The sequence below is a fragment of the Raphanus sativus genome, chromosome 4 (assembly GCF_000801105.2).
Source record: "Raphanus sativus cultivar WK10039 chromosome 4, ASM80110v3, whole genome shotgun sequence".
NCBI classification, from domain to species: Eukaryota; Viridiplantae; Streptophyta; class Magnoliopsida; order Brassicales; family Brassicaceae; genus Raphanus; species Raphanus sativus.
In genome coordinates this window covers 20287844-20356626 of record NC_079514.1, presented here as the reverse complement: position 1 = coordinate 20356626, position 68783 = coordinate 20287844, and the positions used below count along the sequence as shown (strand labels likewise).

The window sequence follows — 68783 nt, the reverse complement described above, 5'->3', positions numbered from 1 at the left end:
CATGAAGAAAAAGAACCAATATAAGCAAGCACCAAGAAACATAGGTAAGAGCCGAGCTTGACCTTGCCATGATTTTTTTGGTGGTAAAGAAAACATTAGAAATTCATCCAAAACTTTATGGCCAATGAGTGTTAGGAAAAATAGGAAAATACCATAACAGAACATTGAGAGACACAAATCAAAGAGTGGATATAACAATGACTACCTCCCTCTCTGAGATTACTGATTGATCATCGTAGACTGCATCCTTTGTAAACACAGTTGATCTACTACAATAAGAGAAAGTAGCAAAAGATTTAGTGATATCTAAAGATATTAATCTGAAGGATGTAATTACCTCCTGGTTTGAGTTGAAGCCGTATCGTGGAGCACGATTAGATGAGATGAAGCTTGCTTCACGGAGAAAAAACGAAAACTGGTTAAGTAGATTACAGACAGATGGAAGGAAACATAAAAGTGGAGCGGCACATACCTGTTCATTGATGAGGGCGAATTAGTAGATTCCTGGAAGCATGATCGGGTATCATGGCTGGTCGATCAATGTTGTCTTATGGAGGATTTAGAATATGGTTCAATGTGAACTGATACAAAAGGATTTATATATGAGAAGAAACACAAGGAGGTGGAAGGATGCATCTGATTAGAAGGATTGAAGAACGTTATTGAATGAATGGGAGTGGATGATGATTAATATAATAGAAACGGCGAATTGATTCTGATGAATTGGAAGAGACGAATGTCGTAACAAAAAAGGAATTGGAAGAGACGAAGGCGGCTGGTTTTGTTAAGGCTGGGCCAATTGAAATAGATCAGCAGCTGGGCCAATTGACATAAATCAGTAGCTCATTACGATTAATAGAATGCGTGACGGGGAAAAACAACAATTCCTTATTGGTTGATTTATTGATCTGACGTGGACAACTTTAGAGTGGAGTATATTTGCCTTTTAGTATTGTATTGATTCAGACATTTCGGTAACATCACTGTTTCTTTGTAATTAATTCAGTGTAGATTCAAATACTCAATAAACTTCATTATATACACATTTAATCACCATAGAAGTTATTTCTCGGTTTATATAAACACATACTCCAAATATTTGCTTCATGCACAATTCAAAAACTACATTCAATTACATCAGGTGTGGCAACGGCGAAGAAATCAGACAAATCGAGCGGCAAGTCTCCAACTTCTTTGTTTTTGGCTACATTTCCATTGGCTAAGCTGAATATGAATTATATATGTCTCGTTTAATCCACTTTTGGGAGTCAAGAAACACCGGTAAAAGTGGATTATAATTGGTCTTATTGACAACCAGGTATGATATTTGATTTCTAATTATTCTCTTCCATCAGATTCTGAAGCAATATTCCAAAACACTGACTGAGATCCTTTCGCAAAAGGAAAGCGACAGGGTGAAAGTACCATTCCTTACAGCTCAGCTCGACAAGCCTATACCAATGTTTAAATTCACTAAAGCTACGAACTTGGGCCAGAAGAGAAAGATAACCTGAAAGCTGCGTAGATTCATGATCTTTGAGATGCTCAGTTTGATTCATCCATCATCGGTGTTGTAAGACTTTCTATTCTGCATCCGAAACTCATTTGGAATTTCATGTTTAGTTACCTTTCGTCTTAATTATTTGTAATTGGATTTGCAGGGTGAGATTTGTAAAGCTGTGATCTGTCTAAAATAGCAGAATCTAGGTAATGTTGCAGTTAAAATCAGGTTGTTTCAGTTTCCACCTCGGTAATCAAATTATCTAACTTTTACTCACACTCTTCAAACCTATTACAGGTTGCAGGTTTTCGACAGACATGCAGCTATTAAATTGAGTGGTATGTCCTAAAAGGCATACATGAGATCATTCAATAGCCTGTAAAACGTTATTGGAGTTAAGTGGGTTTTTTCTTTCTGTTCCAGTATAATAGATGTTGTCACCCTATGCGAAAATTTGTTATGGGTGCTGATTTCTTTTTCTTTCTGCAGCTGTTGCTCCGCTTCATTTCTATGTTTATGAAATGTATTTATATGGTTTTGAAAGGTAAAAACTTCTATCCCTAGAAAATATTTGTGCATTTATATTGTTTTCTAATCTAAACAATATTCAGAGAAATTTCAATTTCTAAGTTAAACCAAACATTAGATTTTTCACGTACATCTCGTCGAGACATAATTGATGTTTTCTTTTTCAAAATTACATTTTTTTAATAAAGGGGTTTAAAGTACTTTTGTTAATTATTATAGATATTGCACTCTAAATCAATATGGAAAAGTGTTTCCTATTATATAGTTACAATACATACATATATAGCTACCATTATATTATTAGGGAAAATATATATATAGGTTAGCTCATAATCATTTGTGCAACTTCTAATCTTTAAGAACTATTATCCTTATAGATTTTGTATGGACCACATAAGTGGTCCAGACTAATCACATAAGATTATAATATAGTTATATGGAAGAAAATGAAATAGAGAATTAAATATACAATAACTAGATCTTTTTAAGTATAAAAATGTCAGTAAATGATTAGTATATAATACATATCCAGTTACCGTCTTTTGTGATTCTTTATTTCACTAAATAACAGATGATCAACGAAGACTAAATGTTCAAAAACATCTTTCGGAAATTATAGAAACAAAAATCACCTGACAAACAAAAGACACATATAACTATAAAATTTTAATATTGAATCTACTGTAGGATGTATCCTTTCAGACTAAGTTAAGATAAGCGCCTTACGCGGAGTGAATATAATGTATACACATTATTTGTACATGCTATTATTTGTTTTGTGTTCTTTAACATATTATTTAAAAAGTAAATATATATATATATATATTAATATTCTGATGTAATTAAACTGTCACGGGCACATAAATTAAAACAGTACACTTATTTATTTAAAATATTTTTGTATAAAATAAATCCAAACAATCACTTTTATTTATTTTATATGGTATATAATTAATTTTAAATGATATTAACATAGATATAGAGTAGATTATAATATAATTATCTATTAAATGAGTTTTTTTACTCATACATTTTTAAGATCATATATATCTTTTTTACAAAAAATAAATAATTGATAACAAAAAGTTAATGTGAGACTTTTAATAGTTTAGTTAATTATTATCGTTTTCAAAAAAAAAATTGAAATTAAAATATTTTATATCTTTTATATGGTATATAGTTCAATCCAAGTGATATTGAAATTGATATATATTCTTAATTTGATAATATTTTAATAGGATTTCCTATTCATATAGTTTTATGATTATTTTTAGTTGTTATAACAAAAACTTTAAATTATTGATTACAAACTTTTTAATGTGGGAATTTTTAGTGTTTTAGTAATTTATAGCGTTTTTATATTTGGAGTAATTCTATTTCTAACTCTATTATAGAGTGAAAAAAATTTATTTATACTTTAGTCATTTTTCTCTTCAATCTTTAACTATATATAAAATATAATTATGCAAACAACACATAATTATTTTTAAAACAATATATATAAATGTTTAAAACTTATTATTATCAGCCAAAGAAAACAAGTACTAAAATTAAAGTAATTTTATAATATTAGCCAAAGAAAACAAATACTACAATTAAAAACAAGTAACTTAACATAAATTAAAACCATAGATAATATTGACTTAATTTCCCGATATATTGTTTAAAGATCAACCGAGATTTCTTTTAAAATGTCAAGGAGTAGCTTCTTGTTCATGTTGTTGACCACGTCTCTTTTGTAAAATTCGTGTTCGTTCCTCCTGAAAACACTACAAGAAAACACGCAGATTCTGAGGGAAATACCGAGGGAAAATGAGTTCCTCGGAAATTTCTGACAAAATATCGAGGAAATACCGAGGAAACCAAGAAATGGGGTTTCCTCGAAATTTCCTCACTATTTTTTGAGGAAATTTCGAGGAAGACCAACTTCCTCAGTAATTTTCGAGGGAATACCGAGGAAACCAGGGTCGTCGGAAAAAATCAACGGATATTTCTAATATTTCGATGACATCTTGTAGCCGTTAGAGAGCCGTTAGGAGAGTCGTTGGGGGATTTAAACTATTTCGAGGAAATTTCGAGGAAATGTCTGTATCCCTCGAAATTTCCTCGAAATTTCCTCAGTATGCCGGGAGGATTTCATCTATAAATACAGCCACCCCTCTTCCTCTTCATTCACTCCATTTCTTTTCTTCTTCTCTCCTAGTCTCACGAATTTGATTCCAAAAAAACATGTCTTCTTCAAATTATTTTCGTTCTTGGATGGATCGACCTCATTTGGATCCGGACACGAGATTGCTTACGGAAGAATACAATCAAGGTATAATCGAGTTCATGAGGGTAGCTCGCAAACAACCGGAAGCAGAAACAGGTAAGTTAAGATGTCCTTGCTCTAATTGTAAAAATAGAAAAGTTATTAAAGAGTGGGATGTTTGGACTCATCTATTATTGAGTGGGTTTACACGAAGTTACAAAATTTGGTATCATCATGGGGAAACTGATTATGAACTTGGTAGTACTAGCGAACCTCAGCCGGCGGTTAGATTAGAAGAACCAATTAGGGCGGATGTAGATTATGGTGTAGGTACTGAGCAGATGATAAATGATCATTTTAGAGGGGAAGATTTACCCAATGCAGAAGCTAGGAGATTTTATGAAATGTTGGATGCTGGAAAGCAACCATTGTACGAAGGTTGTAGAGATGGTCATTCAGCTTTATCATCTGCTATGAGACTGATGGGCATTAAAACAGATTATAACTTGGCTGAAGACTGTGTGGATGCGATAGCTAATTTTGTTAAAGGTATTCTACCTGAGGATAATGTAGCTCCAGGTTCATACTACGAGGTTCAAAAACTCGTAGCTGGGGTTGGTTTATCTTATCAGGTAATAGATGTATGCAGCGATAACTGCATGATTTATTGGAGGGCGGATGATCAGCGGACTACATGCAAATTTTGTGGGAAGCCTCGTTATAAAGATACGAGTGGAAGAGTTCTAGTGCCATATAAAAGGATGTGGTATTTGCCTTTGACAGAAAGGTTGCAGAGGTTGTATCTTTCAGAACGCACAGCGCAACGAATGAGATGGCATGCGGAGCACTCAACAGATGGTGAGATTAGACATTCTTCAGATGCAAAAGCGTGGAAACATTTTCAATCAAAGTATCCCGACTTTGCGTATGAGAGAAGAAATGTCTACCTTGGATTATGTACTGATGGTTTCAGCCCGTATGGGAAGAGTGGAAGACAATATTCTCTATGGCCAGTCATTGTTACACCATACAACTTACCCCCAAACTTGTGCTTGCGACGAGAGTTTTTGTTTCTCTCCATTCTCGTTCCCGGACCAGAGCATCCTAAGAGATCACTTGATGTGTTTCTTCAGCCACTAATATATGAGTTGCAACAACTATGGGCTCAAGGTGCTGAAACATACGATATTTCGTGTAAAAAAACTTTCAATTGCGGGCAGTACTAATGTGGACAATAAGTGATTTTCCAGCATATGGTATGTTATCTGGATGGACAACGCATGGAAGGCTATCATGTCCATATTGTCAAGATAACACTGATGCTTTCCAACTAAAACACGGAAGGAAAACGTGTTGGTTTGACTGTCCTACCACCTGATCATCCATATCGTAGGAGTAGGAATTTGTTTACTAAGAACAAGAAGGTGTTTGACAGTCCACCTGCGGAAATTAGTGGGAAAGGTTTGAAGACACAGCTAAGAGATTTTGGTGCAGAAAGGACGCCAGACATCGGTGGACATGCGCGTTTTCCGGTAGATGCTGTTGGAAACCTACATAACTGGCACAAAAAAGTATATTCTGGGATCTGCCATACTGGGAGGATCATTTGCTAAGGCATAATTTAGATGTCATGCATATTGAGAAGAATTTTTTTGACAATCTCATGAACACGATCCTTAACGTTCAATGTAAAACAAAAGATAACTTGAAGTCAAGACTGGATTTAGTCGATATATGTGCTCGTTCAGAACTTCATGTTGATGAGAATGGTAGGGCTCCTTTTCCCATATACCGACTTGGTGCAGAAGGAAAAGATGCGTTCTTTGATTGGATTTCAAACGATGTGGAGTTTCCAGACGGTTACGCATCTAATTTGCGTAACTGTATCGACAAAAAGGAAGGAAAGTTTATTGGCTTAAAAAGTCACGATTGTCATGTGTTGATGCAGCGCTTACTTCCGTTTGCTTTCAAGGAACTATTACCACGAAATGTTTATGAAGCAATTGCAGGGATAAGTGCTTTCTTCCGCGATTTATGCGCCAGATCAGTGACTCACTACAAGAAATATCGGTATTAGCAGCGCTGAGAAAACGCTATTATAGGGTTTTCATAGCGTTTTTGTAAACGCTCTAACAGCGGCAGCTATGGTAGACCCCCCCTACTATAGCACTAATCGTGTGCTGCGACAAAGTGTAGCTATAATAGCGATTAGTTATTGCTGTATTAAACTTGTTTAATAGCGACACTTTAGCGCTGTATTACAGTTTTATATGGCGTTTTGTATCTGAGATAATATAATTTATAATATCACTTTCTTCTTGTTACGGAAAATGTTTTTGTAACTTTTGGTATTTTTAATGGGTGAATCTATAATAGCTATTTTTCTGTGCTGCTAAATATTATTAAATAACTTTTTTCTTGTGCTATGATGTTAATTTTCATAGCTAATGTTCGAGTGCCATATTTTTGGTATAATGAAACATTTGTAAATTAATTTTGATAGGTATTTTGATTTTTCATGATATAATTGTTTTGTTCTGAATATTGAATATAATTGTAAATAAAAAAAAATATATAGCACATAAAAGAAACAAATTACAAACTACAAACATACCAAAAGAGTAGAATGATTAACTACAATAGATCCTGAAGCAAATAAAACACAGACTTAAGCAAATGGTTTATAGAAATCTAGGCATTATTATTGACGAGATGAGTTGCGGGCATTCATGGATCTGATAAGGTTCAGGAACATTGGCTCGATGTCTTCTTCAGGTCCTTCAATGCGTGTCAAGTGGTAGCCTTGAGAGCGTCTAAACTCGGCTCTGGTTATCTCTTCCACATCATTACCTCCTGAGGACTGTCCTTGTTCTGGTATTGGGCGTTGCATCTGAGATGTGTTGACCGCTTCACGTTGTGGCTGTTGCTGTTTGGGTTGGGGCTTCACACCGACTGCAGCGAGGGCTAAGACAATGCTCTTCCTTGCTTCCATTAGAGTTGCTAGATGAAAAATTAATCCAAAGTTAGATCTTTGACTATCAGAAGACAAGGTAACAAATCGGAAAAGATATTGGAGTTTCTCTGACCTGGAAATTGAGTAGAGTCTGTAACGCTTCAAATCTTGAGGGAAGACAAAACTGAAAAATTAGAAGAATAAATTAGGTAAGATAAAATTGGAAAATTAAACCAAAAATAGATCTTTACCATCTCTACAAATCGAACAAGATATTGAAAGTCTGTGGGTTATTTATCAAAGAAATATAATATGAGGCGCTAACCTGTAAGAAGAGATCTATGTAACCTAAATCGTGTGTCTTGAAGAGAGATTGGAGATGAAATTGTGGAGGGTCGGAGAGATTTGTGGTGGCTTATGCAGATTTTGTGTTGGTTTGAGATGGAAGGAGAGAGATTCGTGGTGGATTAAGAGAGAATCGTGGTTCCTTGAGAGAGATTTGTGGTGGTTTGAGGGAAAGAGAGAGAAGTCGATAAAGAAAATATATTTTCGTTTGGCTCCGAAAATTAGAAAAATTTCAGGTTGCCTCCAAAAAAGCTCTCGACCAATGAGAGACAATGACGAGGATAACCTAAAGAACTAATCTCCACCGTTGAATCATCTCGATCCAATGGATATAATTAGTGGAATTTTTTTTGTTTGTCTCGTGCATGAACTAACGATGGATGGTTTGATTTTGTAGAACAACATGAATTTTCTTTGATTTTGATATGATTTAGGATGGTGTATACTTGTATTTGAATATATATCTACATCTAACAATGATCATATAATCAGTACAAAGTAGATTATGGAAAACAAAATCATGTTGTGAACATATAAACACCAAACACTCAAAGTAAACCAATTTATACCCTAACCCCTAAAACTTACATTAACATACATAAACCATCGATGACAAAAGTGTGGAAAGGTCACTTGAATTACATTTACATACATAAACTTACTAATTACATTTTTTTGTTAATGAATCAGTAAACCCTATCATTACCCTAAACCCTATCATTACCCTAAACACTAAAAGTTATCTTTTGCTTTGTTATATATTTCAACATTATAATTTTGGGCCTTGTTGTGAATTAAGACAAACACATTGCATCATAAACCTTAATTAGTTAAGATTCTAAAAGCACAAGATAAAAGGCAAATAACACTTGGTCACGTTTTGAAAGACAGAAACCAAAAGCCGATGATGTCTTAGAAAAACAGAGTCATTAAAAAACAGAGTCACTGAAAAACAGTCATTAAAAACACAAAGAGTCTTGTTGCTTGGTTCCTTTGGCTCTGTTTTTAAACCTGCACAGAAAGACAAATTATCTGATTAGCTTGACATATTTCCACATATGTAACAAATAAACGAGATCTCACCAATAGAACTTTATCCTCTGGCCAAGCAAGACAGCTTCCAAGTGCATCTTCCATATATTCGATCTCTGATGATGTCCTCCACACAGCAGCATCTTTAATCTTCACAACATCCACAAAGACTCGACATGCACCAGGGCCCAAAGGTTGAAAGTGGACAAGATGTTCAGGATTACTCGATGACCAACGTCCTTCAGCGACCACCACGTTATTTCCAGATAGGTCCAGCAGCTTGATTTTCTGATTAGGCTTGAATTTGTTACGCTGCAACCACAAACCACAAAAGCAGAACCAATATTCAAAGATCACAACCAGATTCAATCAAGCAATGCAAGGACAGAAACTACCTCTGATCTGCGAAGAGGAGATGGTGGAATTAGAGGTGACTTATGTTTCATAGGCGCTACAGGTTTCTTTATAGGAGCTGGTGGAGTTGAAGGAGAATCCTCATTCGTAGACTGATGATCAATGACAGTCGTTGCAGGTTTGGCAGTAGCTGTTGTACTTAGTGGAGACTTTTGATTCTTACAAGTTGAACTCCCTGCTTTTGAACTTCCGGCAATAGAACTTCCTGCTCTCGAGCTTCCTGCTTTAGAATTAGGTGTTTCTGAGTCAAACACAACTCTATTTGCTGGCCATGCAACAAAACTGTTGTGATAATCCTCCATAGCTGTCTTCCCCACAGTAGGCCTCCATATGTAGGCATCAGGGTTTACTACCTCATCCACATACACCTTTATTGCATTTGGACCAAGCGGAAGTCCATTGACCAACGTTTGTGGTTCCTTCGTCTGCCATCGACCTACAGCAACGACTTCCTCATTACGTACATAGTCCATGAGTTTGCATTTGTTATTTGAACTGCTGAAAGGGCTCTGCAAAACAAAACAAACACAAACCATTTATATAAGAAAGACTCAGCTTCAGACTCATTGGCTACAGAGGAAGAGGATAATTAACCTTAGGAGCATTGTCGTCTGGTAAACCTGCTGTTGGAACAACACAATGATCGGAATGCCATGCAATCATTTCTCCGACTGCATCCTCTATATTAAACATATTAGGCGCAGGTCTCCATAAGAAAGTTTCTGGTTTTGTTGCAGTTTCAACTAAAACCTTCACAGCATTAGGCCCTAACGGAATCCCATTAACTAACTCATCAGGTTCTGATGAAACAACCCGTCCCTCAGCAACATTGACATCGATACCAGACCAGTCAAGAAGATAACACTTGGGAAGTAACTTGGTATTAACACTCTACATAAAGTACAAAAGATTCAAATCAATTCATAACTACATTTATAGAGATAGATTACGACAGAGGAAGTCATGAGTCCATACCTTGATATGCGAGTTTTCACTGACATCAGTGTCGTGTCCGTGATTATTCATTCTGGCAATTTGCTGCTGTAAATCATTAATCTGTTTCTCCATACACACATGCTTTTCTTTCATGGCATCCATGAAGTTGTTCTTGATTTGTAAGCAGTTTATTTTGGTCATGCTCATGCCTCTGCCCATTGCTCTCAACCTCCCAGGTTGATCAGGTCCCAATATCTCAGTTATCAGATCTTGCTTTGGATTCGTTGAGGATGAATCTTGACGACCCTCATGTTCTATCTCAGTCGCCTTTCTCTGGAAACACATGAAGAACTTCGTAATCACCAAGCAGCAGACAATCCAAATTTAATAAAATCTATGTGAACAGATTGAGTTTAACTTACTATCTTTTCAGCCGCATTCACATTGACAGGCGTTCCATCCTTCTTAGTTCGTGATTTGACCCACACTCTTAGCCTTGACACTTGTGATGGGTCGTCGCTAGCCTTAACCAGATCTTCTCTCAATCTCACCATTCCTTTACGACCGCAAGTGTGAGGAATCTGCTTCTGTCTTCTTTCTCTGTAAGAGTCACTGACAACCTTGAAGGCGGTACTTGTCTTCTCCCTGACGAATTTACGCCATTCAGTTGTAGTTACATTCTTGGGTCGCAGGTCCATCCTTGCTTTAATGGTAGGAGCTTTAGTGAGTGAGGATACCAGACGTGATTTGGATGCTCTCCACAAACATCCCATCTGCTTAAACAAAGCATCATTTTTGAAATCTTCATCCACGTCAAACCTCATCTGCAGACATGTATGGGAGACACATTAACATATAACGAAAATTAATTGAAAATGTATAAGTTGATTCAGCTTACCGTAATAGATTTCCATAGCACAGTCTTGATATCTTCAGTAATCTTCCTCCAGTTATCAATGATCACAGGAACATGTTCACGTACTAATGGACCCAAGTAAGAGGATAACATTACTGACCCTGGACCACAAGGTTCTCCCAAGTCAGTGAAGTCAACATGTAGCCGTTCATTTGGATCCTTGGCAATGTGCTTCATCTTCGTTGCTCCTCGACGTCTTTTACGCTGTGATGCAGCAACAGCTTCAGGAGTAGCTTCGGCTTCTTCCTCAAGTTCCTCGTCGTTCTGTTCTTCTTCCTCCAGCTGGTTCTCTTCTACCTCCTTGTCGTGCTGTTCTTCTTCCTCTATCTGATCTTCTCCATCTTCCTCCATTAGATCCTGTCCTTCCTCCACTACATCCTCTTCCTCTTCCTCCTCCTTGTCCTCTAGTTCCTCGTCGTTCTATTCTTCTTTGTCCTTTTCAGACTGTTCAGCTACGACTTCAGTTGTAACGTATTCAAGGAATTGCTCTTCTTCTATATCAGTCTGTTTCTTCTTCGGTGTTGACTTCTTCATACGCTTGTTCTTACGATTCCCCATCTTAGATCACCTGAAACATAAATTGAATATTAAGTGTCAATGTTTAAAAACACAATGAAACAAACAATAACGCACAGTATAAAGAAACACAATGATAGGAAAACAAGCAACACTTATAATCAGAAGCAAGCAAAAGCTGCAATATCAATCCAAAAAACAATGCAGAAATTTGCAGTTTAATTGTAAATAAAAGCATATGGAAGCAACAACTGCAATATCTACCCAAAAGACAACGCCTAGGCAAAAAGAACCCAAAAAAATGATTCATTTCAAACATAAAAGCCTTCACAGTCAGCCCTGACATTCCTAGAATCATCAACCGAGTCATCAACATCCATGTCTACCACTGCTGCCAATGGACCAACATCTGCATGACCATCTTCAGCATCCTCTTCACTATATCTTCTTGTAGGACCTCGCATAGCTACAAACCAAGTGGATGACTCATCTACTCTGGAATAAAATACTTGCTTGGCTTGTGAGGCGAGGATGTATGGATCCCTAACAAAAGCCATTTGGCTTTGGTTCAGGTTTACTAGTGTGAAGCCATCTTCGACCTTCACTCCATTACCTACGTTTGCCCATAGACAACGGAATACAGGAATGTAGAATGTGTTGTAGTCGATGAGTAGAATATCCACCACTCTACCATAGTAAGTTACTAAATCTACCATCTGAGAAGTGTCTTTTGCACTTGATCGACACATAGCTGTTGCCTCATACACAACACCACTGTTCTGAGTTTGCCTGTCAACTGAAATGGTGTGAAACCGCAGACTGTTAATGATATAGCCAGTGTAAGACCTTGTGCTTGAACGAGGACCGTAGGCCAACCACTTCATTGTTTCTTCGTGATTCTCTGAAGTAATTGGTATCTATAACAATATATGCTAAGTGTCAATAAATATCTAAAACCAAGACGCAAATTTCAGATTAGGAACTTGCCTGCTCTTTTAACCAAGACGCAAATTTCTGTGTATGGGTTTTCCACAACGTTGTTGCATCACGTCTACATCTTTCATTAGTGTCTTGTAGATGTTGTAGGTGCATGCTGCAAATGGAACACATGACAAGTTATTAGCATCTCAATATACCAGCATTCAGTAGTAACTTTTTCAAAAAAATTAACACTTACTCCACATAAGGTTCGACGATTGCCATATTCTGAATCACAGCAAGATGAACAATTGCGAGATCCTTCTCCGAGAGAACACAACAAGTGCCAGCGGATATTGGACGACCCTCCAGAATAGAGCTGCTCTCGAACTCAGTATTCCTTTCAGGTTTCTCCACAGAACTTGTTGTCTTCTTCAAGAACTCACTGCAGAACCTCACACATTCCTCTGCGAGATACGCTTCAGCGATACAACCCTCTGGTCTTGCTGTGTTTCTTACAAAATCTTTCAGTACTTTCATATACCTGAATCAGATCAAGTACATAGAAGGTTATAAGCATGAGTAGTGACTACATAAAGTCAACAGCTTCTAGAAGCTATATAACTTTTACCTCTCAAATGGGTACATCCAACGGAAATGGACAGGTCCACATAACCGAGCTTCCCTTCCTAGATGAACTACCAAATGCACCATTATATCGAAGAAACTTGGAGGAAAAAACCTCTCAAACATGCACAGAGTTTCCACAATTTCTGTTTCCATTCTCGAAATTGTCTCTCTATCAATAACTCGCTGACAGAGATGATGGAAGAAAGCACAAAGACGTCTGATAGCTAACCTAACACCTTTAGGTAATAAACCTGTGAAGAAATAACCATTGGAGATCAGATTTAAGACATCTAAATATGGATTTCTACAAAGTTAACCAAAGTGTCTCATTTGATACCTCTAATCGCAACGGGAAGAAGCTGTTGCATCAACACATGGTAATCATGTGATTTCATCCCTGATATCTTACATTCTTCTATCTTGACACACCTTGATATATTTGAGCAGTACCCATCCGGTCCTCTAAAGTCCAATAGACGCTTGCAGAATACTTTCTTCTCTTTGCTGGACAAAGACCAAGGAGCTGGAGGAAGGTAAGTTCTCTTCCCACGGGGCTGAGGATGTAAATCCTTCCTAATGCCAAGCAGTTCTAGATCTTTTCTAGCGTTAAGCCCATCTTTTGATTTTCCACAATGCAACAACGTTGCAACAAGGCTTGCAGCAACATTTCTTTCCACGTGCATCACATCTAAATTGTGCCTAACCGGGAGATCCTAGACAAAACAAACACACATAACATTAGTGTCAAAGAAAGATACATGTAGAACAATTCTGAAAATAGACATCAATTTATATTACATACATACCTCCCAATAAGGCAGATTGAAAAAGATTGACCTCTTCTTCCATCTAGATAGCTCCTCCTCATCCACTACTTCTTCCTCTTCCTCTGATTCACTGGATTCGTCTTCTGTATTGGACTCAGACCCAACAGACTCTTCAATCTTCCTCTTGCTTCACAGTTAGTTTCACATTTCCGAAATCATTCTTGTAATTTCTGAGTATTTGGCTTATGTTCTGACCACTGAGAATCCTACCCTTATTCCCATGCTCAGCTTTACCATCAAACCATGATTTCTTTCCTCGATAAGCATGTCTCGGAGGTAGACCTTTTCGATGGGACATATATATGTGCTTCCTGCAGTTACTCAGCCACATACTATCTGTGTGTTTCCCACACACAGGACATCCCATTTTTCCCTTAACTTTACATCCTGCAAGATTTCCATACGCAGGAAAATCCTGAATTGTCCAAAGAAGCATTGCTCTTAACGTGAAAGTGGTGTGACTGAATGCATCATATGTTACCTCTCCTTCCTCCCATAGATGCTGTAGATCCTCTATAAGTGGTTCTAGGTACACATCAATATTATTTCCAGGTTGGGTTGGACCAGGAATCAGCAATGACAACATGATGTGCTCCTCCTTCATACACTTTTCAGGTGACATGTTGTAATTCATTAGCAAAACCGGCCAAGCACTGTAGTTCACATTCTTCATGTTGAAAGGATTGAACTCATCAGTGGACAGTCCACGCCTAAGATTCCTTTCCTCAGCGGCAAATAATGGGTATTTGTCATTCATCTGATCCCAAGTAACAGAGTCTACCGGATGTCTGCTTTTTCCATCACTGCTCTTGTTAGTAAAATGCCACCTTAAGTCCTTCGCCATTTCCTCTGACCTGAACATCCTCTTCAGACGTGGAATTATCGGAAAATACCTGAGAACTTTCTGTGGAATTCCTTTCTTCACATCACCTGTGCACATGTTAATCTTCCATCTTGAAGCATTGCATTTCGGACAGTTGTCTAGCTTCTCAAACTCCTTTCTGAACAGACAACAGTCGTTCACACAAGCGTGTATCTTCTCATATCCCATATCAAAAGATCTCAGGAACCTTTTCACTTCGTACAAGGATGTGTGCAAGACATTCTCCTCGGGAAGCATCTGTGGCAAAGTCTCAAGCAAAAGATCGAAGCTTCTATCAGACCAACCACTCCGTGTCTTTATCCGAAAGAGTGAAACTATCGCCGACAGCTTGCTGTGGTTACCACAATTTGGATACAGAGGTGTTTCTGCATCTGCTAGCTTAGCAAGAAACTGATCTTCTTCCTCATCTTCACCTTCAGCAACCTCACTTTGATCACACTGCCTAAGAAATTCTTCATCCAGAAACTCAGCAGCTTGGTATAGCCCTAAAATCTCTTTCTTCCTCTCGCTTGCATTGCTTCCACAGTGAGGACCTGATATTACTTCTCCATGATGATACCAATCCTCCCGCATCTTGTAACTCAAATCCATTCCCCTAGTTACTAGATGATCAACAACAACACCGGCTGAGTGACGATCTACATTGCGACAGTCTATGCACGGGCAAATGATCATCTCAGACTCTACTAAATCTGAACCAACGCGCCTTACAAACTCCCACGCACCTCTCTCATAACCAGGATCAGCTCTTCAATTTAGACACATGAGAGGGTAGTGTAAACTATTTTACTCACAGAAAAATCAGTAATTATAATCTATAATGTTTTTCCTTACCTGTTTAGATGAACCCATTGTTGGGCCCAAATATGACCCCCTAGCTAATGATAGACAATAAGAAATGATAACGGGCCGCGAAAGGCCCATCATGAATTCAATCTTCAAAAACAGCTAAGTCAGATCCGGAGGCTGTGAGCTGGAGATGTTCATCAGAGAGGTCAAGGAAAACAGGCAGCTCGTTGACAAGTAAACAGGCGCAGGACCCGGTCAAAGAGGTAGCTCGTGGACAAATAAATAGGCGCAGGACCCGGTCAAAGGGGAGCTGTTACAAATCCCTCAAATCAAGGAGGAGATCTCGGGAACCAGTTGGTAGCGACCAAAAGGGGTCTGAGGCTATTTAAAGAAGATATCAGACAATGATCAAAGGATCCGCATTCTCTACAATTTATACACATTAGTTCTTAAATACTATTATCTCTTTGTAAACGTTATAAACGTCTCTTGTAATCAATTCTTACAAAAATATCAATAAAATCATTCATTCATTCTATAAGTTCTAACGGGATTCAGCCCACGTTATCTTTCCCTAACTTTTTCCTAAATCTTAACCTGACCTAAAATCAGGAAGTGAGTTTAATCCCTCACAATTGGCGCCGTCTGTGGGGAAGAAACAATGGAATCCCTTACTCCAACTTAAGGATGAATCCAGTCGATCAGACAACAAATTCATCTAACCACTGAATAGTGTCACGATGAACAGTATCCCGATGAGCAGTATCCCGATGAACAGTACTCGGATGAACAGTACTGGAAGAACAGTATTTCGGTGAACAGTATCTCGGTGAACAGTATCCCGATGAACAGTATCCCGGTGAACAGTATCCCGCTGAACAGTACTCGGATGAACAGTACTGGAAGAACAGTATCTCGGTGAACAGTATCTCGGTGAACAGTATCTCGGTGAACAGTATCTCGATGAACAGTATCCCGATGAACAGTATCCCGATGAACAGTATCCCGATGAACAGTACTCGGATGAACAGTACTGGAAGAACAGTATCCCGATGAACAGTATCTCGATGAACAATATCTCGATGAACAGTATCTCGATGAACAGCGCTGGAGCAGCCAACACGAGAACCTCCAGTGGGATCGATCCAGGGCTCCCAGCCCTCGTTACCCCTCAGCACCAACCTGCTCCGAACCAGACGGAGGCTCAGCTCTCTGAGATCCGTCGCATGATGATGCAGGTGGTAGAAAAAGCTCAAGAAGGTGAGCGTACAATGCAACAGCTAGCCGCTCGGCAGCAACGATTCGAAGAGGTCACTAGATCTCTAACCGCAACAACCCAACCACTGCAACGTCAGGGCTCGGGAGTGACCTTCCGAGATCGAATAACTGACCCCTCGTTCCCTCGAGGACGTCTCGAATTTTCCCTTGATAACACTGGATCGGGAGAACATGGACCAGCTTTCCAAATGCCTCATGCTAGGACAGCTCCCGTGCTCAGTCCACCCCTCACCAGTGCTATGGGAAGCAACATAGCATCGACTAGCTCTATTCCCGATCAGGTTACTGGTCAGAGCGCTCGCTTACCTCCTCCACCACCTATTCTTAGGTCAGGAGAAGGAGTATCCAACCCGTCCGGGGGCAGAACGTCAGCTCCGGTGTTTCAGGCCAGAAACCTAAACACGAATCCGGGCGAACATCAAAGGACGGATGCTGATCCTACAGCTCGCCCCACCAACCGCATGGGAGGACGAGCCAACTCGATTCCGTCAGGAACCTGCCCGTCGGGTACCTGCTAACGACACAAACGTCCTTTCCTTAGAGGGACCTGAAGCTATCCGTAGATATATGGAAAGAACTCACGCAGCTCTCCAAAAATTGGGAGCTCAAGTCCATAAAGCTACGAGCTCAGCTCCCGAAATCGATAGCTTGATCAAGGAAACCCGTGGAACTCCATTCACGGACAGAATTGCCAGCTCTTACATAAGGGACCTCATAAAAAGGGTAACCCCCGAAATAATCAGACTCAGGGAGAACATTCCTACGCAATCAAGGAAGACAAGGAAGAAAAACCTATCGCAGCAGCAAACAAAACTCCCTGGTCAAAAGGCTTTGATAAAAGCAAACATTGCTCTTATCACAATCGCGAAGGGCACTCAACCGAGGAATGCTGGGACCTCCAACGACAGCTGGCAGCTAAATTCGCAGCCGGAGAAATAAAGGGCGTGGACCTTAAAAAGCCACCACCTTATCAGAAAAGAGGTTCCAGAGACACCTCCCCGAAACGCGAGAGGTCACCTGAGAAGGAGACCGATTCGCCACCTCCAGCTCCCAAGAAAAGAGTCGACATGATTCTTGGGAAATTCCCCAAGGAAAAAGTTTACAAGTCGAAGCTCTCTTGAGCAAACCATCCCCTCAATCGAGCCCCGACTCGAGGGTAGACTGTATCCTTGGAGGATCAGATATATGTCAAGACTCCGTCAATTCCATTAAGAATCACGTACGGAAGGCTGTGTCTAACACTGGACCTAAGCCTCCTAACCCTGAGTCAAATACTAAGATTTCTTTCTGGGAAAGCGAGACCTCAAACCTTGACAGACCTCACGATGATGCGTTGATCGTCACCCTGAACATCGCAGGATACAAGGTCTCTAAACTCATGATAGACACAGGAAGCTCTGTCGACCTTATTTTCTATAACACCCTAAAAGGGATGGAAATAGACGACTACGAAATTATTGGCCAAAAAGCTAACCTCGTAGGCTTCTCCGGAGAAACAGCTACCTCATTGGGGACTATCAAGCTCCCAGTCATAGCTGGCGGAATAATGAAAATGACCAACTTAGTAGTCATCGACAGATCTTCCCCATTCCACGCGATCCTGGGAAGACCCTAGATTCACTAAATGAAGGCAGTAGCCTCAACGTATCATCAATGCGTAAAATTCCCAACACCCGAAGGGATAGCTACCATACATGGTAGCCAGAAGATATCCAGGATCTGCTATTTGGGAGGATTCGAAATCCTCAAGAAGTCCCCCCAATAGCAATTACAGATCCAGGAGGGTCGCGAAATGCAACAAAATATTCGAGGTCCCCCCAGGAACCTCACCGAAAAAGTTTGCATCGACGACTCAGATCCTGAAAGACAGGTGAGCATCGGATCCGAGCTACCTCCTGAGACAAAAAAGGAGCTCATTGACTTCTTGAAAAGCAATGTCAAAACCTTTGCATGGTCCACCAGTGACATGAAAGGAATAGATCCGAACGTCACCACCCACAAGCTAAAAGAGCTACCTATCAAAGGCTAGTGAATAAAATGTTCGCTGGCCAGCTCGGGAAAACCATGGAGGTCTATATTGATGATATGCTAGTCAAATCCTCAATTGGAGAAAACCACATTTCCCACCTAAGGGAATGCTTCGATATCCTCAACAAATACGATATGAAGCTCAACCCTGCTAAGTGCATCTTCGGGGTACCTTCAAGCGAGTTCCTCGGCTACCTCGTAACCGAAAGAGGCATCGAAGCCAATCCGAAACAGATAGCTACCTTTCTGAAAATACCGTCACCTAAGACAACCAGAGAGGTACAGAGATTGACTGGACGAATCGCAGCATTAAATCGATTCATATCCAGGTCCACCGATAAGTGCCTCCCATTCTACAAACTTCTAAAAAATAATAAGAAGTTCTTATGGGACGAGAAGTGCGAGGAAGCCTTCAAGCAATTGAAAGCTTACCTCTCCGAACCTCCCATCTTGGTCAAACCAGTAATGGAGAACCACTGTATCTGTACCTCGCTGTGTCAACCGCTGCAGTTAGTGGTGTGCTGGTACGAGAAGAGCAAAACGAGTAAAGACATGTCTATTATACCAGCAAGAGTCTGATAGACGCCGAAACTAGATACCCTACTATGGAAAAACTAGCTCTAGCTGTCGTAACAGCTGCCAGAAAATTGCGACCTTATTTCCAATCGCACTCAATCGTCGTAATGACTTCACAACCATTGTGAACAATTTTGCACAGCCCTAGCCAATCATGACAATTTGCTAAATGGGCAATAGAGCTCAGTGAATACGATATCGAGTATAGACCTCGAGCAGCAGCAAAAGCTCAGGTCCTTGCCGATTTCATAATCGAGCTAGCTTCCGAACAACTAGACTTGGAAACGGAAGCTCCGAAGTGGAGTCTGTACATTGACGAGCCTCGCCAAGACAAGGTTCCATCATCGGTCTAAGGCTGACCTCCTCAGCTGGAGAAACCATCCAACAATTCTACAGGCTCGGATTCAGCGTTTTTAATAACGAGACTGAATACGAAGCATTAATTGCAGGATTAAAACTCGCCCTAAGCCTCGGAATTCGAGAGCTGAACGCTTATAGTGATTCACAGCTAGTAGCTAGCCAGTTCCACGGCAAGTATGAAACAAAGGACGAAAGAATGGGGGCATACCCGTAGAGGGAATCGAAAAGCCAAGTATCGACATAGCTACCAAAGCTGAGATTGATAGCAAGCCAAAAGAGCAAACAGAAGGTAGCTACCCCTAGACGGTAGCAACCCAAGTTCTTACAACGTACTGGTTCCCAAAAACCAGAATTCGTAGCTTTAAAATGCATACCTCCGGAGGCAAGGTCCAGACCTCGGATTCACCTGTCCACGCAGCCAGGACCAGGAGTCGTTCTGCTTTTGAAAGCGCATCCGAAGAAACGACCCAGACTCCGGAGAACAACACCAGAACTGGAGATATTCCTCAGAATTCAGACTCCTTCGAGCCTAATCCGACCAATATCTCCGAGGGCAATAAGACATCAGGTCACGACACTCAGGGACCTGAACAAGACACATCAGGTCACGACACTCAGGGACCTGAACAACACCCGCCCTCATCTCTTCATGACAAAATCTTTGGGAGAGAGGATTGGAGAATACCAATCATGCAGTACATCTTGGAGGGTAAGGCCCGAAAACTCAAAGCATTAAGCGCAAGATACTGCATAATCGAGTCAGCCCTCCATAAACGAAGCATTTCCGGACCTTACCTAAAATGCGTCCATGGTCTCGATGCTATCAATCTTATGAAAGAAATGCACGACGGCTCCTGTGGAAACCACCTTGGGGGCAGAGCTCTAGCTATCTGAATCAAAAGACATGGCTATTTCTGGCCCACCATTATCGCTGACTGTGAGGTTTACTCCTCTTCATGTGATTAATGCCAAAGGCATACACCGATTATACATCAGCCTGCGTAAAAACTATCCTCAATATCCACTCCGTCCCGTTCATGAAGTGGTCCATGGATATCGTAGGACCACTCATAACATCAGGAAGGGGAAGGCGGAAGCTACGCTTCCTCTTGGTCTTGACAGACTACTTCACGAAGTGGTTAGAGGCTGAAGCTTTCCAACAGATAACTAGATTCGAAGTCGAAGGATTTGTGTGGAAAGACATTGCCTGCCGCCACGACGTCCCGTATGAGATCGTAACCGATAACGGAGGACAATTCATTTCTCGCGACTTCAAAACATTCTGCGACAAGTGGAACATCCGCCTTACCTTCTCAACACCTCGACGACCTCAAGGTAACGGTCAGGTGGAGGCTGCTAATAAGTCAATATTAGCAAATCTCAAGAAACGCCTTGGAACCAACAAGAAAACCTGGTCTGAAAAGATACCTGAAGTACTTTTGGCATGTCGAACCACCCCAAGAAAGGCTACAGAGGAAACCCCTTTCTCTTTAGCTTACGGGATGAAAATTGTCGTTTCGGCGGAAACCTCCACTGGGAGACTCTGACGGGAGCTCTGTACGTCTGATCCCGAAGCTAATGACTAGCTCTTATCAGATAGCCTCGACTTAATCGAGGAACAACGAGACCGAGTCTTGCTTCGCATTTAAAACTATCAGCAAGCAATGGCCCGACATTACAATTCCAAAGTCAGATCCCGACAATTCGTTGTAGGTGACCTAGTACTTAGGAAGGTTTTCAAATGAACCAAGAAACCAGATGCTGGGAAACTAGGGACCAATTGGGAAGGTCCTTACCGGATTATCCACGTGGTACGACCTGGCGTCTATAAGCTCCTGAAGGTACGAACCGGAGTACCCGAAATCAGATCGTGGGATGCCACAAATCAGAAGAAATACTATCATTAGGTACTTAAATTCCTCGAATTACATTAGGCTTGACCCCTTGACTGGGTACGTAGGCAATTGTGTTATGAGTGCAACCCCAATCTCATTTTAACACTATTTACACCATGGCGAAAGGGGACATATGTTTGAGAACATATAGCCCAAACATCGATTGTATGATTATTGTGATACCATGTATCCTATTATCAATAAAGCAATTATCTTCGATACCTTGACTTTTTAACAAATTCAGGTCTCAATGAACCTGAACCTAAGGTCTTAAAACCCTTCGAACAAATTCAGGTCTCAATGAACCTGAACCTAAGGTCTTAAAACCCTTCAAACAAATTCAGGTCTCCGTGAACCTGAACCTAAGGTCTTAAAACCCTTCAAACAAATTCAGGTCTCCGTGAACCTGAACCTAAGGTCTTAAAACCCTTCGAATAAATTCAGGTCTTCGTGAACCTGAACCTAAGGTCTTAAAATCCTTCGAACAAATTCAGGTCTCCGTCAACCTGAACCTAAGGTCTTAAAATCCTTAGTAATCTCGAAGGTCTTAAAATCCTTCCAACAAACTCAGGTCTCCACGAACCTGGACCTAAGGTCCTAAAATCCTTAGTAACTTCGAAGGTCTTAAAATCCTTCAAGCAATATCAGGTCTCAACGAACCTGGACCTAAGGTCTTAAAATCCTTATCAAATCTCCAAGGTCTTAAAATCCTTATCAAATCTCCAAGGTCTTAAAATCCTTATCAAATCTCCAAGGTCTTAAAATCCTAAGCAAGTCTCAACAGGTCTTAAAATCCTAAGCAAGTCTCAATAGGTCTTAAAATCCTAAGAAAGTCTCAACAGGTCTTAAAATCCTAAGCAAGTCTCAATGGGTCTTAAAATCCTAAGCAAGTCTCAATGGGTCTTAAAATCTCACAAACGAATTCAGGTTCCCAAGAACCTCCACCTAAGGTGTCCGAGTTGAACTCAGGTTCCTAAAAACCCGGAGCTAATCTCAATGTTTCAGGAACTCCTTCTAAGGATCCTCGTAACCGAATGTACTCGAAATCTTCGAGACCTGATAAGTCATTGGACATTGTATATAATAATCACGATACATGTCCTAACCGAAACTTCCACTTGACAAAAGTCAATCTCATCCAAGAAACGATCAAACCAAGTCAAATGACTTAATACGAAAAACAAAACCGAAATTTGAATAAAAGGGTTTAAAAGCCTCCCCAGGCTAACGAGGGTTCAGAAGACCCTAAGGATTAAAAGCCTCCTCAGGCTATAAGTCTGAAACGTAAACAAAGCCCATTGGGCAAAAGTTATGAAAAGCAACATTACAATTCAAAAAGAGCCGCAGCTCTTAGACATCATTATCACGGGAGCTCATCCCGACATCATTGTCTCCCTCGACTAGATCACTTTCTTTGGCTAGATCTCCCTCATCTGCCTCCTTGTCATCGCCCATCTGGGACGTCTCGACTGGAGCTGAATCAGGGCCCACCAAACCTAAGTTAGAACCATACTCTCCGGAAAAGGATAGATTAAACATGTTAATCTCGAAAGTACCTGAACTCTCTGAATATTGAGGAATGGGAAGCTTGTTGGCCGAGAAGTCGGATACTTGCGCCTTTTCATACGCAATCGTAGCCATCATATTCAGCAAAGGAAATCTTCAATAAAGATAATTGTTGCTCGAGATCTCAACGAAAAGATTGATGCTCGGCGGCTAGGTCTAGCTTCCGAGATAAGGAATATTATCTCGAAAGCTGGGGGCAACTGTTGGGCCCAAATATGACCCCCTAGCTAATGATAGACAATAAGAAATGATAACGGGCCGCGAAAGGCCCATCATGAATTCAATCTTCAAAAACAGCTAAGTCAGATCCGGAGGCTGTGAGCTGGAGATGTTCATCAGAGAGGTCAAGGAAAACAGGCAGCTCGTTGACAAGTAAACAGGCGCAGGACCCGGTCAAAGAGGTAGCTCGTGGACAAATAAATAGGCGCAGGACCCGGTCAAAGGGGAGCTGTTACAAATCCCTCAAATCAAGGAGGAGATCTCGGGAACCAGTTGGTAGCGACCAAAAGGGGTCTGAGGCTATTTAAAGAAGACATCAGACAATGATCAAAGGATCCGCATTCTCTACGATTCATACACATTAGTTCTTAAATACTATTATCTCTTTGTAAACGTTATAAACGTCTCTTGTAATCAATTCTTACAAAAATATCAATAAAATCATTCATTCATTCTATAAGTTCTAACGGGATTCAGCCCACGTTATCTTTCCCTAACTTTTTCCTAAATCTTAACCTGACCTAAAATCAGGAGGTGAGTTTAATCCCTCACACCCATGTCTTTTCGATCATTTCTATGTTCTAAAGTTTCTAACCGATAACCAAAAAAATCAAAACAAACACCACACAACATAAGATTATGTCAAACACCAAACACACACATTGTCAATCAACAATCAACAATCAGTCACCAAACAATTCAAACACATGAACATAGAAATAGTCGAAAAGAATCACCTCAATAAGATCTGTTTCTGTCTTCAACTCGACTTCACTCCAGAAAGGAACAATCAAAAGCTCAAACCTGCAAATCAAAAGAGAACCACAGATCAAATTGTATACACCCACAAAATAACCAAACTTCACTCAAAGCTGAATCTGAAACAGATGTAAGAAGCTCTAACCTGACTTGTCTCCTCCAAATCTTCATCGCCTCAAAGCTGAAAGAAATCAAAGAAATTAAGCAGAGGAATCAGAGAAATCAAAAACATGAATCTAGGGTTCATACGGACAAAATCGAAACTGGGTTTCACCTGGAATCTGACCGCCGGTGACGAGAACACCACAGGCAGAAGATCTTCGTGAAATATCGGAGAGATCGAGTCCTTGAACTTTTGCATGCGTCGTCGATGGTTTCGGAGTGAAGGAGACGAAGAAAACGTAAAAAAAATAACCAAGTCCTTTGCCCAAATTACTTTCTATACCGACACTTAACCGAAATCAATGTATTTTTTATTCATTTTATTTCCCGGGTTAATGAAATTTTTCGCCAGCGCTTAGTTAACGCTACTAAAAGGTCTGGTTTCGGATTTTCAAACTTTTAGTAGCACTTCGTGAATTCGTGCTACCGTGAACTGCTACCAATACCCATATTTCTTGTAGTGACTCTTGAAGGTATTGAAAATCTGAAGACTAACATAGCCGTGATTCAGTGCAACCTTGAGAAGATATTTCCTCCCTCATTTTTTGATGTTATGGAGCATCTTGTTATTCACTTGGCAAGAGAATTGGAACTTGGTGGTCCTGTGCAGTATAGATGGATGTATCTGTATGAGCGGTATATGTTCCATTTGAAGAAAATGGTGAAAAATCTAAGTAGGGTGGAAGGTTCTATAGTCGCACAGATGATCAATGAAGAAATTTCAAACTTTATTGAGTACTACTTTCCAGAAAAAGTTCAGACCAAAAACAGAAGACCTGCTCGGCATGATGATAGAGGCGAACGGGCAACATACCATGTTACGGTTCCTGACATTTTCACAGATGTTGGACGACTTAGCGGAAAATCAAAGGACCGTCGACTTACTGAGCAGGAGCGCAGTCATTTGCAAACATATTTGCTCACCAACTGCGAAGATGTTCTTCAATATGAGAGGTAAGTTTATTATCTTACAAATTTTTATTTTAACAAATTAACATTTATATCTTAATTAATTACATTTTTGTCATCACAGGATTTTCATGGCAGAAAAGCGGTTCGAATATAGATACGCTACAGAGGCAGAACTAGAAGAAATGAAGCAAAGAGAATTTGCTGGATGGATGTTTACTTATGTGAGTGCCTTAAACAAATTAAAAAATCATTTATCACATATTTATACTCATATATATGTGCTATTAATAGGTGTCTGCTGGTTTGGCCAGAGGTGAAACATTTGACGATTGGATACGCGAGATGGTGGTTGGACCAAACTATGTTGTGAAGTCATATCCGAGATTTTGTACTCGAGGATATGCATTCACAACTGAAAAGACGAAACGTTCGCGTACGACCTATGATGCTGGCGTTTGTTCTGCATCGGGAGATGATGTATACTACGGACACATACATGAGATTTTGGAAATCAAGTATTTGGGCTTGCTTGGATTGCGCTGTACTGTTTTCTATTGTGATTGGCACGACATCACTCCAGATCGAGGTGTGAGAACAGATGCATTTGGTGTTACATCAGTTAATTCGAGACGAAAGCTGCAATATTATGATCCTTTCATTCTTGCTTCTCAGGCCGATCAGGTAAGTAAATGTTAATTATTCAGAATGATTGGTCATCATGTGTAATAATTTAAACTTGTACTAAAAATTTTAAAATGTTACAGGTTTGTTATATCAAGTACCCCCGGATAAGGAACAGAGATGATCCATGGGTTACTGTTACCAGACTCAACCCGAGAAGCCGAGTTCAGGGGAGTTCTGAGCTGGAAGACCCACTACAACCAATCACATCCAGTAACTTAAGTGCAGCAGAAGATGTAGCAGGATTTGGCCTTGTAGTAGATTTCACCGACTTCGCAGAGGAAGCCGTCGTTCACGCACAGGATGAACCAGTTATTGGAGAGTTTCACCAAGATCCAGATTCAGATTCATCTGCTGATGATGACTCGGAATCAGAGTAGTTTTTTTTTTTTAAATGTATTTTGAGGAAATTTCGAGGGAAGTTAGGGTTTCCTCGAAATTTCCTCGGAATGACCCTTAACGGTTTAGGGGTTTGATTGAAAACACTATGTTCCTCGAAATTTCGACGACCAAGATAATTTTAGGGGTTTGATTTAAAATACCTTGTTTCCTCGAAAATTCCTCGAAATATTTCGAGGAAGTTTCGAGGGAACATAAATTTTTTTGTGCTTCCTCGAAACTCCCTCGAAAAATTTTGAGGAAATTTCGAGGACCTCGAAATTTTTTGGTTGTTCCTCGAAATTCTCTCACAATATTTCGAGGGAATTTCGAGGAACAGGGGGTTTTAAACCGAAAACAACGTTTTGCGGATTGAATAACACGTATATAACTTTCATTAAGTGTCTTAGCCAGATTATAAAGTCAAACTTTAGGGTTTTAACCCGAAAACAATATTTTACGGATTGAGACGAAAACCACACAATATAAGATAAACACTTATACATTTTAATAAACGTTAAAGGTAATACTTACAATAATTTTTGTAATTGTGTTATTTCATTGTTTATAATCATCTATACAAAGAAACCTCATTATTATGAATTACACTTGTATAAGAAATGACATAGGGGAAAAAGATCGATGTTTTCAAAACCCCAAACCCTCTTTCCTCAAAATTTCCTCACAATATTATGAGGAAATTTCGAGGAAATTTTTCCTCGGACTGTTTTTCATTAACCAGGAAACCCTAGCCGACAATAAGAAAATTTCGAGGAAATTTCGACGACCACATTAAAAATTGTGAGGAAATTTCGACGCACCCATTCCGTCGGACCCCTCATAAATTAGGTTTTCATTCTTTTCTTCCCCATTTCTCTCCTTCTCGATTTTCCTATCTTCCTCACCGCCTCCTTCTCCTCTCCTCTCTCTTCCTCGCGGCTCCTCTCCTTCTCCTCTCCTCTCTTCTCTCTTCCTCCACGGATCTCCTCTCCTCTCCTCTCTTCCTCTCGGCGTCCTTCCTCTCCTCTCTTCCTCTCCTATTTTCCCATGTAAGTAATTCATCTCTTCTCTTCCTCTCTTCATAGATCTCGAAATTTAGGTTGTTAGATAGAAAATTCTAGGATTGAATGGATAGTTTAGGATTTGCATGTTTGAATTGTTGTTTGGATTGTTGGTATATTTTTTTTTTTGATTTATTTTGTGTTTTTGATTTTTTAAAACGTTTTTTTGATTTTTTAAAACGTTTTTTGATTTTTTTAAACGTTTTTTTGATTTTTTAAAACGTTTTTTTGATTTTTTAAAACGTTTTTTGATTTTTAAAACGTTTTTTTGGTTTTTAAAACGTTTTTTTGATTTTTAAAAAGTTTTTTGATTTTTAAAACTATTTTTATATATTAAAACTATTTTTTTATTTATTAAACTATTTTTAATATATTAAAACTATTTATGTTATTATTAAACTATTTTTAATATATTAAAACTTTTTTGTAATTATTAAACAATTTTTAAAAATTAAAACTTTTTTTTTAATCATTTAATAATTTATTAAAATATTTAAACTATTTTTTATATATTTAAACTTTTTTTGTTATTATTAAACAATTTTAATATATTAACAAATTAAATAAATAATTGTATATATTAAATAAAATTTATTTATATAAAGGTCTCAAGAGGAACAGACCCGCTCTCGACAGCGTCGTGCTCGTGGTGGTTCGGGGAGCGGCTCCATTTCGGGTTCCGCATCGCCCTACAGCTCCTACCAGACATCTCCCTCTCCATTTCCCTCTCATTCTCCTCCCGCTCCCGGTGTGGCACCCACTCCTGCTCCTGCTCCTGCTCATCCGGCACTTCTGAGAGTTGCGGAGTTTGTTCGACAGCCGGGTCGTGACCATCTTCCATATCTCACTCAGTATCCACGTGGACGGGGTCAGACATGGTAATTAAACCTATTTTTTTCATTAAAATTTGATTCATTTTAAATAATTAATTATTTTTATTAGGTTCGACCGATCCGGGAATGGGATCAGCGGATGGATCAATAGTATGATGTACTCGTCCCTCGACAATGGACATCCGACTTTCACCGACTTCCCTCTCGAGAAGCAGCATATGTGGTTTCAACAGTTTGCGGTAAGTATTCTATTTTTTACTTATTTTTTAATCTTTAATATTAATTTTCTACTAATTGTGTTTTATTTTCAGCAACAATTCAACTGGAATGCCGATGATACGTTGTTTATCTATTACCACTTCGTCCATAAAGTTATGGACAACTATGGGAAGCAGATGCACTCGTGGAAGAAGAAGTGGGAAATAAACAAGGTTCGTTTTTATTTATGAAACAATTTTTTAATTTTTTAAAATATTTTTTAATTTATTTAACGATTTTTTTTTAAAGGTTCCAAAGGGGATGGACCCGATGGTCTGGCGGGAGTTGGGTGTGCATTGGAGTAAGAACGAAGTGAGAGCAACTTCTTCCACCAACTCCACCAACCGCAAGAGCGACCGTAAGGGGAAGGGCATGTACGTCCATAACTTGGGTGCTCAATCTTTAGCCAGTCTGGGGGATCGCTTGGTAAGCTTGTCGGTTTTTATTATATTTTTTAAGATTCTAATATTTTTTTATGCATTTCTTTTAATTACTAATGTTTGTTTAATTTATGTTTTTTCAAGGCGGAAGAAAATGAGGGGGGGGGGGCGGTTGATCATCTCCGCCTAATAAAGACGGCGTATACCAACAAGAAGACCGGCGAGATTGATGATGGTGCTGTCAGGGATGTGGTCACCCTCATCGACAGTCAGATGGAACAGGAAGTGTCTTAGCTTCAAACCGAGGATGACGATTCGACGGGATCGACCGGCTTGCCTCGGGTTCGGATCAACCAAATCGTTGAAGCGGTAAGTTCATTTTTTAAAGTTCAATCCATTTTTTATATTATTTAAATTTGACACTTTCTTTTTCAGTCGGTTCCAAAGAAGAAGGGCCGTTTGTTCGGTTTGGCTCGTCGGTCTCCCTCGGTTCCGTCTGCTTCTGCACCACCACCGTCCTATGTTGATCAAGAAGTCCTTCTGAGTCAGATGAGGGACAAGGATGCTCGCATATCTGCGCTGGAGTCCATGGTGGCGAGTCAAGAGGCAGGCTGGGAGGCACAGAGGAAGCTGAACGAGCAAATGATGGCGATGATGAGGAGCATGAACCCGAACGCCAACGTGGACTTCCCGACCATGCCAGACCCGGACTTCCAAACCCCGTAGTTTAATTTCTTTCAAAAACTCTAAATGTTTTCTTTTGATTTGTATGACTTTGAATTTTAAATAATATGTTTTCAATTTAAATTTTAATTTTATATTTTCGAATTTAAATTTTAAAAATATTTTTTAAAAAAAAAACAATTTTAAAAAAAAATAATAATTTTCAACATATTTCGAAGAACAGCTGTCCTCGGTATATACCGAGGAAACCGTCCCTCGAAATGTTCCGAGGAATTCTGGTCCTCGAAAATTTTCGAGGAAACTCTCCCTCGGAATATTCCGACGAAACTGTTTCCTCGAAAACTTTCGTAGGTGTTTTCCCTCGGTATAATCCTCGGTATATACCGAGGGAACTGTTCCTCAATATATACCGAGGACCTCTTCGACGAAGGACAGTCCTCTAAATATCCTCGGAATTATGTTTCCTCGAAATTCCGTCACAAATTTTCGAGGACATTTCGAGGGAAAATGAAATTTCGAGGAGATTTTTTCGAGGGACGTTTTCCTCGGTATTTCGTCGGAATACGCTTATTCTGACAAAATACCGAGGAAAAAGTCCCTCAGTATCAGCGTGTTTTCTTGTAGTGAAATATTACGAATATTTGGATTTTGTACCGAATTCAAGTCACAAAATAAATATTTGTTTGATGCATGCATGTAACTAAAATCTATAAAAGTGTATTGGTGAGAGGTGACTAATACATATGGACTACAGGTATAATTTTTTATAACATGTTATAAGGATGAAATTGATTTTGGCGCACCAATTGAAGTGGGAAAATTAGCCCTGTCACCATAGGTTCAAACACCATAGAATGATAAAACTCTATTTGAAGAGTTTTGAGCAATTTAAAAAAATAATCAAAGATTAAAAAAAATCTTTTCACAATCCAAAATTTGTTAAATTGATCATTTGTGGTAAGGATATACTAATAAGAATGTTTAAATTAAAATGTATTATGTTATTAGTATAATGTAATGTAATTTTTAATATAATAAATGTTCAATATAAATATATAATTTATGAAAATTTGTGGAAACAAAATATAAAAGGCCAAATTGTAAGTTTATTAGTAAAATGTATTAGTCATAAAATAAAAAAGAATAATTTAAGAATATTTTTTAGAATCAAATATGGAGTAAATTATTAAAAAAAAATTATACTCTATTTTAAATTAACACTATTTTATAGTAAAAATTATTTTAAAATAGAACAAACCACTGGAGATGGTCTAAATACCCTACCATCCACGAAATGGTAATAAGAAAAGCTATTATGAGAGGATGTGAGAATGAGTTGGATCTAATCCAATTGGATAGATACGATTGGAAAGGGAGAAGATTGATTAGAAAAACAAAGGTTTACCCGAAATAATAATTAAATAAAAGAAGCGAATAATAATAATAAATAAAGACGGTGGGAAGATATTTTTCCACTGGAAGAAAATATCTTTGATATTTGTTGGTTTGAAAAAATATCTAAAAGGCTTTCATTCCGCCAAATTGACCGTGACGACGACGTGGCAACCTTACCACGTGTAAAAAAGCGTCTACAATTGCATTGTTCTTTTGTCTTTCCGTCTCTTCTTTTTCACCTCCCCCTCCTCCCTTCTGATATTTTTCTCTCTCCATTCTTAAAACAAGATAGATAAACAATGGTTGGTGACTACAGAGATAACTATAGCAAAAGCTCCGACGATTCTTCTTCTGTAGAGGAAGAGACTACTTCTTCAATGGTATTTTTCTTGTTGCATGTCTGTTTCCTCGCCGGAATCTTCTTCTTTTTTGCTTTTTTCAGATCTGAATAATTAATATTAAAACATGTTGTTGCAGTATTCTGCGGGAAAAGAAGATACGCACACAGAATGGACCGATGAGAAGCATAGTTTGTATCTTAAATCAATGGAAGCTTCCTTCGTTGATCAGCTCTACAACTCCCTCGGTTTGCTCGGTTCCAAAAACAACAAGGATACTGTCGGACCATCATCGAGAAGGTTCGTTAACGGTGGAAAACCTTCTGAAGAACAGGTATGGATAATATGACACTTTCCTCTTGTCTGTTTTCCATGGGCGATGTGAAATGATAATGGAATTTAGTTTTTTTCTTGTATATTTTTTTTTATATTAGTTCAAGGTTCTTCGTGGTGGTTTCTGGCAGAAGATGAACGTGAGACAACCTGAGTATCGTCTCAGTGGAAGACACGGTCGTAGTTCTCACGAGTTTCTTAGGAGCCCATGGATCAAGCACTATAAGCCTTCACCAAAGACCCTTGAAAATCAAGTTGTTAGCTCAAAGGGTATAGTCATATGCAGCTCTGGTTTACGAGAAGGCTGCTCTCATTCACGTGACCGGGATCAAATCAGCGTGGGAGAAGAAGGTCTTTACTTATTTCTCTCTTCATACATGGTTTATTTTATATTGTAGATTTTTATATACTAAAGTGTTTCCTGTTTGTCTAATGTTTCACAGCAGAAGTATCTGACCAGAACTTTGTCAATGAAGTAACAAAATGCCAAAACGGAAGCTCCAAGAAGATGAAGACTGTGATGAGTGGATCGTCTAGTACTGATCAGGTGAATTTCTTCCACCAATTAGTTTTTTTTATCATGAATGTGTTCGAGTTTAGTTTTCTAAAAGTATTATCTTGTACCTTGACGTATAGGTTGTTCCACTCAGAAAAAATCATGCAAACATGATCACTTAAATTTTAAGTCCATTGCTGGGTGAGGTCATTGAAGCTGGTTACGCAGGGAGATTTTTGTTATGTTAATAGAATTTGAGTAACTAAAATTAAAACAAAAGTCAACTTACTATGATTAGTAGTTGCATGTGTCTTCATCATATAACCCTAACTAAAAATATTTTATATCCGCATGTGAGTGGATTCATATGTAATGTGAACCTTTTATTTGCATCAAGTTATTTAGTTTTTGTTGTTTATTGTTAGTGCCAGTCTAATATAGTCTATTACATTGAACTTCCATTAGTATATTTATCTACTACGATCACTTTGAGAGTTATAGCCAAATTCCACATTTTGACAAGTTGACGATACCGTCTCATTACCGTCTAGATCCGAATTTGAAATGGGACTAAAGTTAAATAAATAATTCATATTAGAGCTGAATTTTTTTCACAGTTTATGCATATGCATCTTAAATTCAAAGAAAAATTAATATCTTAGAGTTGAGGAATATGATGCTGGTGGTGTGTCTCAACTAGCATCCATAACTTTGTCAGCAATTGTCATGTGGATCCTCTCATCTCATAGCTAGTCATAAGAAATAAATAATTGTGAGACATGTGTGCCAATTTGCCACTTTAAACAAAATTAATTTCGAAGAAAAATATCTATATTTCTTACTTCCAGAACCTTTATGGAAATTATCATTATGCATGTGGTCGAAACAACACCGTTATGGACATAAGGATATCATCTTATCTCAAATCAAATAAAAGAAACAAGATGAAGTCTTCTTATATCCACCTTGCCCGGACGTCAGCCCAAAGATGATGTCGATGGTCCGATGGAATATGAGTTGAGAACCATGAATCCACTAGTTGTTTAAAAGCAAGATTTATTAGTGATGATGTATATGTGCATAGAGCCGGTCCTAGAAATATGGAGGCTAGAAGCAAAAAAAAATTATGTGGCTGCCTAGATTCGAATTAATGACCTCATCATGTAAGGAGTAGTGCGTTACCAAGTGTGCTAAAGAGACTTTTAACAAAAATGTGGCTGAATATTTAGTTAATAATTGACGGCTGGAAGCACATGCTTGACCCGCTTGTGGTCAAGGCCGGCTAATGTGCACAATCGAGCTACAAGAGCACTAAAAAAATATGGTTATTCTACCCCGCGATTAGATAACATACTAAGGCTCCCAATCATCGGTATATGCGGTGGGGCAAATATATCGATACAATTTAACTGCGATCTATATAACAAAATGCTTATTGCGGAACAACACTGGTTTGTCTAAAATAAACGATTTTAAAAAATATGAATAATGACATGTATAATAAATTGTATAACTGTGATATCTTGCATATTTCCATTGTTTTACCTTATCATACATGTGCATCTTGATCATTTAGACTAGGATTTAGCCATGGTTAGGTTGCATTTTGCATACATAAGTCTTTATCAGGTATTGGAGTATCACATGAAGTTTTTGGAGACATTGGGTGCATTTGTGGCTCAAAAGAAGTGATAAAAGTGATCAAGAGACGAGCAGCCCCAGACTGACCTCCCGGAGTAACCACCCAAGGTCACTGTGACCGCATGACCTGGAGTGACCTGCCTCCAGCGACCCTTCCTGGTCACTCGCCTGCCGACGCCATCCTGGAGCGACCTCCTGGAGTGACCCTGCCTGGTCACTCTGTGTTCCGTTTCAGCTCGAAGTTTAACATTAATCAGGGGCATTTTGGTCATTTGTTATGTACATTTTACTTTTCTAAAACCTAAGTTTAAGTATTTTGTAAGTCATTGGAGGCTAATCTAATCTTTTATCTTGGAGAAAAACACAAAACCTCTTAAAAAAAGTTCATCTCTTTTGATCATTTCATTGTTATGTTCTTGTCATCCTGTTGATTTCTTATCTATTATCTCTTACATGATTAATCTGAAATCCAATATGGGTTTAAGAGGAATCATGGAGATTAGTGAATAATCCACCTTTGAATTCATGGGTTAGGAAGATTAAGGGTGATTAGGCTAGTTCTAGGATGTTTTAGTGTATATCAAACATTATTCCTTGCTAAGAGAGTATTCATAATGCATCTTCTGAGTTGGCTTCTCAAAAGTTGATCTTTAGGCATTTTCCACCCACAAAGTGTTTGATGAAATGTCTGAGACAACTCTCCTAAGCTTTTAACATACTTTACCAAAGACATTTGTTGTTAAAGGTGTTAAGATAGCCAATAGACCTGTTATTAATGATTGCTTTCATGTTATTCAACCAAAGACATTTGATGTCTGAAATATGTTAGCAAACGAGCATTCATCTAGACATAAAGTTTGTTTAGGATTATGTCTAGGCTTAAGGTCGATAGTTGATTTATCATTGCCATCCTTAGTTCGAAACTTGATCACCCAAGGTATAATTCCTATACCCATGGATTCTCCTTTCTCATCAAAGAAAGTTACTTCATTTACTGCTTATTGTTCTGTTATTGCATTCTTAGTGTCACTAGTAGTTCTAAAATCATCAAAATCATCGATTGCACTTAGATTAAAGAAGTACTTGCATTCTTGGTGCTTTGAATCCCTTGGAATTGGTTTGATATTCACTCATACTACAACATTTGTCTTAGGAGCCTTGAAAACTCTTAACATCAAATTGGCGCTGTTGCCAAATTCTGAGTAGATTTAAACATTGAGATTTAGTCACTTGCTTGAGACTAAGTCATTTTTCTTTTTCTTGTTACTGATTCTACATCTTCATCCCTCTTTGAATTTCAGGTGTATGAACTTGAGAAGCAAAGGCACAACAAACCTAGTTCCAATTGTACCAGACATCAGAGCACTTGAAAGGGATATATCTAGACAGAGAAGAGCTCAACTGGATATTGATATGGATCCACTGCCTGCAAACGGTCAAGGGGCTAATTCTTAGCCTCAGCACCCCCAGCGACCTGCTAATTGGTACCTATGACCAGTGGCGGATCTAGGATTTTCGTTTACTGGGAGCATATATATTTTATATATTATAATTAATTTGTAATTATTATTTTAAATAATATTATATAATAAGTTAAATATAAAATTTTGATTTTAGTGTATTATATAAAATATATTGTGATTTAAAAATATATTCTGAATCTGTTGACCAAATTTTTATTATTTTATTTCTTTTAAGTTATTCAACTGTTTTAATAAATATTTTAAATTTTTTAATGAAAATAGACTAAATTGTATCCAAGTATATAAACTTAAATGAGAAAATTGTCTTTTAAATCACGAACTTTCAAATTTGGTTGAAAAAAAGCCTGAACTTTCTCTTGGACCATTTAAAGCATCAATTTAATTTGACTAGCCATTTTAAACATCAATTTAGTTTGACTAAACCAAATTAAGCACGACGTTAACTCGGATAACAGAATGATTAAACAGAGTTAAATGTCGTCTCTAATCTCCGTTAAGTCCAAAACGACGTCGTTTAAAAATCTTTTAAAAATATGCATTTGAGTGGAATCGAACCCGTGACAATAGACACACACATGTAAGGCTCAAACCACTAGACCACTTAAATATTTTTTAACATGATTGACTAGTAATAGTTAGTATTGTGAAACCTCCAAATCATCTTATTCAACCCTAAATCCCTAATTAATTTTATAAATATTAAAAATTGTAAATAAATTATTAACTATTCAAAAATTTGTGAACATTACTAAAAATATTAAACTTATAATAATTATTAACTTAACTATAATATTAAGTTTTATTTACAAGTATTATTAAAAATACTACTTATAATAAAAATCATTTTGTTTTATTAGTAATTAAAAATCATCTAGTAATTAAAATTATAATTAACAATCATTTGGTATACTATTAATTAAAAATTATAATTAATTATTATTATAAATCAGACAAGTTATTATTAACTATAATTGTTTATTATAATTTTTAATAATACTAAAAGATTATATTTTTAAAAGTCATAATTTAAAATCATTTTGTATTATTATTAGTTAAAAAATATAATTAAAAATCATTTAGTTATTTATACTCACAAAATTTCAAATAACTAATAAGCTATTTACAAGTTTTAATATTTATAAAATCATTTAGGGATTTAGAGTGGAAGAAGATGATTTGGAGGTTTCACAATAATAGGTATTATTAGTCAATAAAGTTCAAAAAGTGCAAGTAGTCTAGTGGTTTGCGCGTTACATGTGTGTGTCTTTGGTAACAGGTTCGATCCACCCAGATGCGATTTTTTAAAAGATTTCTAAACGACGTCGTTTTGAACTTAACGGAGATTAGAGACGGCATTTAACTCTGTTTAATCATTCTGTTATCCGAGTTAACGTCGTGCTTAATTTGGTTTAGTCAAACTAAATTAATGTTTAAAATGGCTAGTCAAATTAAATTGGTGCTTTAAATGGTCCAAGGGAAAGTTCAGGCTTTTATTCAACCAAATTTGAAAGTTCGTGATTTAAAAGACAATTTTCCCAAACTTAAATACTAACAAATATATTTCTATAGCATGCATGAGATAAGTCTTTAATTTTTTTAAAGAAATCATTAGAGTTGACAAAGAAAGGAAATAATTAGTTGACAAAAAAAGATAATTGACAGAACAAGAAAATTATTGATTTACACGGAACATACGTATATTCGTATATTTTGTGTTAAATACTCTGATCTTGATTATTTATGTGGAACCCAAAAGAGAAATAAAATGAAAAATGCAACATCGAAGGTGCATTGAACCGCCAATCTTGAAAAATAATGGGGGCATATTAAAACCACCAGAATATTTTACCTATAGTTTAGGGCCTAAATGTGAAATAATATAAATTTTTCTGTGGCACTTGCCTCCATGCTGGTGTACGTAGGTTCGCCTATGCCTACGTATGAAGGAAGAGCTTGCAAGCAGATTCAAGCAAAACGAGATTGGAGAATGATGATGCTCAACCGCCATGCTTTCCGGTGAACAAATCACGGTCTCTGTTTCACAATGATATTGGTTTTGTTTATTATTTTTGTTTTTGTTTGTTACTCTTTTTATTTATTCAGAACTTAATTTATCGTTTCGTATCAAAATATTTGCGTCTCCTTTCTGCAGAATGGAACTAACCTTTTTAATCAGCTTCTGATGATGAAATGTGGAAGCCAAGTACAACGTGGTAGAAGCCTGGGACATCACTCCCAAAAACTTGAATACTTTGAGGTGAAGCATTTGTCTTTGTCATTCTCTTGGTTATATCCATTGGATACTTTGGAGGAATCAAACTAAACGCCTTACTCTACAGGCTGTTGAAGGGGTTCTAAAGATCAAGGACAGATACAATCCTGCAACGTGAATGCTTGGAGATGGACATTCACATTGAAGTACCTTATTGCACAAAAATATTAATTTTATAATTATTGCACGATGTCAACTAAATAAAATTTATAAAATCAGTGTATTTGCAAAAGTAACTAAAACACATAATATAATTCACAATATTATGAAGTTAGAGAAGAAAATAAAATTTTCCCAAAAAAATAAGAACAAAAGTAATGTACATTTTTGTTTTTTCATGTACCATAACTTAACGATGAAGCAAACAAAAATTAGGAAATTTACCATATAATTTAACAAAATGACAGAAAAGAACATCCACAAATTAACTTATAACTAAAACAGTGATTATAAAAAAATTTAGAAAAAAATTATTAGGAAAATGAATCAATAACATTTATTTTGAAAATTAAAGTTCTTTACTCAGATAACATAGTTTATGTGACTTTCCATTATAATGAATACAAACAATTCAAGCAACACATGAATATTAATTTTATTATTTTTGTGAAATATATTATATAAAATATCTAATATTACATATATAATACTATAATTAATTATACATTTAACTCAAATAAATTTTAACAATAATCTATTGTAAAATTTAGTAAATTTATAATCAAAACAATGAATTTTAAGAAAACAAAATTTAAAAGTTATATTACGAAAGTAATCAGTAACATTTTTTGCCAACTAATCAGTGACATTTATTTCAAAAATCATAATCATTTATATAAAAAGATGGTTTACTTTATTTTCAAATATAATAAATATAAAAAGTTATATCAAACATGTATATCTTATTATCTTGGTCAAATATATTAATTAATTATCTAATATTACATAAATAATATTATAATTAATTATACATTTTAACTCAAACAAAATTTTTACAATAATCTACTGTAAAACTAAATTTAGTAAAAACATAAAATAATCCACTAAAGCATATTAAAATTGAACAAAAATATGTGAATTATTTTACAAGTTTTTTTCTACTAACAAAAATGAAAAAGAAAAATAATAATCTCACAGATTTCTTATGGTCGGTCATCCAACTCCAGAAAATCACAAGAAATGATGCAGTGACACATCCAATTTTTAATATATAATTAAATCATAAATTATTTAACAAAAGAAAATCAGTTAAGCTTTTAACAAGAAAAAAGAAAATCATATTTTAATAAAACTCATAACTAATTTTTCAGATAACGTGGTTTTTATTTCTATTCGAATTTGTTATCGGCTTCTTATGTTTGATTCTATATCTAGGCACACATGTTCGCGCTGTTCTATCTATAAGAGATTTTAACCTTAGAGCAACCAACATGATAGACCTCGACGAAGCTTTGATCGACCTACAAGCATCAGTGAGAGAACCCATTCCGGAGGATGCTGAGAAAGTGTGCTCCATCTGCTATAGCAGATTCAATGGGACGAGGGTTGTAAACTCACTGAGGTGCAACCACATATATCATCATCTATGCATCGTCGAGTGGTTTCACCATAACCTATGTTGTCCCACATGTCGTGACACAGATTTCTAAACTGAAGTTTTTCTCCTTAACATTATCCATATTATGTTATCATAACTCTTTAATTAAAAATGTTTTTTTTCGCAATTGCCAGTTACGTTTGTTCTATCGACTTCGACAGTTAATACATTTATGATCTAGAAAATATTTACTTTCAAAATTACTTGATAAAAAAGTAATTATCAATACATATATGTACCTTTTAAGATATATATTACAGAATACTTAGTAATAAGTAAGCAAAAACGATTTTTTCAAAAAAAAAAACTCAGAACACATCATATTCTGAAACTAATTACCAAAATTACACATACAGAAATTTACACTTTAGGAATTTTGCCACAATTATGTATATGTAACACTACAGCTTCAGCTTCTGTTCTTCAGATACTTGGTCTCTTTCTTGCATCATTTATGACTCCTTAGAGGTTATTGTTCTTCAGATACTTGGTCTCTTTTTCCTTTGGTTTTTCATTTTCACAGAACTTCGTACTTGGATTTATTTAGATTTCAAAAAATTATATCGTTTGATTGTTTTTGCAAAGTATTTGATCCTAAATGATCCCATCGTTTAATACACAATGTTCACATAAAATAAATTTCAATAGTATCAATTGAACATCAACCATTTTCCGCGCGTAGCGCAGACATCAGATCTAGTATTTTCAATAGTTTAAAAATTTAAGACTATATTCAAGCTTTTTTATTTGAATAATTGTGTCGCAATTAGTGATGTTAGTTCACACAAATTTTTAAAACTTTCTCAGTTAAAAATAATACTCATAAATAACCATACCTTAAAATACACCTCATTTGATGCGTTATGGCGTTCATTGATTTGTTCGTGCCAATGATCCGCCTACAGTCTATTTAATTGTCGTATCATTTGAAAATATATTAAAATAACTAGATTATGGGTGTATATTTTGTTTCAATTTTGTTTTGAGAGATTTGACTTTTATATTCATGTTTTTATAATCATATTTTTGTTTAGTATTAATTTAATATAATTTTAATTACTATATTAAATATGTCAAGTTGTCTAATTATACAATTGTGTCATATGCATTTCAGAAATTGTTTTGAGACTTCCCCTATACATTATTTGCGAAGTGATTTGCCACATGTCTTCTCTACAATCGTTTTTACAAAAAAAAATTGTGACATGGCCATTAAGATTGGTGACATGTAATATGGTTAAATATGACATAGATAATTACATTTAATGCTGATATATATTTTTGGAAATATTTTTAGAATATGGTAATAACTCATATATTACATTTAATATTAATTTATATTTTTGGTAAACTTTGTAGAATATGATAATTACTCATAAATCATCACTAAAATAAATATATTCAAATATGACATTTTGAATTTAGAAATATTACATAATTTTACTTTTATAATTATACAATTTTTATTATCTAAAATTTTCTAAATTTTCTGCATTTAAAAAATTATAAAATTTTAGTCGTAATTCATTAGTTTCTTTTAGATATCTACAAATTATATAAATATTGTTTAGTTTTAATTTTTGATAACTATACAATTTTTAAATGATTTTAGTAATTTTGTACAAGTTCATTTAATACATTTAACCAAAAAAAATAAATAATTTTCTTATCTAAGATTCTAACTTTATATATATACATATATATTCTTAAATATAATTTAAAACAAAAAAAAATATTTTCTCTTAATTTAATGCTTAACTAAATGATATTTATATTAATTATTGGTCAAAAATAATAAAATATATAATATTAATAAATTACATTTTAAATATAAAAATTGAACTTTAAAAATTCATCACTGCACATGGTGCAGGAAAACACCTAGTTATTCATGAAATTTGTAACATATTATATTTTCTTAGGCTTGGAAAAATTAGTCAAGAATATTTGTACCCCAAAAACCCGACTTGGAATCGACACAAAAATCGAAAGTCTCATACTTCTATTAGACTTGACCTATATACTTGAATGATTCTTAAAGTGTTATATCTGAAAACCAATATCAAATGAAATGTATGAGGAATTTACGTCAGTTTCAGGTTACATTTGCAACGGATTGTTCTCAGTTGGTGAAGATGGTTTCGGAACCAGAAGAGTGGCCGGCGTTCGCAAGTTATCTGGAGGATATCAGAAGCTTACAAAGTAGTTTCCATAGCTCACAGCTCATCTATGTACCAAGGACGGCAAATTCAAGGGCGGATCGTTTAGCACGCAGTGCCAGACAACAATCGTCTTTTGTCATTCACATGGATGCCGAGCTACCAGTTTGGTGTACAGAGTCAATATGAGTCTGTAAGTTTGATGACAAAAAAAAAAAGAAAACCAATATCAAATCTAACCCTCACCGAAAACTGAACAAAATTTTTGAAAAATGTTTGAAAAAATATATGCATATATATATATATATATATGGGTTAATATGGTCTTCACTAACTTTAAACAGAATCACATTTAATAAATATTTTTAATCTAATAATCTATTTAAAAACCAGTTAAACTAAATGAATTTATATCAATATTTATTTTTATTAAAAGTTTACTTAAACCCGTTAGACCCTATTTTAACATCATATGTTCTGTTGATTGATAAATTTAATATTTTTGTAATATATTTAAAATTTGAATAAATTAATGTTTGTTGAATAAATTTCAATTCTCGGGTAAAGATGTAAGTTATGTTGTTGTACCGTTGTAGTGTGATAATGATTCTTGAAAAAACTGGTATTCAATTGTATTGTTGCTAAAAATATTTGTTAAATATGATTACAAAACTTCAAGTTGAAATATTTTTATATTGATGTAAACAGATTTGAATCATATATTGACAAATTTGAATAGAGTAATATAAGATAAAAATCAGTTTCAAATATTTTAATATAAATTATATTAAATCTATTAACAAATAATAAATATTTTTTTTGAAAAACAAAAAGAAAATTTAGTATTATTAATAAAACATTTTTATAATACATATTGAAATTTGTTTTACCAATATAATTTTGGTTTATGTAACCAAAATGGTTTATAAATTAATTAGGTTTATTAAACCGATTTCAATTTATTTATATTATATATATATATGCATACATATATAAATACAAGATACACAAGAAAACAGCCAACAAAATACACTAAACCTAAATCTAAGCCGAAGTCCTCCTCCTCCACCGCACCTCGACGCTTCAGCCAGCGCTTCAGCTGCCAGCCTGCCACCATTGCTTCAAATCCTCTCAGCTTGACAATGGCGACGAAGTTGAGATCGTGACGACCGGAAAACTTGAGACTGTAATTTTTTCAGCTTGCCAACAGTTATGAACTTGAGACCATGACGACACGTATGGTTGGGATATGTATTTTATTTTGACTTATTCTTGGGTTCACCCCTAGAGTGAACCTAGAAGTTCACCCAACCAATAGAAATCACTCATTTCACAATTGATATATTTTAAAAAAGGAAACAAAATATTATCAAGTTATATTATATTTTTAAAATAAAAAATGTTAAAAATAAATAAAATAGTAATATATGCAAAAAAAAATTAATTTTTTTAACTCTATCATCAAAACACCCTAAACTCTAAACTAAAAACATTAAACACTAAATCTTAAAAATACCAAATCCTTAATCCTAAAAAGAGTTTAGGGATTAAGATTAAGGGTTTAGTATTTTTAAGATTTATTGTTTTAGTGCTTAGTGCTTTTGATTTAAAATTTAGGATTATCCAAGTGTTTATGATTTATCCAAGGGTTTAGGGTTTAAAGTTTAGGATTTAGGGTTTAGTATTTCGATGATGGCATTAAAATATCTTATTTTCTTTTGCATTTACTAGAGTTTAGGGTTTAGAGTTTAAGATTATCCAAGGGTTTAGCGTATACCCAAGGGTTTATGGTATACTCAAGGGTTTAGGGTTTATGATTTAGGATTTAGGGTATAGTTTTTTTGATGATGTTAAAAATCTTTTTTAAAAATCTTTTTTTGTAACTACTATTATTTTTATTTCATTTATTTTAAAAACATAATATAACTTGACAATATTTTGTTTCCTTTTTTAAAAGATATCAATTGTGAAATGAGCGATTCATATTGGTTGGGTGAACCTCTAGATTCACTCTAAGGGTGAACCCAAGAATAACTCTTTTATTTTTGTGCTTTAAGTATGGTCCTTTGGAAAAGGAAAAATCCATAAAATCCAACTGTTTTTTATAGAAGAAAACGTAACTGTTTAGGTTAGGAAAAAGATGGTGGTTTTTTATTAAGTAGATGCAGTTAGAAAATTCTAAGTATCCATTTGATCGTTTCAATCTTCTACATATCTGAAATTTTCATCAAGAATTACAATTTCATAAAAAATGATACAAACAATTTCATAAAAAATGATACAAGCACAAAGCTGCCAATTGCTTGATCACAAAGCGTTGAGAGTTAATAAGCTTAATGGATCGAAGTTTGCAACATAAAGGAGTAGAATTTCTTATGATAAGAATACACAAATCAAGTCTATGTGAGTCTACACAAAGTTAGAGATTTTTTTTCTTTGGTCAGAAGATAGGGATTTAACACTTGTATTTTAATCCATTCGATTAAGATAAACAAGCAAAAGACTAATATATTTATGGGAATCCATCTAAAGACTTGCTTGAACAAAGACACAAAAACAATCTTTGTAAAATAAATAGTATTTGTATAATTTTGTGAAACGAGTACTTGACAAATGAGATTTAGCTCAGCTTAAATAGGAAAAAAATACAAAGAACCAAAAAAATAGCTTGAAAATAAATCATAAATGTAGAACTTGTAATAACCAAACCCAATTTCTGGCCCAAAAAGTCAAGGTCCAGGCCTAATCCGAAAAGCTCAACGTATTTTTTTAAATATCCACATTCTCCACTTCATTCCCTGCAACAAAAAAAATAATCATAAGTTAAGAAAAAAAAAGAAAAAGTTAACAAAAAAGAATGAGGAACCTTTGTAGGGGCTGAGCCATCACCGAAGATCGTCGAAGCCACTGCACCCTGTAATCACGCCGAGTTCATCACTACCGAACGCCACCATAGGTAAGCGCCATAACTCCATGCATTTTTAAGTTTAGTTTTGGTCGTTTTAGTAAATCGTCCATAACTTCCTAATCATTGAGAATCTCGTGCATGTAAGGCTGCCACTGCATTCCCCTCGTCGAGATGAAGCCGTAGCCGCCGACCACGCCACAATCGGAGCCCGGACGAAACCGCACACGCCCCGCAAGTTTTGCTGTCCGCGAGCTTGATGTCCACATGCCGCCGTCAGTCACCGTCTCCGCCGCCACGGAGCCCCTGTCCTCAACCGCCGCACCGCCGTTCTTTACCATCGCCGCCGGTGACTTTTCCGGTAAGCCGCTGCTGTCCATCACCGTCAATGACCGCGCAGGTGACTCGGTTAACTCAGCCAGCCGAGTCGACTAAGTTAGTCAACTCGGTGATTCGGTCAACGGGATGGTATGACTGGTGTAAATTGATTTCAGTTCGATTAGGGTAAACTGGTCAGTTAAAATTAATTAGGTTTCAGTTAGGTTAAACTGGTTGATTTAATTAATTCGGTTTATGTTAAGTAAACTGAATTGTCCTTTGGAATTGATTTCAATTAAGGAAAATTTGGTTGTTTTAAATCAATTCCAATCTTGCCAAGGGCTGACCGGATTGACCTTTGACCAGTGGATTGATTTTGATTAGACCCGATCCGTTTTACCTGTTCGAAGGGTGTTTTGACTCGAAATTTTCCTCTGATTTCAAATTTTGGAATCTATTTGGGCAAACGGAGTTCATAGACACCACTTTTCCATATTTCTAAGTTGAGGGTTTATTTCTGAACTTCTCGTACACGGCTTAGGATTTCAAATAAATATAATTTATTTCTAATATATTCCGTCAGTGTGAAATCAAGTATATCATTACTTGTTTAGTTATTTTGGTTCTTTGTTTAAACTGGAACTAGGGTGCTAGATGGTTTTGTATGCCGGATTGTATGGATGTTACCGCCAGTTCAATCGACTGGCTGGACCGTAACCTGGAGAGGTCGATGAAGCGTGTGAGGGCGGTGACCCTGAGCACTCTCTCGGCAGTGTTTTGTTTGCCCGTTAGTGGGCAGCGAGTGCATGCCTTACTATGACCATTGTTTGTTGTTTTGGTATTTTAGGTACCGTGCTTGATACATGTTAGATTTAAAATATATTTATTCGGAATGTTATGATTGGGTCCATGGACTTCGAAGTAGCATCCCATGCCTCATTGAGTGACTCCTAGATTGCTTACCCCTCCTTTCTCCTTTCAAATGAAACGGACGAGCAGAAATGATTATACCGGACGAGTTCTCTTGGGCGCTATTGGGCTTTATCGCTTTTATCACTTTTTATCGTTATTGGGCTTTTAGGGCTTTGGAGTTTTTATCGTTTGTGTTATTTTCTATTTCAGACTTTTGGTTTATGTTGTTCTTTATATTTCGGATGTTATCGATATTCGTAGATGTTGACTCTAGAATGTCTATAAGTGGAATTTATTATTTATTATTATGTTATTTTATTGTTATTTGTTCTCAGAAGTGACAGGTGTCACAGAACTAGCTGTTGGGAATGATTTGATCTTGTACCAAGATATCTTGGTGAAATATCCATGAAAAGAGTCTCTGATTGATGAATAAGCTCTCAATGGTCGTGGTCTCCACTGGGTGGTCTCCACTGGGTCAAATGAAAAGAGTCATTGGAGAGTTTAAGTCTAGTGTGAACTCATTTGTATTAGGAAAGTGTATAAACAAGAGGATCTGCATAATCGTGTTGTTTCTGGTGCATGGTATGATGTTTATAGACTCAATTAAACATCGGATGTTATCTCGTGGTTTCCACATATGACTTTGGTTTTTCACATCTTGAATAAATGGGAAATTTCTTTATTTGAATCCGGATGGACCTAATTTAGTAGAATAGTTGCATATTGAGTTTGGATCGGCTTCTAAGTCTGGTTCTTTATGTTATGGACTCTTAAGAGCCTCTCTTTAAATGGGAAATTTCTTTATTTGAATCCGGATGGACCTAATTTAGTAGAATAGTTGCATATTGAGTTTGGATCGGCTTCTAAGTCTGGTTCTTTATGTTATGGACTCTTAAGAGCCTCTCTTTAAAAGTCTAAGTATATTTGCTCGAAGGTTCATAATGCTTGGGATGATATGAACTAGAGTATGCATCGGGTGCTGTGAAGGTTCTCAGAGTTGAAAAACTCTCGTTATCTCCCTGGTCGAGGCACATTTCTTGTGACATGTTATTTCATGGCTAAAATCTTATGGGTTAGTGAGATATATTCTTTGGGATGTACTTATATCATAGTTCGCTCGTAGACAGATTGAAAAGAAACTGGAGCTCCAATTCAGCTAGGCATCTAATTAATGTCCATGAAATATCTTCACCAGACAACATTATTGCTGAATTTTGATGAATATATGTGCGATATAAAGAGTATATGTGATATGCGTTTCAAGTATTACAGATGTTTTGGTAATTTTGGATTGTTAAAATGCAACTGAAGCATGTAAAAATCATCAAAGTGGCTCATATATGAATCATTGACTGAGAAAATAAACCACCATCAAAATTGTTTTTGGTAATTGGCATTTTGATCTCAAAACAAACCTGAACTCTATAAAAATGGTTTTCTGAAAAAAAAAATGGTTTTCTAAGAGTCTGGAGTGTTATTTTGTACCAAACCAGTTTGATTTTTAGTTAAAATAATAATTTTAATTGATCATTATATTTACATCGATTTATAACATTTTCTTAAAATATCAAGAAAAAGAAATTAAAATTATGTAGATTATTTTGAGATATTGTTCTTAATCATCTTTTATTTTTAGAAATATGATTTAGATAAATATTTTTTAATAGTGCATATTCAGAGTATGAAATTTAATTTACTAAATTATCTACTCATCTAGATTTTTCTTATCTTGACAGAGTAACTTTTAAAACTAATAAACATAGAATTGAGTGAAAAAAGCAAACACAAAAGTTATGTGTACCTTATATTGTCTTTTTTATTTAGTTATATGCAGTTTATGGTCAGATTTGTTACTTCATTTGGTTGGAGTGCATACTAAAATTACATTTTTCATTATTGCATGTTATCTTTTGATTCATTGAATCTTGTGAGAAAAAGATCTTGTTTGTTGCATAAATTTGGGTCTACCTATATTTTTATAAATGGGTTTTGGACTCTCTTATTTTTCTGATTATTGTTTTGTATGATCTGATACCGTAGAGTTAGTTCCTGGGACGGCAGTGCAGCCAGTGCTTTAATCACCAGAAACTCTCACATTTCGAGGTAAAATCATTTTCTAAGGCCATAGACACTTTTTCTCTTATTGAAGTTTTTCTCTAAAAATTATATTACAACACTCTGATTTATGACAGGTGATATCTTTCATATTGGATTCTGCCAAAATGGATAATAACTGGAATTTTAAAACCTTGGGGACTGGTCCGCCGGGAACGATAAACAGACCACCGGTTAGTACTCCTTTGAGCCGACAAGGATCACTATTCTCATGGACACTAGACCAGATTCAAAACAACTTAGGAAAAGATTGTGGGTCAATGAACATGGAAGAGTTGCTTATGAGTATATGTAGTGCTGAAGGAACACAGGGCGGTGTGATTCCAACTAACGGTGTGAACGAGGGATTACAGAAGCAAGGGTCAATAACGCTGCCTAGAATACTTAGCCAAAAAACTGTTGATGAAGTTTGGAAATATATCACAGAGGAAGAACTCACCAACAATGATGGAAGAAGTACAAACATTCCTCAGATTCAGAAGCAGCCAACTTTCGGAGATATCACTCTGGAAGAATTTTTAACCCGTGCTGGGGCCGTGGGCAATAATAACAGCGGTGGCTACATTCATGACCCATCATCCATTTCGGGTATTCCAAACACAAGTTTGAGTGTGGAGTTTCAGCAGAAACCATTGGTTTCTAATGTGTTGGACAGTATTAATATTGTTCCAGGTAATAGAATTCTTGGTTCTTATTTGCATCCAAATGTGAATGGGTCTACGTCAGCATATAAACCGCGACAAGAACAACAAAAACAACATAACCCGTTTCAACCGCAACAACCTATCATGTCGAATCCACATGGTTATGGTTACGGAACACACGTCGCATTTACAAGTGGTCAGGTTAATGGTCATGGTATAAGAGATAGTTACATGGAAACTGGAGACCAAAGTCACCAAGACAATAAAGTTACTTTGGTCCAAAGCGTTGCACCGGTTCCTGGTGGAGCCATAAGTAGTGTGGACGCATGTCCTCAAATTACGCCATTTCCGGTATTAGATGGGATACCGAAGATTAATGCTGGTGGTACATCAATAGTATCACCATTTCTAGACACCACTACTGGACGTAACAGCGTGAGAGATAGGAACAGGAACAAGGGCATTGCCGCGGAGAAGAAATTAGTGGAGAAAACCCACTGGAGAAAGATAAAGAACCGTGAATCAGCAGCACGATCAAGAGCTCGAAAGCAGGTTTAAAAAAAAGTTTGACATCCTCTTATATACACGTCTTGATTGTTTGGTTATGTTAATACAGCAAACTTCTCATTTTGCTTTTATAGATTCAAACTATGGAGCTTGAAGCTGAAGCTGAAAAGTTAAGGAAAGAGAATCAAGAGCTACTAAAAAAGCAGGTAAGTAACAATGTCGTTAACATTTGCATTTACATTTATATATGCTGTTACCAAGAACACATCTACATTTGCTTCCCAAATACTTTCTCACGACAACTTTTTAATGATCGACAGGCAGAAACTATGTTGGAATTGCAAACCAAACTGGTAATCTATAATACACTCTCTTTTTTCGGCTTTGCATTTTTGGGTGTGTTTGTTTATGTAATTTATCAAACAATATCTGTTTGGCAGTACATCTTATTTTACTTCAGGGATGTCAAAGTGGGTTTTTGTTCTAAATTTAAAAATATTAATTAGACTAAACAAAATTAGTACTTCACAGCTTTAAAAATTTGTTCTAAATTTAGTTATCTAAATTGGTAACAGGGGAAAGGGATAACTAAGAAACGGCTGAGGAGAACGAAATCAAACATCCAGTGATCAATAGAGGGTCGGAGGATTATAAATTGGTGTGTTCTTATATTATGTTTCTGCTTATTTATGACCAAATTATCTATTTATTAGTCCGTGCGACATTGTTTTTTTGGTTACCATTTTGATGATCATATGAATATGATTGTCATGGGTTAGGGACCTATCAAAAGTTTACTATTTGCCAGAGAAACAAACAATAACTAGTGAAATTGCTTTATTTATATAAGAATATAATAGTAATCTAAAAAACAACAGTATGTATCAAATTAGGGCTGGGTATTTTACCCGGACCTGAAGATCTGATCCGAAACCGCTCCAAAAAAATCCGGTCCGGGTAGGAGCCGACCCGATCAAATTACCCTATCGGATCTTGGATCTTGTTGTAGAGGACCCGCGGATGTTGGACCCGACCCGAACCCGAAATCCGATGGGTACCCGAATTAATAATGTAAATTAAATAAAACTAGATCATTACCCGCTCGACCGAGCGGGAGTCATTTTTTTTTTATCTTTGTTTTTACTAAATGTTATACATGATCGCCAATGTGTATTAATATAAAATTTTGATAAATAACAATGTGTACTAATGTGTTTAAGTAAGCAATGTGTTTAATTACTAAATTTGATTTTTAAATTTTATAATAACGTAAAGTAGATTTTTTCTGTATTATTTAAAATATATAGTGCTATATATTTTGTATTTTCAACATTTATCATACAAAACTTACATTGGGGTATTATTTATATGAAAATATGTGTAACATAATATATTTATATATTATATAAACATATGCACACCCGCACGGGTTTTATTTTTAAAATGTATTCTATATTGTTTAGTTTTATGTGGTATCGAGTTTGTATAATTCAATTTTGTGTTTAAAGAACAATATCAAAACTGTCTTTCGTATGTAAAAATAACATTTTGCAAGCACGAGTTGTGTTTTTTTATTGTAACACAAAATTTTATATAAAACTTATGTTTTTTTGTACATTACGAAATTTAATTTTTTAAAATAATTATTACGTAATTTCAAAGCGAATTTTATCTCTGAAGTCTAATATATTTTGTGTGTAATGGTTCAAAGCATTTTCGATATATATTATATTTCATTTGGTTTGTTTTTAGTATTATTGTATAAGTATAATACTATACAATATTACTATATTCTATACAATATATGAAGCTATGTGTTATTTGTTTTAGAAAGTAGATTAGGCCCAATGTAGTTATAAGAATAGTCATATCTTTATGTATGTGTCTATGACTTATCTACCTAATGTTATTCATACTAATAAAATTAATATGGCCAATGAAAATATACTGATCAATTTAAAATGAATTGTATAGGGTAATTATAGAACGATTAATATTTTTTAGTATTCTTAGTATATATCTTATTTAAATTGACATGTAATAAATGTAAAAATCATATATGGAATATGGACAAAAAGAAGAATTGTATTTAAGGAAATACATCAATGCAAAGTTAGACTATGGTACGTAATATATATAAAGAATGAGATATTTAATTTAAATATATGAGGTCCACCTTTAAAAATCCACCTAGAAGAAGTTGTAATGTTCCTGTTTTAATAAGATAGATGAATAGATAGGAAGTCGAAGACGGATTATTTCTCTACAGAATAAGGAGGTCAACCATTAGGAAACAACCAATTATTGTTGTATCACGCATAGTTTAATATATACACACATTTTAATATAATAAAAACACAAAATTTAAAATAAACTTTCAGTTATTTTCGGATATATTAATATTTTCAGTTTTTTTTGTAATTTTAGGTATTTTTTAGGTCGAACCCGAACCAAATCCGACCTGGAACCGATAAATTATAATTACCCGAATGGGTCCAACTATCTAAGACCCGATCCGACCCGACCCGAACCCGGTACAATCCGAACCGATCCGGAACCAAAAATTTGAAATTACCCTATCAGATCCTAAACTCCTAAACTCGAAAAACCGAGACTCGAAAGGACCTGACCCGAATCCGACCGACGACCCAAATGCCCAGGCCTATATCAAATCTGTTTTCAAAAGAGATGCCAATTGGGATTTTACAAACGACTGGAGGTGAATAACTTCCAATAGATTTTCATTGTCCTCGTAGAGAATCTTAAATTGCACACTTGAGTTGAACAACTTCCGAATAGATTTTCCCACCTTGATGATCTTTTAAAGCATTCCTTCTTCAACCAAAACTATCACATTTTGGTTTCATGTTCAAATGCTACACTTCTAAAGACCGAAGCCTAAGTTAAGACAATATCTTACTTCAACTTATAAGTCGATAGCCAAGAGTTGAGCACATTAATCTATGTGATACTCAGTAAGCCCTTCAGATGAATTCACAACAATGCATACAACTAGTGTGGGAACCTCTTGATCGCAACGTTTACCACATCGGATCACATCAGTGACTTGAAAACTTATCCATATCATCAGATCTTGTTTATGTTCCCAAAGCAATAATAAAAGACTGTTACATGATGCCAACTAAACTATAAAATGAGGAAACGGGCAATGCAAAAAATTGTTATCTAAAAAAGCTGTCACACCAGCAAAACGTAATACAGAGAAATGAGTGGCGATGTAATCTCTAACATGGATAACCCGAGGCACATCCTCTATCCTTCCAAGAGATCATTTTTCGATGATCTCTGCCTCTGAATGATCTCACAAGAAGCTTACCATCCACAGGCTTGCACAAACCGACATCAACCACATTTGTGGATGTTCCTCTTTTGAAACCTAGGGATGGATCGTCCATGTAATAGTCGAACAACATTGCCAAGCACCTGATTTGATGAGATAGGAGATAATCTTCTTGATCTGGAGGTACAATCTTCAACATATGAAGGTTCACCTGATAACCACCAAGAAAAGGTTAAGAAGGTAAGCACTGTTGGTGTCATGGAATAGAAATTGGTAATACTGTTACTTACCTCTGCTTCCATAGCTCGTAGTTCATTGTAATGATCACTCTCACTTGTCCCGTTGTCATTTCCAGAAGAAGTATGGAGAGACAGAGAAAAGAAAGGAGGTCTAAGAGGATACTCCATGCTAATCTGGACCTGCAAATACAATTCAATTTTCAACACTTGAGGAAGAAAAATATATAAGGAAGATAGTGTTTTAATAGGAATATATATACCGTTGCTTCTAACTTCCACAATTTCCCATCATCTGTTTTCCTGGAGAACACAAGTGCAAACTCCCTCCCACCATAATTTACCCATGAATTATCAGCTTTCATAGGGCCCAACGCTTCAACATGCGCTTCGGTTTTCCCAGCTGGCTCATCTACTTCACTATCATCATCCAAAACAAGATCCAAATCATCTTCGTATTTTTTTAAACTCGGCGACTTTCCTTTGCTGCTAATTGGAGAATCCAGGTTCTTTGTCATCAATGCCAACTGCCTAGACCTTGCTAGACTAGATATTTTTGATGGGGTTTGATCAGAGCTGGTTATCAAAGCTGCAGCTGTAACCAAAGAAGGAAGTTCTCCGTCTTCCCGAATACTTTCAACGTCTTCCTTACCAGAAAGAGATCTTCTATCCCCATCGATTTCCATCGGTTCTGGAACTTGTTCCACACTACTCAGAGTCAGAGAGCACGACTTACTAGCTGAAGATCGAATCTGTGACCAGGAATCAAAAGCACACAGAACTTTATGCAATGCCCATGGAGCGTCTTCGCAGTTCACAGCAGGCAACTCGTGCTTCATAAGAATATCAATCTGCTCCCTGTAAAGCCAGTAGAAGTTTAAAAGTATTCAATGAAAATAACACATCAACAGGAATAGATACCCATCAAAGCTAGTTAATGTTGCAACAAAAGGGTATTCTCGTCGACAGCCAAGTTATCTAGAAAAACAACTATTGATGGTTTTCTAGAATTTTCCCATAGTGGTTTTAGCCAAAATGAAAAACATATGGAATGGTGGGGACTCACACGAGCGCCAGATGCGCTTTTTTCCGCGAGCGTATTCTTTGCAAAACTGTTTCCACCCTACGCTGCTGGCGATACAGTGAGAGATCAGGTACAGACCCATCACTTTTAGCAGAGTCAATGTTAGAAGAATCCTGGCCAAATAAATTCGGGGACACTTCCGGTAAGATATCAATCCCCGCCAAATGTTGTACCCATTTATAAGGCCTTGAAGTTCTCTTCTCATCAAACGCTTGACCATCACCAAGAATGAGCTTAGCCGACTGCATGCCATACCAAGACAACTGAGTACTTTGATAGTATAAAGTCTTCAAAAGTACCAGGAAAAAAAAAGTTTACCTGGTGAGGTGGCTCAAGGCCAGCGTCATCTGGGAATAAGTTACAGAATATATTTTTATCTGGTCCATCTGGAGAGCCTTCAGCAGCGCCAACACATACAACATTCAGCTTCAGAAAGTAGTCAAACTTGAGAACAACAAGCTTGAGGGACTTGGTATCAGGAGTCTCATCATCGTCATATACGTGAAGGACAATTTTGAGAGGGTGAACTTGGTATAATCCAGCCTTATCAGATCCTTCTTTGCTGGTAACTTTCTTAGGCCGTTTTCTTCTCCTTTGTCCATCATCATCATCATCAGGTCCATCATCCTCCAACCTCGAACTCTCCGTATTACTCGACACGCCTAAAAAAAATCAAACACCTAATAATTAGCTTTCCTCTGGGTTCAGTCAAGGAAGACAGTAAATGAATCTTGTTACCCGAGTCCTTTTTGGATTGCTGTGTGGCATAAGCTTGAGCATCCTTAAGGCTCCCAACAAGCTCCAAGTCGATCCTCTCTTGAAAAGCTTCCTTCCGTGCCAAAAGCTGGGAGTAAATTACATAAAGGGGAGGAGGAAGCAGCTGAGCTAGACTATGCTGCTTGAGTTTCTTGGTGTGGTGTATACCCAACTGGTTCTGTACAGGAAGGGATGCTTTCTTCAGAGACTTGAGGTGTAGAGGAAGAGTCGAAAGAAACTTCTTGCGCTCCGCAATGGTTTCTAGTAAACTCTTCTTCTTTTGTTCCAATCTCGCTCGATGCTTACACAATTCTTTCCTCTGAATAATCGAAAAAAACACATACTTGAACACAATTATTCAATCATTCAAACAATTCAATTCAATCATAAACCTGATGAAGCTCAAAACTGAGCCTTTTGGGCATCAGAACACGGGAGGTGGTATCAGATGCAAGAGATTGATCTTTGATAGATTCAGGAGCGTCACGAAAGAAAGCTTCTTCTGATACGAGATCGATGTCTGGATACTTGGATTTGAAATCTCTGCAAGCCTTAATAGCTTTGACGTAATGGCTCTTCTCGTACATGAGATTGTGCAATTGCAGTGTCGTGAAATCGACTGGTCCTTTCGCTCGTTCCGTCTCCGCCTTCACTTTGTCTTCCTCCGTCAGAATCGCGCGATTCGCCTGCAGGACGAGAAACCCTAATTAGTTTCAGTGGAGAGAGAGAGAGAAAAGGGGGCGCCAAAACCTGACGGAGATTGACGAAGTTGAGGAACATGTGTGTGAGGAGTTCTCGAATCTCTGATTTGTCGTTTCCTTCTTGTTTGATTGACAGCATCTTCGCCACGATTTCTTCCACTGATGTTTTGCTTTCTCGAAGCAACTCCAGCGGAGACTTCACCGCCTCTCGCGGAGGTTCTACAGTCTCCATCGCTGCTTCCGACTCATCGGCTGTCACCATCCCTTCCTCGATCTCCCCGTCCTCCATTTCCTTCCTCTCCCGTCTCCCTGTTTCTTTTCTAACGCTTCTTTCGCATTCTCTTTTATTTTTCCTTTTTCTTTTTCTTTTTATCATATTTTATGTTTAAGGTGAGTTTGGTCAACAGAAAATAGAAGAACTCAAGAGTGGGATGAACAGAGACGTTTTATTAGAGTCGGAATAACGAGGGTACAAGAGTAAGAAAGCCGGCTAGTCGATGCTCGGCGAGCTCCTAGCCGGAAGTACAAGAGAGCGGCGAGATACAAAGAGAATAAAGGAAACCCTAATCTGGCCGCAAGTCTGTGTCTCTAAGTGGTGATACCCTTCCTTCTTGTCCTCAACTCCTTATATAGTCTCCTAGGTCGGTTAGTCTCGACCTAATTTGCTTCCCTTTGGTCATGGGCTTTTCGATATACAGGCCCAATCGGGATGACTGCTCGGCCCGAGCTGTTTGGTTGCTCGCTTCGGCTGCTCGTCCTCTAGCTAAAGTAGTCACGAGCCGAGTCGGGGTCAGTCGAGGAGCCGACGCCGAGCCGACCGCTCCCTCCTTGATGGTAATGGGCCTCCTGTTCGCTGGGCCTTGTGGGTGGTGACAATCCATCCCCAACAATAAGTCCCCCCCTAGCTCATAGTCGGTCGAGTAAACGATCGCTGTGAGCTAGTTGTTTTAGGGCTCGAAGAACAGGAGACTCGTTGTTGATTTTGACGGCTCCGCCAGAAATTGTCCGAGGAAAAGAACTTCCGCGATTCGGTATAAATCGTCTGGATTGATGCCGAACAACGGTCTTTCCAAACCGGGGATCTGATCGCATTCGATTCATGGTATGACGTCGAACCGTCGCCAATTGTAGCGAGGGAGCCGAACCGTTACTAGGTTTTGGATCGGGAAGCCAAAGCGTCGTTAGGTTTCGGACCGGGAAACCGAAAGGTCGCGCTTGAGACCGACGCGCGAGCCCGTCTAGAGGCCCATTTAGGCCCGTTTAGGGCTAATTATGACGCCTCGTTGAGCGCGCGTCCCCTTCCCTATAAATAAGAGATCTTCCTTCAGATCTCCCATTCTTCCGCAATCTTCAGGTACTCTCTCTCTCTTTCTCTAAGTTGCTTCTCTCTCTTTCTTCTGCTCTCGTTTTATCGTTTACTCGGTAATGTCGACAAGTAAGAAACTTTCTCGAGAACAAAAGGGGAAGATGCGTGCGGCCTCGTCGGGATCTGGTGATGACTTAGAGACGGTCCGTGGTTCTGAAGGAAGCCAAGAGGCGGTTCATCGCGAGGCGATGATGGATACAGAGAACTTGAGTCGTGCGCAGCGCGTTCTTATTTCGGAATCGAGAGTGCAGTCGCGGAAGGACGACGACGGTCGTGATCATGTTGACGATCAGATGATCCCGATAAGCTTTTATCCGGGGAACATCTTCGAGGAGCAACCTCCGCTTGATCGGGAGCGCGTGCGTCCTTCGGTCGTTGAAGGCCAGGACTGGCGGGGTGTCGAGAAGACGAGGTCGACCGTCGAGTCGGTGACGAGACTCCTACGGGCTCGCGACGCAGCGGGGGTTACGTTTATAATCCCGAATAGCGACCAGCGGCCCTGGTCTCCTCCGAAAGGCTACCAGTGCGTCTACGAGTCGTACTTCGAGGGCGACACGAAGCTGTGGTTTCCGATTCCTCGAATCGTCACTGCGTTTGCGATGCGCCGAGGAGCCGCCCTTAGCCAATTTCTGAATGGTGCGTGGCGGCTGGCCGTGGCACTGACGATTATCGGAGCAGAAGCTGGTGTTCCTCTCAACGTCCGAGCTTTCGAGGAATTAGTGTCAGCGAAGATAAAGGGCGGACTGATTTCGCTGAAGATCCGCCCCAACTATAACGTGGTGACCGGCTACCCCAACAAGACGAACAACTGGCAGCGGTCCTACTTCTACGTCAAATCTGACAGGGCTGCGTTCGAGGAGCCGCTGAGGACCGGCTATCGTGTTTTATGGGCCCGAGAGATGGGTATAAACCACCCGTCAGTTTTATTTTCCGTTTCTTGTGGTCTAACTCCCGTTTGTCTTTCTTTGCAGTTGCTCTTCCGAACACCGCAGAGTACGAGGAGGACTTTTTGACGAGCGCGCGTCTGATCGCATCGCAGAGACAGGACCATTGGAATAATTTTTCCTACCGGAGGATTAGTCGATCGATCGGGTGGATTAGTCAGCGTAAGTCTTTCCTTTCGCTCTTTCCTTTGCTTTGACACGTCCCTTTTGATATGGAATCTAATTTTGCTTTTACTTATCGCAGAGGTTTGGCGTTCGGACACGATCCCCATTGTCACGAATAAGACGAAGAGGGTCAATTTGTTCAATTCGGCCGAGCAGAGGGAGATAAACCGAGCAAGAGCGATGAGGACTATTCCAAATTTGAGTTTGGTGGTTGCGAAGAAAGTCGGCTCCGCAAAGAAATCTCAGCCCGATACCGCGGGCTCGCCTAATTTAGGAGATCCGAGCGCGACTGAGTCGGACGCTGAGGCTCAGTTGGTTAGAAAGACCAACAAGAAGAGACAGCGCGAAGAGGAGGGCGCGGCTGTCGAGGAAACGAACGTTGGGGCTTCCTCTCCTCAAGGGCATTCTGGGTCAGAGGGGAGAAGGAAGAAGGCAAGGGGCGATTCTCCCGCGATCCGATCCTCGTCCGTTGAGGAAGGCGAGCTCAGGGACCTGGAACCGAGCGGTGGTTCCAAAGATGAGGTGGTCCCCGAATCACAGCCTGCGGGCAGCCGCGACGAAGATCTTCCGGCGGTCTCTCCAAAGGCCAAGAAGAAGGACAAGGGGAGGAAGAGGAAGAAGAAAGCCGCCGAAATGGTTCCTCGAGGCTCTTCTGAGGAGCTGAACGACGAGGAGGAAGATGCCACCCGTTCCGGGGAATCGCTGGGCCCGGGGCGTGAAGTCGTGCCGGAGGAACCCGCTCCTCAGGTCGCTGAAGGGACCGTTGCTGTCCCGAAGAAGAGGAAGAAGAAAAAGAAGGGTTGTCCGGACAGGGTTTCTTTCTCTTACGACCGCGAGGTCCCGCTAGCGCATGACGAGCAGGAGTGCGGTCGCCTGGTTCGTCAGTTTAGGGGAGATCGGGGCGCGCTGCCGCCGGTCAAGGACTTGATCTTCAAGGAGGAGTACAAGTTCGCCGCCCGTACCTCCATCATGGTAAGTCGGGTTTCTGACTTTATCTCTTTTTCTTCTTATTCGTTTGCTGACGCTACGTGGTTTGTCGTGCAGAGCCTCGGAGACTGGAACGTTTTAGTGAGGAAATACGATGAGGAGCTGAGAGGCGCGTTCGAGTTGGTCGACAAGCAGAAGAGGAGCCATAAACGCGCGACTCGGGCTTTGAAGGATGCAGTCCGTGCAAAGGACGAAGCAGTTGCCCAAGAAGAAGCGCTGAGGAAGGAGCTCGACGAGCAGAGGGGAATCATGGCGATCGAGTTGGCGTCTGCTCGGGACCTGGTAAAGAAGGCGGAGAAAGAGAAAGCCGAGTTGCGGAAGAGAAATGCCGACTTGCAAGGCAAGAATGCGACTCTCGAGAAGGAGGTGGTGGCCTCTGCTTTGAATTTCTCCCGGGAGATGGATCGCTTGAGGGAATCTCGCAAACTTGAGGTCACTCATGAGCGAATCCGCGTGATGGCGGCAATGACGGGAAAATGCTCCCGACGCTTCAAAAATATTCAGGACCGAGAGAAGCGCCGTGATGATTTCGAGGACTCGCGGTGTATGCTTGGTCAAGCGCGCGGGATGCGAGACTGCCTCGAGGCTTTGAAGGAATCGGGGAAAGATATCCCTCAGGAGACCATTGATACGTACGCCGACTTGGAGAAGTACTACGATGGGGAGACGACTCGTCTGGAGGTAGGCGTGATTCCGGACTCGGATCTAACCTTGTCTCCTTTGGTGCTGAAGTCTCGGTTCGTGATCGAAGAAATCCTCGAGAAGGTTGACAAGCATGGGTCGAACCTTGAGCTGATCGATTCTGAAGCCGCGGCAGCGCTCCGATCTCCGAGTGATGGATTTATTAGGGACCTCCTCGACACGGTACAATCTCCTGCTCGTCCCGACGCCACTCTTCCTATCAAAGCGGCTGCGCCAGACAAGAAAGCCGTTGAAGTGGACCCGAAGGCGCCCGGTGCCGATGCCCGGGAGAAGTTGGTTACAATCTCCGACAGTTCGTCCCTCGGGACTTCCGATCCTGACGCGAGTGAAGGCCTTTCGGATCCGAACCGCGAGATCAGGCTTGCCTCTCCATCGAGCAAGGGTCAAAGTACCGGCAACGTATCCAGCTCGGGCCCTCCTGAGAAGAAAGATCCCCCTGCTGAGGGATGATTACCCATGTTTGTTGTATCTCTTTTTCGGCCGTTTGGCCTTGTTTGTTTAAGACCTCGCTTCTCGGCGTTAAGCCTTTGATGTATGAATTATTTTCTTTTGGTTTTTATCAGACAAGTGTTTCTTTATATATTTCCGTAAGTCGTTTAACTTAGAAGTATATAAATCATTTTTCACTTGTCCATAACCGAGAAACGAAATAGTCCGGATGGTTGCTCGCATTTGCCAGCGAGTTCCCTCCTTTTCAGATAGAAGAGTGATTAGAGAGTCGTTCGTTCGCATTCTTATTTATTCAACGAAGCTTTTACAAGTCTAACGTTCAAGTAAATACAAAGAGACTCTAATCGTTCTACTGAATTGCCGAGGAAAAGGTTTCGAGACGCATTGCAGTGATCGAGAGAACTATTGGTCGGCCAAACCGTCGTTCTTCGATCAGACTTGGTCTGAAATTTCCATTGGATAGCCGGTCAGTGCACGACGCACAGGTGACGCAAGGCTGTTATTCCCTTCGGCTGATACCTGATCAAGGCTCAGCCGATTTTGCTGGGCGAGTGCTCGTGCTCCGCTTGACGAAGGGGCTGGCATCGTTTGTTCGGGGAAAGGTGACCGTTAGTCATTCTAAAAAAAGTTTGGACTTTGTTTTGGTTGGGGCTGGACCCTGTGAAGGGATGCCTACGTACCTCGGATGAGGATCAAGCCTTTCGTAGTTCGTTTGACCGAGTGAAAGTGGCTGTAGTAGCGCATTCACTCGGACGAGTAGAAGTGACGGTTAGGTGCATCTACTCGGTTTTTTTTTTTTTTTTTTTTTTTTTTTTTTTTTTTTTTTTTTTTTTCGCGAACAGTGACCTGTTGGTCATTCGCTCGGAAAAAAGATGAGACGAATCTATTGGTAGAAGAGGCGAAGATGCATAGAGTTCCAGGCTCGTGGGACTGCCTCTCCGCGGGAAGTCTCGAGTCGGTAGACGCCTGGTCGAACGACTCGGGTGATCTTGTAAGGTCCTTCCCAATTGGTCCCTAGCTTGCCAGCGTTGAGCTCCTTTGTGTTGTCGAAGACTTTTCGGAGGACGAGATCGCCGAGCTCGAGAGGGCGCGCTTTTACCTTCTTATTATAGTAGCTCTCGATCTGGTTCTGGTAATTTTGGATCCGAAGAAGCGCTTGATCTCGTTTTTCCTCGAGTTCATCGAGGGCATCGAGGAGCATATCTTGATTAAGCTCGACGAACTGCGGCATCTTGGCGCGCCGAAGACTTGTCACGTTAACTTCGGCGGGGGCCATTGCTTCCATCCCATAGGCAAGAGAGAAAGGGGTGGATTTGGTCGCACCGCGGGGAGTCGTTCGGTGTGACCAGAGGACGCCGTCCAGCTCGTCGGCCCAATGGCCTTTCTTTAGGTCGAGTCGCTTCTTGATACCATCGATGATAATCTTGTTGGAAGATTCCGCCTGTCCGTTTCCTTGCGGGTAACGAGGAGTCGAAGGGCTTAGACGGATATTCCACTTGTTGCAGAACTCTTTGAAGTTTCCGGACATGAACTGAGAGCCATTGTCCGTTATGATCTCGTACGGCAAACCGTGACGGCAAATGATGTTCTTCCAGACGAAGGTGCGGACTTCCTTGTCCGTCACCTGAGAGAACGCTTCGGCTTCAATCCATTTGGTGAAGTAATCAGTGAGGACCAGGATGAAACGACGTTGGCGCGAGGTCGGCATTGGCCCGATGATGTCCATCCCCCACCTCATGAACGGATAAGGGGCAGCAGATGTCCGCAACAGCTCAGTGGGACTGTGGATGCTCGGAGCGTGACGCTGGCATTTGTCGCACCGACGAGCGTATGCCTCGCAGTCAGTGTTCATAGACGGCCAAAAGAATCCCAAGCTTCGAACCTTAAGGGCGAGTGCTCGGCCTCCCGAGTGGTTTCCTCCTGCTCCGTCGTGAGTTTCAGCCATTACTCGGCGTACTTCATCGCCCTGGATGCACTTTAAGAGAACCTTGTTCGCGGTTACTCGGTGAAGTTCGTCGTTCATGATGACATAGTGGGCGCTGCGTCTCTTCAGGCGTCTCGCTGCCCACTTATCTTTTGGCAGTTCTTCTCGTAGGAGATAATCCAGGAACTCGACTCGCCAATCGACTGGGGTGTCGTCACGATCGAGCATCTCAGTGTCGGCTTGATCCGGTGTCTCAGTTTCGGTTTGATCGGTGGTGGATCGTCGAGTTGTTGCAAAGATTGGAGCGATGGGAGAGCTTTCGTCGGAGGAGGGATCAATGCTTGGTCGGTCAATCCGATGTATGGGTATCGTCCTTTTGACCTGATCGTGGAGTTTGCTCCCGAGTGCGGCTAGGGCATCGGCGCAAACGTTCTCTCCGCGAGGAACCTTGGTGAGTTCGAAGAAATCGAATTCCCTAGCGAGCTCTTGAACCACTCGAAGATACGCATCCATTCTATCATTGCGAGCATCGTAGTCGCCGCTAAACTGGCTGGCGACGAGCTGCGAGTCGCAATAAGCACTCAAGCGTTTGGCTTTGACGGCTCGGGCGAGACGAAGCCCGGCGATCAACGATTCATACTCTGCTTCGTTGTTAGAAGCCGGGAAGCCGAAACTGAAAGACTGGCGGATGAGTTCTCCTGTTGGCGACTGAAGCTGGACCCCAGCACCGGATCCTTTACTCGTCGATGATCCGTCGACATGAAGAATCCAATTGGGGCTCGGGACGTCGAGATCTTGTGCAAGATCTGGCGTGAGCTCGACAAGGAAGTCGGCGAGGACTTGAGATTTGGCGGCTGTTCGACATTTGTACGTAATGTCAAGCTCGCTCAGTTCGATTGCCCACTTGGTCAGCCGGCCGGCTCTGTTGGGATTTTGCAGGACGGTGCGGAGCGGTTGGTCGGTCAGAACTTCGATAGAGTGTGACTGGAAGTAGGGTCGTAATTTCCTCGCGGAGTCGACGACGGCCAGAGCCAGCTTCTCAAGGGTTGGGTACCTGGTCTCCGGGCCGGTCATGCGTCTGCTCGTGTAAAAAATCGGACGCTGCTCGCCGCGATCCTCCTTGATCAAAACACTGCTGACGGCTGCCGAGGAGACGGCGATATAGAGAGACAAAACGTCTCCTACGTCCGGCTTGGCCAAGACGGGAGGAGTTGTCAGGTATTGCTTGAGTTGAACGAACGCGTCCTCGCATTTATCATCCCAGATGAACTTCTTGTTCCCTCGGAGGAGATCATAGAAGGAAGACACTTGTCGGTAGATCGGGAGATAAAGCGATTAAGGGCGGCGATGCGTCCTGTTAGTCTCTGAACTTCCGCGGCAGTTTCTCGGACTGGGGAGGTTCAGGACTGCTGAGATCTGTTTCGGGTTAGCCTCTATTCCTCGTTGCGTGACGATGTAACCAAGGAATTCGCCCGAGGAGACGCCAAACGTGCACTTTGCGGGATTCAACTTCATCCCGTACTTGTTTAGGATGGCGAAGCATTCCTTCAAGTGTGCTAGGTGGTCGTCGGCTCGGAGGGATTTGACGAGCATGTCGTCGATATAAACTTCCATTGTTTCCCCAACTGGTCGGCGAACATCCTGTTAACGAGCCTCTGGTAGGTTGCCCCGGCGTTTTTCAACCCGAATGGCATCACCTTATAACAGTAAGTTCCCCGGTCAGTGATGAAAGCGGTTTTCTCCCGGTCGTCTGGGTGCATCAGGATCTGGTTATAGCCCGAGAAGGCGTCCATGAACGTCAGCATCTCGTTGCCGGCCGTCGATTCGACTAGGCGATCGATGCTAGGCAACGGGTAGCTGTCCTTAGGACATGCTTTGTTGAGGTCGGTAAAATCGACGCAGACGCGCCATTTACCGTTCTTCTTCTTAACGACCACCGGGTTGGCTAGCCATTCCGGGTAACGAACTTCAGTGATTGAGCCGGCACCGAGTAAACGCTCGACTTCTTCTGCGACTGCTTTGGATCGCTCTGGTCCCAACTTTCTTCTCTTCTGCCGGATGGGTTTGAAGTTGGGATCAACATTGAGCTCGTGGGTCGTGATAGCTGGATCGATTCCCTTCATATCAGACATTGTCCAGGCGAATGTGGATAGGTTTTGCTTAAGGAACTCGAGAATCTTCTGCTGCATTTCGTCGGGCAGAAATGCGCCTACTCGGACTGATTTGCTCGGATCCGACTCGTCAACTGGTACTTCGAGAACCTCTTCCTTTTGCGGGCAGACTTTGCTCGTGGGAGGAGAGACCGAGTTGACAAGTGATTGGGAGCGCTGGATTTTAACCGTGGCGATCAGGAGATCACCGCGCCTGCTGATCGCCTTTCAGAGTTTTGATCGATCCGTCTGATCCTGGGAACTTAACACACTGATGATACGTTGATGCGATTGCTCGCATTGAATGCAGCCATGGGGTGCCGAGTATAACGTGGTAAGGGGCTTTGGAACCGACCACAGAAAACTTGACTGTCCGAGTGACCCCGCATGCGTGAACCGAGAGGCGGATCGTGCCTGCGATCACTTCTGACGAGCCGTTGAACCCTGTCAGGGTCCGAGTAGAAGGCTTGACGTCATTGAGGTCAATCCCATCTTTACGAGGGTTTCGCGAAAGATGATATCGACCGAGCTCCCCGTATCGATAAGTACTTTTGTGACGTCGTACTTGTCGACACCGAGCACGACGAGCAAAGGATCGTTATGAGGGAGGTGCACGCCGAGTGTATCGTCAGACGAAAAGGTAATCGGCTGATCGTCCACTTGCTTCTGGGGCCACCGTTGGGAAGTAGTGGCTTGCCTTCGGTGGTCTTTGACTGCTCTTACCGAATCGCCGCAGGGAGGCGATCCACCCATAATGACGTTTATCCGGGGACGAGTTTGTGCTCGCTTTGCGCGGAGCACGTCACGGAGGTCGTTACTCGTTCGGCAGTATCCCTTTTCTTGCGGTTAAGGGTTGTCCGCAAGTCGCCGATCTTCTTGTTGAGTTTGTCTCGCAGATCGCAGTTCGGCTTGTCGGCGCACTGCCTTGGGAGGATTCTTGTGCCGAAGCTTTCGCGGCGCGATTCGAATCGATCTGTCGGCGGAGATCGGAGGAGACTGGCGTTTCCTCGGTAGCGGATCGAAACTTTTGATCGAGGAGGGAGCGAAGATCCGTAGTGCTGTCTAGGTTTTTCGTGTCGTCGTCTTCTTCGGACGAGGACCCGGATTCGTTCTCTTGTTGCGGTTGGGCGCGGATCACTTCGATGCGCTGGCGATTGGTCGGCTGATCGTCATCTGCCGAGTCGTCGTCATCATCGGTCTCTCGAGCAGCTTTCTCCGTATCCTTCGACTGTTTGTCGTTTTTACGGTTCTTGCCCTGCGATTTACGCTGAGCCTTCTTGTCTTTGTTCCTGCTCCAGCTGTTTTCTCCTTTTGGCTTTGGTTTAGGCGGCTGGATCTTGTAATCCCCGCTTTCGATCGAGGAGAGGAACTGGGCGTAGAGGGATTTGCACTCGGTCGTGTCGTGTCCCTTCACGTCGTGATACTTGCAATGTTTCGTGAGATCGATGGGAGTTCTGGTCGGTCCTGGAGCCGAATCGACTTTAGCCACGACACCAGCACTCGGGGTACTGGGAGATGCATCTGGAGAGTCGGTCTCTCGCTGGTAAACATTCCACTTTTTATCGTGCATGACCATGGTTGAGACAGGGGCGTTGTTCTCGTCCACGACGTAGAGGAGACCTCCTTTTTTGCCGCCGTTATCAGCTGGCGCGTGCTGGCGTGGCTCTGGCCGAGCACCCCACTTTTGGCTGCAACCGGCTTGGCAGCGTTCTGCTTCCGAATTATTGCCTTGGTGTCTTCTTCCATTCGGATGAAATTGTGAGACCGGGCAATAGCATCGGGAAGCGAAGTCGTGGGGTTGGAATACAGGTCCTTACGAAACTTCGAGTTGACGAGGAGAGTGTTCATCAAAGCGTCGATAGCGATGTGATCAGGGACGTCGACTCGGGAAACGATCGTCTTGAACTTTTCCATGTAGTCCTTGAGGCTTTGGTCCTTTGTTTGCGCCATATTCCACAGGCTGGAAGCGGTTGCTGCTCGCTTGGTAAACATGATGTAAGTCTTGAGGAAAACGGCTGATAGGTCTCGGAAACTGCGAATCGAGTTCTCGCTGAGCTGTGAGAACCAGGTTAGCGCTTGTTCGTTGAGTGTTTCGACGAAGAGCTGACAGTATCCTGCGTCCTTCTCTTCGTCGGAAAGGCGAGCTCTGGCCATAGCTATGTTGAAGGCTGTCAGATGTTCGACGGGGTCGCCGCCGGGTTTGTACTCGGGGAGACGGAGCTTTTCTATCTTGCGGAGCTGGACCCTGGTTAGCTCGCTAGCGAAGGGCGAGCGCGAAGTAGAGGCGATGACGCTGTCGATCTGAGGGGCTGCGCTCGTCGCTTGGTGGATCTGCGAGCTCATTTGTTGAGGCTGAGTTTGAGCTCGGCGATCTCGCGATCTCGAATCGTCGTCGGATCTGCTGTCGTCGGAGTAGGGTATACGGCGGGAGGACCGTTAGGGTCAGATTCGTCCACAGCGCGGTCTTCTGCCGGCGTTGGGGGAAGAGATGCCGGCAGACGGGTTGGGAACGGTTCGTCGGTCCAGCGGGAGCAGTGAGGGCAGCCACGAGAGCAGCGAGCTGCTCATTCGTCGTTTTCTGGACTTCTTCTTGATGCGCGAGGCGAGCCATCACGGAGCTCATGAAGTCCGACGAGAGAAGGGGAGGAGGAGGCGGAGGCGTAAGCTCGGTCGCTTCGCCGGAAGAGCCGGGGTTCGAGTCACCAATCGTCATACTAGGCTAAGAAACGTTACTCTGATCGGCCCCACGGTGGGCGCCAATTGTTTAAGGTGAGTTTGGTCAACAGAAAATAGAAGAACTCAAGAGTGGGATGAACAGAGACGTTTTATTAGAGTCGGAATAACGAGGGTACAAGAGTAAGAAAGCCGGCTAGTCGATGCTCGGCGAGCTCCTAGCCGGAAGTACAAGAGAGCGGCGAGATACAAAGAGAATAAAGGAAACCCTAATCTGGCCGCAAGTCTGTGTCTCTAAGTGGTGATACCCTTCCTTCTTGTCCTCAACTCCTTATATAGTCTCCTAGGTCGGTTAGTCTCGACCTAATTCGCTTCCCTTTGGTCATGGGCTTTTCGATATACAGGCCCAATCGGGATGACTGCTCGGCCCGAGCTGTTTGGTTGCTCGCTTCGGCTGCTCGTCCTCTAGCTAAAGTAGTCACGAGCCGAGTCGGGGTCAGTCGAGGAGCCGACGCCGAGCCGACCGCTCCCTCCTTGATGGTAATGGGCCTCCTGTTCGCTGGGCCTTGTGGGTGGTGACAATCCATCCCCAACATTTTAATCATATTAACCCGATCACCCGACCGAACCGGTCGATAAAACCGATTCTGAACGAGTTCGGATCTTGAATAAATATCCGGATGTCGCTTATTTTTGTATGATGGGTTTCAGGATGGGTCGGTTATATACCACGCACCCAAAGCGAGTTAACGGGTTATCCAATTAATAGATGCCCTAGGACTAAACATGCAACTCATTTTCTCCTTTTTTGATTTGTCTGCTCGAGAATCTCTGAAGAATATATCGCCATTAACTTCTCCAAAGATTTTGATACACCTAATCCTTATAACATTTCCTAATCATGATTATCTCCGATTTCTATTCATTTCTGTTCAACCATATCAAAAATTCGAAACCCTAGAGAATATATCCTTTATATAAGCAACTTCAATTGCTCGAAGTGGAGATACAAAGCACCGAAATTCCTTGCCTCATCTTTCAAGAAATCACACAGAGGTGACATACCATCTCCATCTTCGTATTCTTTTGCAATCGATTAATGGGTTTTTATTTTCTCGGTTTGTCAATCGGGTTTCTCGGTTATGTCGGGTTTTTGTATTCTGTTTCAGTTGGTCGTTTTCTTTTGTCGACAGGATTATGTCTTAAGTCGAGTTCGCGTATGTTTCTTCTCATATTTAAGTTTTCAAGTTAGTTGGTTTTTGAAATGTGTTGAGTTGTAGTATAGTTATGTAGTGTTGTATCAGTTTGTCTTAAGTCAAGTTGTAGTATGGTTCAGTTTCAAGTTTGTTGCCTGATTAAGTCAAGTTGTGTGTAACTATAGCAAGTTTCGTGTATCCGTTTTCAAGTTTTGTTTGTTTTTGTTGTGTCCGTTTGTTAATTAATTTATGTGATGTTGTGGTTCACCAATTGCAGATGACTTCATCATCGTCGATGATCCATCAAGAAAATGGAGCTGAGTCAGCTGAGAAAGGAAATGAAGTTGGGTATGAAGACCACCAAACTGCTGATAGGCGTGGAAAGAGGAAGGAAACAGAGTCCCCATGTGAAAAAACTTCTCAGGCAAAGAAGTTTAAAAAAGTCGTTGTGCCAAGGTCTGATGTTTGGAACCATTACACCAGAACAAAGCAGAGCCGTGACAGGTGCATTTGCCACTACTGCCAGAAGTTCTTCTCATGTGCAACAAAGTTGGGAACCTCCAATCTCCAGAAGCACCTACTCATCTGCAGAGAGTACCAGGCACACTTAATCAGCAAAGGGAAGAGTCAAACTTCCATGATGATGAAGGCAATTTGAAGCCATCAAAAGTACCTGAGAAAGTTGTCAGAGAAGTTACGAATGAGCTATTGGTCTTAGCTGAGTTGCCGCTGTCTTTCATAGATAGTACACATGATTGAAGTACTTCTGCAACAAGGTAAAGCATCGTTATGTTACATTGTTTATCTGATTCCGTGAGAGTAATATTTTTTTTTCTGTGAAGGTCAATCTGTACAAACCGCACTCAAGGCGTACTGCTACTAGAGACATTGTAAAGATAGATGTTCCTGAAGAAGAAAGAGGCATTGAAGAAATGTTGTACACTAAACAACAAAGAGTCTCCCTCACAAGTGATATTTGGATTCTCAAGTGACAGGTACAGTTCTCATTCCGAAAGCAGAAATCAATCTCATTTTTATTAATTCTAATGTAATTGTTGTTTGCAATTTTTGGCAGGTGCAAGTTATATGGCTGTAACTGCACATTTTGTTGACCCAACTTGGCAGCTGAAGAAGATCATCCTTGGTTTCAAATTGGTCATGGATCATAAAGGTTAGACCATTTCCCAAGTTCTTTTAGAGTGCTTAGCTGATTGGGGAATTGAGAAACTGTTTGGCATTACGGTAGACAACGCCATTGCTAACACCTCTGCTCTTAGGCGTTTCCATAGTCAGTCTAGGTCAGTTGCGCCTGATGCTTTGGTCTTAGATGGTAACTTTCTTCACATGAGGTGTTGTGCACACATTATTAACTTGATCGCTAGGGAGGGTCTAGGTGATTTAGGGAAAAATGTGTTGGCAATCCGCAATGCAGTCCAGTATGTCCGATCTCCACCAACAGGTTGAACGCCTTTGACCAAAGGGTTACTAGTGGAAGATGACACGCGGAAGTCTCCCGCTGGATGTTAAAGACCCGGTGGAATTCAACATTTCTCATGTTAT

The 68783-nt window shown here is 39.5% G+C and overlaps 7 protein-coding genes and 5 long non-coding RNA genes across 27 annotated transcripts in view; 6 read left to right on the top strand and 6 right to left on the bottom strand.

Annotated features, from left to right (window-relative positions):
• The window catches only part of LOC130510723 (uncharacterized), a 2579-nt gene extending 1634 nt beyond the window's left edge, over positions 1-945 (bottom strand). For 4 of the 12 annotated variants that reach the window (XR_008944453.1, XR_008944458.1, XR_008944461.1 and 1 more), the window contains exons 1-3: positions 473-944; positions 338-393; positions 1-269 (exon numbers count right to left, since the gene is read on the bottom strand). The exon at positions 1-269 is cut by the window's left edge. This is a non-coding gene — a long non-coding RNA (uncharacterized LOC130510723). Of the gene's footprint in view, positions 270-337; positions 394-472 lie in introns of all 12 variants that reach the window. The other 8 variants (XR_008944454.1, XR_008944462.1, XR_008944464.1 and 5 more) reach the window with 5 other exon arrangements.
• A 7372-nt stretch (positions 946-8317) lies between these two features.
• On the bottom strand, positions 8318-9439 carry LOC108826801 (uncharacterized). The gene is made up of 2 exons (XR_001945544.2): positions 8662-9439; positions 8318-8589 (listed from the first exon to the last, which is right to left on the bottom strand). It is a non-coding gene; the product is annotated as an uncharacterized LOC108826801 (long non-coding RNA).
• A 2264-nt stretch (positions 9440-11703) lies between these two features.
• Positions 11704-15241, bottom strand: LOC108836749 (uncharacterized). Its single transcript, XM_057008048.1, has 7 exons — positions 14010-15241; positions 13747-13894; positions 13278-13653; positions 12942-13191; positions 12570-12854; positions 12380-12485; positions 11704-12309 (listed from the first exon to the last, which is right to left on the bottom strand). The coding sequence occupies exons 1-7, from the start codon at positions 15239-15241 to the stop codon at positions 11704-11706; spliced, it is 3003 nt and encodes a 1000-aa protein (XP_056864028.1).
• An 8597-nt stretch (positions 15242-23838) lies between these two features.
• Positions 23839-24734, bottom strand: LOC130511071 (uncharacterized). Its single transcript, XR_008944867.1, has 3 exons — positions 24395-24734; positions 24266-24301; positions 23839-24165 (listed from the first exon to the last, which is right to left on the bottom strand). It is a non-coding gene; the product is annotated as an uncharacterized LOC130511071 (long non-coding RNA).
• A 334-nt stretch (positions 24735-25068) lies between these two features.
• On the top strand, positions 25069-26014 carry LOC130510924 (uncharacterized). Its single transcript, XM_057007633.1, has 3 exons — positions 25069-25236; positions 25316-25415; positions 25486-26014. The coding sequence occupies exons 2-3, from the start codon at positions 25323-25325 to the stop codon at positions 25888-25890; spliced, it is 498 nt and encodes a 165-aa protein (XP_056863613.1). The 5' UTR covers positions 25069-25236; positions 25316-25322; the 3' UTR covers positions 25891-26014.
• A 5057-nt stretch (positions 26015-31071) lies between these two features.
• LOC108851733 (cold-regulated protein 27) lies at positions 31072-32449 on the top strand. Of its 3 annotated transcripts, none has more exons than XM_018625196.2 (5): positions 31072-31244; positions 31342-31536; positions 31667-31886; positions 31979-32082; positions 32172-32449. In XM_018625196.2, exons 1-5 carry the CDS (start codon positions 31164-31166, stop codon positions 32211-32213), a joined length of 642 nt encoding a protein of 213 aa, XP_018480698.2. In that variant the 5' UTR covers positions 31072-31163; the 3' UTR covers positions 32214-32449. The 3 variants fall into 3 exon arrangements, with proteins under 3 accessions (XP_018480698.2, XP_018480697.2, XP_018480696.2); XM_018625195.2 differs by having other exon boundaries at positions 31076-31244; positions 31637-31886; positions 31982-32082; XM_018625194.2 differs by having other exon boundaries at positions 31080-31244; positions 31637-31886.
• A 4650-nt stretch (positions 32450-37099) lies between these two features.
• Positions 37100-37646, top strand: LOC108852414 (uncharacterized). The gene is made up of 3 exons (XR_001949500.2): positions 37100-37186; positions 37309-37413; positions 37496-37646. It is a non-coding gene; the product is annotated as an uncharacterized LOC108852414 (long non-coding RNA).
• A 6351-nt stretch (positions 37647-43997) lies between these two features.
• Positions 43998-46010, top strand: LOC130511483 (uncharacterized). 3 transcript variants are annotated; one of them, XR_008944963.1, is made up of 3 exons: positions 43998-44140; positions 44238-44557; positions 45655-46010. It is a non-coding gene; the product is annotated as an uncharacterized LOC130511483 (long non-coding RNA). The 3 variants fall into 3 exon arrangements; XR_008944962.1 differs by having other exon boundaries at positions 45054-46010; XR_008944961.1 differs by having other exon boundaries at positions 44238-46010.
• A 1032-nt stretch (positions 46011-47042) lies between these two features.
• LOC108853729 (ABSCISIC ACID-INSENSITIVE 5-like protein 8) lies at positions 47043-49414 on the top strand. The gene is made up of 5 exons (XM_018627163.2): positions 47043-47425; positions 47515-48633; positions 48723-48794; positions 48909-48941; positions 49164-49414. Exons 2-5 carry the CDS (start codon positions 47545-47547, stop codon positions 49215-49217), a joined length of 1248 nt encoding a protein of 415 aa, XP_018482665.2. The 5' UTR covers positions 47043-47425; positions 47515-47544; the 3' UTR covers positions 49218-49414.
• A 2237-nt stretch (positions 49415-51651) lies between these two features.
• On the bottom strand, positions 51652-55014 carry LOC108849674 (THO complex subunit 5B). The gene is made up of 8 exons (XM_018623265.2): positions 54716-55014; positions 54358-54651; positions 53948-54284; positions 53528-53871; positions 53192-53451; positions 52389-52983; positions 52180-52308; positions 51652-52100 (listed from the first exon to the last, which is right to left on the bottom strand). Exons 1-8 carry the CDS (start codon positions 54953-54955, stop codon positions 51834-51836), a joined length of 2466 nt encoding a protein of 821 aa, XP_018478767.2. The 5' UTR covers positions 54956-55014; the 3' UTR covers positions 51652-51833.
• A 1016-nt stretch (positions 55015-56030) lies between these two features.
• Positions 56031-60080, top strand: LOC130511741 (meiosis-specific protein ASY2-like). Its single transcript, XM_057009271.1, has 4 exons — positions 56031-56935; positions 57004-57138; positions 57221-58113; positions 58186-60080. The coding sequence occupies exons 1-4, from the start codon at positions 56092-56094 to the stop codon at positions 59278-59280; spliced, it is 2967 nt and encodes a 988-aa protein (XP_056865251.1). The 5' UTR covers positions 56031-56091; the 3' UTR covers positions 59281-60080.
• On the bottom strand, positions 59713-62818 carry LOC130511174 (uncharacterized). Its single transcript, XM_057008047.1, has 6 exons — positions 62575-62818; positions 62259-62484; positions 61101-62126; positions 60850-61013; positions 60304-60732; positions 59713-59858 (listed from the first exon to the last, which is right to left on the bottom strand). Exons 1-6 carry the CDS (start codon positions 62816-62818, stop codon positions 59713-59715), a joined length of 2235 nt encoding a protein of 744 aa, XP_056864027.1.
• Between the last annotated feature and the right edge of the window lie 5965 nt (positions 62819-68783).

What these genes read in the sequence shown, in the direction of transcription:
- LOC130511174 (XM_057008047.1), bottom strand. Translation starts at nt 62,818, where the DNA reads ATGGAAGTTTATATCGACGACATGCTCGTCAAATCCCTCCGAGCCGAC. An exon ending in TCCGAGAAACTGCCGCGGAA is followed by an intron (nt 62,485 to 62,574) that starts GTTCAGAGACTA and finishes ATCTCCTCCGAG; the next exon opens with GGAACAAGAAGTTCATCTGG. An exon ending in GAACATCATTTGCCGTCACG is followed by an intron (nt 60,733 to 60,849) that starts GTTTGCCGTACG and finishes GTTACCCGCAAG; the next exon opens with GAAACGGACAGGCGGAATCT.
- LOC108849674 (XM_018623265.2), bottom strand. Translation starts at nt 54,955, where the DNA reads ATGGAGGACGGGGAGATCGAGGAAGGGATGGTGACAGCCGATGAGTCG. An exon ending in ACTTCGTCAATCTCCGTCAG is followed by an intron (nt 54,652 to 54,715) that starts GTTTTGGCGCCC and finishes CTCGTCCTGCAG; the next exon opens with GCGAATCGCGCGATTCTGAC. An exon ending in GCAATCCAAAAAGGACTCGG is followed by an intron (nt 53,872 to 53,947) that starts GTAACAAGATTC and finishes GATTTTTTTTAG; the next exon opens with GCGTGTCGAGTAATACGGAG.
- LOC108851733 (XM_018625194.2), top strand. Translation starts at nt 31,164, where the DNA reads ATGGTTGGTGACTACAGAGATAACTATAGCAAAAGCTCCGACGATTCT. An exon ending in AAGAGACTACTTCTTCAATG is followed by an intron (nt 31,245 to 31,341) that starts GTATTTTTCTTG and finishes ATGTTGTTGCAG; the next exon opens with TATTCTGCGGGAAAAGAAGA. An exon ending in GAAAACCTTCTGAAGAACAG is followed by an intron (nt 31,537 to 31,636) that starts GTATGGATAATA and finishes TTTTTATATTAG; the next exon opens with TTCAAGGTTCTTCGTGGTGG.
- LOC108853729 (XM_018627163.2), top strand. Translation starts at nt 47,545, where the DNA reads ATGGATAATAACTGGAATTTTAAAACCTTGGGGACTGGTCCGCCGGGA. An exon ending in AAGAGCTACTAAAAAAGCAG is followed by an intron (nt 48,795 to 48,908) that starts GTAAGTAACAAT and finishes AATGATCGACAG; the next exon opens with GCAGAAACTATGTTGGAATT. An exon ending in TGGAATTGCAAACCAAACTG is followed by an intron (nt 48,942 to 49,163) that starts GTAATCTATAAT and finishes AATTGGTAACAG; the next exon opens with GGGAAAGGGATAACTAAGAA.
- LOC130510924 (XM_057007633.1), top strand. Translation starts at nt 25,323, where the DNA reads ATGGCAGAAAAGCGGTTCGAATATAGATACGCTACAGAGGCAGAACTA. An exon ending in CTGGATGGATGTTTACTTAT is followed by an intron (nt 25,416 to 25,485) that starts GTGAGTGCCTTA and finishes TGCTATTAATAG; the next exon opens with GTGTCTGCTGGTTTGGCCAG.
- LOC130511741 (XM_057009271.1), top strand. Translation starts at nt 56,092, where the DNA reads ATGTCGACAAGTAAGAAACTTTCTCGAGAACAAAAGGGGAAGATGCGT. An exon ending in TTTATGGGCCCGAGAGATGG is followed by an intron (nt 56,936 to 57,003) that starts GTATAAACCACC and finishes CTTTCTTTGCAG; the next exon opens with TTGCTCTTCCGAACACCGCA. An exon ending in CCGCCCGTACCTCCATCATG is followed by an intron (nt 58,114 to 58,185) that starts GTAAGTCGGGTT and finishes TTTGTCGTGCAG; the next exon opens with AGCCTCGGAGACTGGAACGT.
- LOC108836749 (XM_057008048.1), bottom strand. Translation starts at nt 15,241, where the DNA reads ATGGATTTGAGTTACAAGATGCGGGAGGATTGGTATCATCATGGAGAA. An exon ending in TCTTCCCGTTGCGATTAGAG is followed by an intron (nt 13,192 to 13,277) that starts GTATCAAATGAG and finishes ATTTCTTCACAG; the next exon opens with GTTTATTACCTAAAGGTGTT. An exon ending in CGTCTTGGTTAAAAGAGCAG is followed by an intron (nt 12,310 to 12,379) that starts GCAAGTTCCTAA and finishes ATATTGTTATAG; the next exon opens with ATACCAATTACTTCAGAGAA.